The 72,089-nt window shown below is 44.5% G+C and overlaps 1 long non-coding RNA gene and 2 pseudogenes across 2 annotated transcripts; 2 read left to right on the top strand and 1 right to left on the bottom strand.

Moving 5' to 3' along the window:
* The window catches only part of LOC126943064 (putative zinc finger protein 137), a 1,429-nt pseudogene extending 223 nt beyond the window's left edge, over nt 1-1,206 (top strand).
* Nucleotides 1,207-12,962: 11,756 nt separating this feature from the next.
* On the top strand, nt 12,963-68,992 carry LOC126943020 (zinc finger protein 888-like; annotated as a pseudogene). Its single transcript, XR_007721681.1, has 4 exons — nt 12,963-13,146; nt 20,701-20,778; nt 58,388-58,514; nt 65,197-68,992. The product of XR_007721681.1 is annotated as a zinc finger protein 888-like (transcript).
* On the bottom strand, nt 31,665-39,233 carry LOC126943079 (uncharacterized). Its single transcript, XR_007721691.1, has 2 exons — nt 38,897-39,233; nt 31,665-33,666 (listed from the first exon to the last, which is right to left on the bottom strand). It is a non-coding gene; the product is annotated as an uncharacterized LOC126943079 (long non-coding RNA).
* Nucleotides 68,993-72,089: the final 3,097 nt, after the last annotated feature.

The following is a 72,089-nucleotide window of genomic DNA, read 5'->3' as shown; positions in this document are numbered from 1 at the left end:
AGATGTGAAGAATGTGACAAAGTTTTCAGTCACAAATCAAGCCTTGAAAAGCATAGGAGAATTCATACTGGAGAGAAACCATACAAATGTAAGGTTTGTGACAAAGCTTTCAGGCGTGATTCACACCTGGCATGACATACTAGAATTCACACTGGAGAGAAACCTTACAAGTGTAATGAATGTGGTAAAGTTTTTAGTCAAAAAGCAAAGCTTGCATGGCATCATTGAATTCATACTGGAGAGAAACCTTACAAATGTGAAGAATGTGACAAAGTTTACAGTCACAATCAAGCCTCGAAAGACAGAATTCATACTGGAGAGAAATCATACAAATGTAAGAGTTTGTGACAAGGCTTTCAGGAGTGATTCACACCTGGCAGAACATACTAGGATTCACACTGGAGAGAAAACTTAAAAGTGTAATGAGTGTGACAGAGCCTTTAATGGGCAGTCAACACTTATTCACCATTAAGCAATCCATGGTATAAGGAAACTTTACTAATGTAATGATTGTCACAAAGTCTTCAGTAACGCTACAACCATTGCAAATCATTGGAGAATCCATAATGAAGTGAGATGTTACAAGTGTGACAAATGTGGGAAAATTTTCAGACATCGTTCATACCTTGAGAGAAACCTTACAAATGTCCTACTAGAGAGAAACCTTACAAATGTCATGATTGTGGCAAGGTCTTCAGTCAAGCTTCATCGTATGCAAAACATAGGAGAATTCATACAGGAAAGAAACCTCACAAGTGTGATGATTGTGGCAAAGCCTTTCCTTCACGTTCACAGCTCATTACACATCAGAGAATCTATACTGGAAAGAAAGCTTACAAATACTGTAAGTGTAAAATATCTTCACTCTGAGGTCACTCCTTGAAGAACATCAGAAAATTCATTCTTGAGATAATCGTTGCAAATGCCATGAGTATAGCAAACCATCACACATTAATTGATATTAGAGTCAATTCAGCGTTGACTTCAGTTTGAGTTGACTTAACTTTGAGTTCAAGCATTAATTGACATTAAAGTGTTTATGTTAAGAAGATTGGACTGGGCAGGGTGGCTCACGCCTGTAATCCCAGCACTTTGGGAGGCCAAGGCAGATAGATCACTTGAGGTCAGGAGTTTGAGAGCAGCCTGACTAGCAGACGTGAGTCATTTTTTCCAGCCTGTTTTTTGTTTAACGAAAACTGATAGGGATTTTTATGGGTATTGTGTTGAATCTGAATCACACTGGTTTGTATAATTATTAAACAATATTAATACTTCTAATCCATCAATATGGGTCGTATCTCTAGTTTTTTTGATCAATGTTTGTAGATTTTAATGTAAAAGCTTCTCACCTCCTTAATTAAGCTTACTCGTAATTATTTCTTTAAGTTCTAGAGCAAATGGAAGTGTGTTCTTAATTTTCTGTATGCCCTATGTAAATGAAGTAGATGAAGGAAAGATACGAGGTCATTTACTCAGCATGGGCCATATGGAGAGGATATTTTCTATCTTGAATGAAGTGTGAATCGGCCTTATGTTCCCTGTCTCCAGATCCTATTCTCTTGCCTCAGGACAAGGGGGAGATTGGGGACAGTGAAAAGATTAGTGAGAAAGAGGAACAAGAGGTGAAACAAGTTTTAAGAATGGGGTAGGAGAGAAGTGGGACACAAAATGAGCAGAAACCCATGGGGAAATGCAGAGAAGAAATAGAGAAGGTGAGAAAGAGCTATGTACAGAATGAGGGAGGGAAACAGTAATGAAGACGAGGAGGGACCCAGGGTGCAGATGGACGGTGAGTTGGTTGGATGTGATGAGGAAGTGATGACATGTTGCTTTCTCTGTTTAGAAGGTAAGAAATTTAAAATTTGTTTAAATTATACAGATGAGAAGGAAAGTTGCAAAACGGCTGTCTCTAAATGTCGTTCATTTTTTTTTTTTTTGAGACGGAGTCTCGCTCTACCGCCCAGGCTGGAGTGCAGTGGCCGGATCTCAGCTCACTGCAAGCTCCGCCTCCCGGGTTCACGCCATTCTCCTGCCTCAGCCTCCCGTGTAGCTGGGACTACAGGCGCCCGCCACCTCGGCCGGCTAGTTTTTTGTATTTTTTAGTAGAGACAGGGTTTCACCGTGTTAGCCAGGATGGTCTCGATCTCCTGACCTCGTGATCCGCCCGTCTCGGCCTCCCAAAGTGCTGGGATTACAGGCTTGAGCCACCGCACCTGGCCCCATTTCACATTTTTTATGCTAATATGTGTCATTGTTCATTTTTAACATGAAAACCTATGTTCAGTTTGTTGTGGGATCAACACAGTAACAGATATGGTTTTCATCAATCTTATTGAGGGAGCTTGTGAGGTTGAATGAAGTCTCCGTATTTTAGTTCTACTGTAAAATTGTTTAAGACACAGTGGCTTTCAACTTGTTCTTTTCTATGTATTTTTTTTTTTTTTTTTAATTTTTGAATTGGAGTTTGCTCTGTTGCCCATGCTTGAGTGCAGTGGTGCAATCTCGGACCTCTGCAAACTCTGCCTCCCTGGTTTAAGCAATTCTCCTACCTCAGCTGCCTGAGTAGCTGGGATTACAGGCGTGTACCATTATGCCTGCCTACTTTTTGTATTGCTAGTAAAAACGGGGTTTCTCCATGTTGACCAGACTGGTCTCGAACCCCTGACCCCAGGTGATATGCCTGGCCACGCCTCCCAATGTGCTGGAATTACAGGCATGAGCCACTATGCCCAGCCCATTTCTATGTATTATAAATGCATTTTTATTTTATTTAATTTTCAGTTCCCTATTCTTGGTGATAGTCTTCATATTTTTCTTTTATAACTGCATGGTGAGTATTGTATCAGGGAGTGACTCTTGATTTACATTTTTTTTCTCTTTTTTTTTTCTTTTTTGAGGCTGAGTCTTAGTTCATTGCCCAGGGTGAAGTGTAGTGGTGTGATCTCAGTTCACTGCAACCTCTGCCTTCTGGGTTCAAGTGATCCTGTTGCCTCAGCCTCCCAAGTAGCAGGGATTACCAAGCCTGGCTAATTTTTGGTAATTCTATTACAGACGGAGGTTTTACTATGTTGGCCAGGCTGTTTTTGAACACCTGGCCTCACGTGATCCACTTGCCTCAGATTCCCAAACTGCTAGGAATATGGGCATGGCCCCTGGCCGCATTCGAGTTTGTTTTTAAGGCTGAATAATATTCCATTGTATGTGTATACCACATTTTGTTCATATATTTTTCTGTGGATGGACATCTGGGTTAGTTCCTTCTCTTTACTATTATAAATAATACTGCTAGGCCGGGCGCAGTGGCTGACACCTGTTATCCCAGCACTTTGGAAGACTGAGGCAGGCGGATCACCTGAGGTCAGGGGGTCCAGGCCAGCCTAGCCAATATGGTGAAACTCCATCTCTACTCAAAATACAAAAAAAAAAAAAAAAACTAGCCAGGCATGGTGGCAGGCACCTGTAATCCTAGCTACTCAGGAGTCTTAGGTAGGAGAATTGCTTGAACTGGGAGGGAGAGGTTGCAATGAGCAAGATCGAGCTATTGTCCTTTAGCCTGCGTGACAGAGCGAGACTCCGTCTCAACAACAACATCAACAAAATACTGCTAGAGATATTCTTGAAGATCCTATTTTCAATTCTTTTGGGGCATGCAGTTACTCAATTATGAATTATTTGAATTCAATTATGAATTATATAGGGGTATTCAATTATGAATTATTTGAGGAACTGTGATACATTTTTTCAAAGAGGCTATTTCATTATACATTCCCAGCAACAGTGCAAAAGGCTTTTCCATCTCCACATTTTTACCAACACTTTTTATTATCTATTCTTTTGGATAGTAAATATTTTAATGTACTTGAAGTGATATTTCATTGTAGTTTTGATTAGTTTTTCCCTACATGCTCTGTTTTTCACTTTTTTTGTGCTTATTGGTTCTATGCTTATTGGTCATTGGTCTATGATTTCTGCAGAAATGTGTATTCAGTTCCTGGACTCATTTTCTTTATTTTTTATTCTTATTTTTTTGAGACGGAGTCTTGCTCTATTGGTAGGCTAGAGTGCAGTTTTGCGATCTCAGCTCACTGCAACCTCTGCCTCCTGGATTCAAACAATTCTCCTGCCTCGGGCTCCTGAGTAGCTGGGACTACAGGTGCGTGCCACCACGCCTGGCTAATTTTTTTGTATTTTTTTTTTTTTTTTTTTTTTTTTTTTGAGACGGAGTCTCGCGCTGTCACCCAGGCTGGAGTGCAGTGGCCGGATCTCAGCTCACTGCAAGTTCCGCCTCCCGGGTTCACGCCATTCTCCTGCCTCCGCCTCCCGAGTAGCTGGGACTACAGGCGCCCGCCACCTCGGCCGGCTAAGTTTTTGTATTTTTAGTAGAGACGGGGTTTCACGGTGTTAACCACGATGGTCTCGATCTGCTGACCTCGTGATCCGCCCGTCTCGGCCTCCCAAAGTGCTGGGATTACAGGCTTGAGCCACCGCGCCCGGCCATTTTTTTGTATTTTTAGTCGAGACGGGGTTTCACCATGTTGGCCAGGATGGTGTCAATCTCTTGACCTCGTGATCTGCCCAACTCGGCCTCCTAAAGTGCTGGGATTACAGGTGTGAGCCACTGTGCCCAGCCCCTGGACTCATTTTCTAATTGTGTTTTTTGATTGTTGTTGTCAAATGGTAGTAATTCGTTATGTATTCTAGATATTAATCCCTGATCAAATATGTATTTTCCACAGTTTTTCCATGGAATCTTTAGTGTTTTCCACATATCAGGTGACATCTTCTGTGAACACAGAGCATTGTACTTTTCCTTTTCTGCTGCTTGGCATTTATTTCTTTTTCTTGTCTAATTTCTCTGGTCAGGATTCCAGTAGTATGCTGAATAGAAATAGCGGAAGCAGGCTTCTTAGTCTCTTTCCTGATCTTAGAGGAAAAGATCTGTCTTTCACCACCGGGTGTGATGGTAACTGCGGGTTTCTCCTAAATGGCCTTTATTATGTTGAGGTAGGTTTCTTGTATTCTTTGTGTGTTGAGTGTTTTTATTTCAAAACAATGTTGTTGTTGTTGTTTTTTGATTTTCAATAGTTTGTTCAAAATGTGTCTCTTCAATGGTGTGTTGGGGTTCATTCTAGTTGGAGTTTATTGAACTTCAAGGCATTGTAAATCCATTATTTTCTTTAAACGTGGGATGTTGTCACTGTCATATCTTCAAATGAGCATTCTGAATGTGTGTGTTCTCCTTGTGGAGCTGCTGTCATGTGTACGTTCTCCTGCCTCTCAGTGAAGCAAAAGTCTGTGAGGCCCCACTGGGCTGTCTCCTTATCTGTTCATTTTGCTCCTCAGACACAGCGATTTTCAAGAACCTGTCTTGAAGTCTGCTCATTCTTTCTTCTGCCTAATTAGCTCTGCTTTTAAATTATTCTAGTAAAACTTTCACTTTATTTCTTATATTGCTGATCCAGAATTTTCATTTTTTATTACAGTTTGTCTGTTGATATTCACGTTTTGTTCATGTATTTGTTTCTTGATTTTGTTTAGTTTACTACTTCTGTTTCTCTTCAGTTTCCTGAGTGTCTTTAAGACAGTTCTTTCAAGTTTTACTCTTGCTTCTCAGAAGCTTCAGTTTGTGCTATGCTTCAGTGTCCATAATTTCTCTCTCCCTCCACCCTCCCAACCCTGCTGGCAGGGCAGAATATGTGCTTCTCTAACCTGCTGCAGAGCCTGGTAGTATTTTTGGCAACCTCCAAGCTGATTTACAAACTGTACCAGTGTTTCTTTCAATAATCCCAGTCGAAAAAGAAAGAATCCAGTTCTTCATGCCAATGGCAGACAAGCCAGAACAGTGAATGCAAGTTTTACTTTTCTTTTTTCCCAAGAAGAGAATAATGAGGGGAGGGTACTGCCCTGTGCTGGGGAGGAGGGTGGGCAGAGATGAGCAAATTTCCACAACCTGGCCTTCCAATTCAGTTCAATTTTGTATTGGTGTTCGTTGGATACTGCAGTTTCCTTACTGGTTTCTAGACCTTTCCCAAAGATTTATATATATATATTTTGTGATGGAGTCTTGTTTTGTCATCCAGAATGGAGTGAAGTGATGCGATCTTGGCTCACTGCAACCTCCGCCTCCTGGGTTCAAGCAATTCTTCTTCCTCAGTCTCCTAAGTAGCTGGGATTACAGGCATGCACCACCACACCTAGCTAATTTTTGTATTTTTAGTAGAGACAGGGATTCACCATATTAGCCAGGCTAGTCTCGAACTCCTGACCTCAGGTGATTCACCCACCTCGGCCTCCAAAAGTACTGGAATTACAGGCATGAGCCACCATACCTGGCCTACAAAGATTTTTTTAATGAAACATTTGGTTGAGTTGGTGTTTCCATGAGAATGTGAGGGCATGGCATTTGCTAGTCTGTCATCTTCACTTTTCATGTCTCATTTATTCCAGACACTGTGTTTAAAAGCCCAGGGATATGATTTCAAATAATACAGGAACCAGGAAAAGAAACACCATTTTTGTTGTATAAGAAACAACATTTACCCTCAAATTTTCATATGGCAAATATTTTAGTTAGCACATTATTGTTTTTCTTCACTAATGTGACCAATGACATACATAGGCAACAATCTCCATCTCGCTGTGTTTCTTTTCCTTTTCTTTTTCTTTTCTTTTCTTTTCTTTTCTTTTCTTTTTTTTTTGAGACCGAGTCTCTCTCTGTCGCCCAGGCTGGAGTGCAGTGGTGCGATCTCGGCTCACTGCAAGCTCTGCCTGCTGGGTTCATGCCATTCTCCTGTCTCAGCCTCCCGAGTAACTGGGACTACACCACCCGCCACCACGCCCAGCTAATTTTTTTTGTATTTTGTTTAGTAGAGATGGGGTTTCACCGTCTTAGCCAGGCTGGTCTCGAACTCCTGACCTCGTGGTCTGCCCGCCTTGGCCTCCCAAAGTGCTAGGATCACAGGTGTGAGCCACCGCACCTGGCCTCTTTTTCTTTTTTCTTTGTTTTTTTTTTTGAGATGGAGTCTTGCTCTGTCACCCAGACTGGAGTGCCGTGGTGCGATCTTGACTCACAGTAACCTCCAGTTCCTGGGTTCAAGCAACTCTCTTGCCTTAGCCTCTCAAGTAGCTGGGATTACAGGCACGTGCCACCATGTCCGGGCAATGTATTGTATTTTTTTAGTACAGACAGTGTTTCACCATGCTGGTCTCGAACTCATCTGCCCACTTTGGCCTCCGAAGTGCTGAAATTACAGGCATGAGCCACTGCACTTGGCCTGGCTCTGTTTTCACAAACACATCTCTACCTACTCAGCAAGGGAATCATTGTTTATTCCCATGGTCTCCTACACTGCTATACTCTTCATAGGGTTTACTCACGTTTTCTTGTGTGTATGCAATTCTGGAATCTACACAGGTTATATTGTTGAGTATATTCTTGAAACTAGAAATCAGAGGCATTTAATTTAAGAGATGTAAAACTGCTTTCACCTCAGGCCACCATACTGCTGCTTTCTTGGGTCTCTTTCATTCTTGTCACTTGCACATATTGTAATTTGAATATTTAACCTTGGGTCAATATTTTACCATTTGCTAAATTAGTTCTACTTTCCTCCAAGCTCAAAATTTGGTCTATCGTAGTGGAATTATGTTGCCACAGACGTGCATGCACAAAGTTCACTCCTATATGCCCATTACTTCGTGCCCTCCACACTTGCCCTCCCTTTCCAGGCCTTGCATCACTTGATACTGTGATCTGGATACAAATACTGTTGCTTTCCAGCCTATTGATTTGTAATGCTGAGCACCCCAATTTCCCCATGAGTCCCTCCCTTCCAACACTACTCTGAGTAAGTCAAGACCTTATTCATCCACTGGACAAAATTATAGGAGGCTGCCTGAATCAATGTGTGCAGGCATGATGACTCAGCACATGGTCCATGAGGGATGACTTAGCACCACTGTCAGCAGCACAGCTCAGCCCTTGTGTCCCAGCTCAGCCCTTGTATCCCCCTTGATGTGCTTCTTTCTGTTCTCTTTGTATTTTCTGTGACTGGTCATTTTCTGTACTGCCTGGGCTGACTATTGTGCTTAAGATGATGTCATGGAATCATTCAGGCCTAGGATCAAGTCTTGTCCCTCACCTACCATACGTTCAAATTAAGGTCATATACATGAACACTGTGGGCCTGGTGTCCTTATTTGAGAAGTAATGTTAATTTGCCTCCAGATTTTTTTTTTTTTTGAGACGGAGTTTCGCTCTTGTTGCCCAGTCTGGAGTGCAATGGCGCAATCTCGGCTCACCACAACCTCTGCTCCCCAGGTTCAAGCAATTCTCTTGCCTGAGGCTCCCAAGTAGCTGGGATTACAGGCATGCACCTACATGCCTGGCTAATTTTGCATTTTTAGTAGAGACGGTGTTTCTCCATGTTGGTTAGCCTGGTCTCCAACTTCTGACCTCAGGTGATCCACCTCTCTCGGCCTCCCAAAGTGCTGAGATTACAGGAGTGAGCCACCATACCCAGCTGCCTTCAGGGTTTTAAAACACATTAATGCTATTAGATGGCTTCACATTTTGCAGTTTTTATAGTACAGACTCTAAACTTCCTTTGTGTAGTAAGAGTTGTCAACCTTCGGTGATGATGATGACATTCTCCTTTTCCTGTTTCAGTCATTTCACTGTCCTGTCAGAAATAGCTTAGGCTGGCTGGCCGTGGTTGCTCAGGCCTCAGATCCCAGCAATCTGAGATACCATGATGGGTAGATCTGTTGAGGTCAGGAGTTTGACACCAGTCAGGCCAACATGATAAAACTTCAAATTTACTAAATACAAAAAATTGGCCAGGTTTGGTGGGTCACCCTGTTACCCAGGCTAGAGTGCAATGATGTAATCTTGGCTCACTGCATCCTCCACCTCCTGGGTTCAAACGTTTTTTCTGCCTTACCCTCCTGAGTAGCTGAAATTACAGGTGCCTGCCACAATGTCCAGCTAATTTTTTGTATTTTTAGTAGAGATGGGGCTTCACCATGTTGGCCAGGCTGGTCCCGAACTCCTGACCTCGTGATCTGCCTGCCTCAGCCTCCCAAAGTGCTGGGATTACAGGTGTGAGCCACCATGCCTGGCCGTTAGTCAATTCTTATACTTTGTAATGCTGTGTATTTTCTTGACCTCATACGTCAGAAGGTAGTGGTCTTGACATGTATTTCAGTTCTTATGTCGTGTGCTCCTGGTAAGTAGAAGTTGTGACTTTTTTCTTAAGAGGGAATTGTTTAGAATTCTGCAGGCTGTATAAATGTACTTATTATTTGTTTGCAGGTTTTATCATGAGTTACAAAATTTCATTAATTGATTTTTATGATTTTACATATGGTTTTTCGGTATGTGGTATGCAATATAACTGACACACTCCACTCGTTAATGTCACAAAGTGTCACCGGGCGCTGTGGCTCTTGTCCATAATCCTCAGACTTTGGGAGGTGGAAGCGGGTGGATCACTAGAGGTCAGGAGTTCTCTGCGTAGATATAGATAATTTTATGACATTTATTCAGAAAAATATGGTATGAACATTTTCTTTTTCTCATTTTTTTTTCTTTTTTCTTGTTTTCTTTGGTTATTATTATTTATTTATTTATTTATTTATTTATTTATTTTTTTGAGACGGAGCCTCATTTTTGCCGTCCAGACTGAAGTGCAGTGGTGTGACCTCAGCTAACTGCAGCCTCTGCCTCCCAGGTGGACGTGATTCTTGTGCCTCCACCTTCTGAGTAGCTGGGACCTCTGTCGCGGGCTTCCATGCCTGGCTAATTTTTGTAATCTTTTCTTATCTTGTCAGTGCTATGATTGTTTGACAATACAGAATTTCCATTGATTTTGATTATCCTTACATGAGGTTGTTGTTGATTATTTGCCAAAATAGTATATTTTGTGGTACTTTAGCATTTATTTGTATAGAGTAAATATGCTGTAAATATGAAGAGTATATATTGTTTGCTTCATTGATGTGACAGTTATTTTTTATTTTTTTTGCAAACTGTGATGCGCTTTAGGGTCACAGTGGAAAACACTCCTGACTTTAGGCTTACACGTTTGTGCCCTGTAAGTGTTTTTTCATGATATTGAAAATAGACTTCCATAGAAATGATTTGAAGGGCATGTAATCGCCCTTTATTTATTATAGAATCTTACTCCTTTTGTGTTCCTAAACTTTGAAGATCACGTTTGGGAAGTTTAAAATAAGTATTTTTTGTGTCATATTTACATATTTCAGTATATTTATCATCTGTACTTAATTTGAAACCTATTGGTGTTTATATTTTGTAGATATCTCTTCCAAATGCATGATGAAGGAGGTCTTGTCAACATACAGAAGTGTTCCACACAGGGACATTGCAAAGACATGAAAGTCATCGCACTGGAGATTTTTTTTTTTTTTTTTTTTTTTGAGACGGAGTCTCGCTCTGTAGCCCAGGCTGGAGTGCAGTGGCCGGATCTCAGCTCACTGCAAGCTCCGCCTCCCGGGTTCACGCCATTCTCCTGCCTCAGCCTCTCGAGTAGCTGGGACTACAGGCGCTGCCACCTCGCCCGGCTATTTTTTGTATTTCTTAGTAGAGACGGGGTTTCACCGTGTTAGCCAGGATGGTCTCGATCTCCTGACCTCGTGATCCGCCCATCTCGGCCTCCCAAAGTGCTGGGATTACAGGCTTGAGCCACCGCGCCCGGCCAAACTGAGATTTTTGTTTCCATAAAATTGAGAAAGATATTTATGAGTTTGAGTTTCAGTGGCAAGAAAATGAAAGAAATAGCCATGAAGCACCCATGACAAAAATCAAAAAGTTTACTGGTAGTACATACCAATATGATCAAAGCCATTCTGGAAGCAAACCTATTAAAGACCAGCTTGGATTAAGCTTTTATTCATATCTTCCAGAACTGTATATATTTCAGACCATGCCCAGCTAATTTTGTATTTTCAGTAAAGACAGGGTTTCTCCATGTTGGTCAGGCTGGTCTCAAACTCTCAACCTCAGGCGATCCGACCGCCTCGGCCTAACAAACTGCTGGTTTATGGTAGCTGCTAATTCTAGGATGCAAAGCCGGAATAAGAGCAGTCACCACCTTGCCTAACAAACCTGTGGCTGCACATATCTGTGCTGTCCAATAAAAAAACTTAATTTTAAAAACAAAAAAGGGGGAGATGTTGGGATTCACTCAGGATGGTGGCAGAAGTATTAAAGGGAAATGTCACGCACGTCCATGTGAAGAGGCCACCAAACAGGCTATGTGTGAGCAACAAGGCTGTTTGTTTCACCTGGGTGTGGCCAGGCTGAGTCTGAGAAAGGAGTCAGCAAAGGGTGGTGGGATTATCGTTAATTCTTATAGGTTTAGGATGGGTGGTGGAGTTAAGAGCAATTTTTTGCGGGCCAGGGGTGGATCTCACAAAGTACATTCTCAAGGGCAGGGAGAATATTACAAAGAACCTTCTCAAGGGTGGGGAGGGTGTATCGTACAAAGTATATTCACAAGGGCGGGGGAATATCACGAATTACAATATCGCAAGGGAAGGGAGGGTGTATTGTCACAAAGTCAACTGATCAGTTAGGGTGGAGAAGGAACAAATCACAATGGTGGAATGTCATCAGTTAACGCAGGAAGTGGTTATTTTCACTTCTTTCGTGGATCTTCAGTTGCTTCAGGCCATCTGGATGTATATGTGCAGGTCACAGGGGATATGATGGCTTAGCTTGGACTCAGAAGACTGACAGGAAATATTAGGGAAAGTTATAGGGAATAGTCACAAACCTTTTGGAAGGCCGAAAGATTACATAGCTTGTAATAATTGAACAGGCTGCAGGCAGCCCGTTCTTACCTTAGAGTATTAGGGGAGGTTGACCAGGGATATTGCACCCTAATGGCATTTACTTCAGACCCCAGTACTTGAGATTTGATCATTCCTAGAACTACTCTCTTAACCATGTTAATTATCCACAAGTGTGTTGACTCAAAGCCTCTGTTGTTAACTGCATACCAAATAAATGCCTGCAGTGTGAGCTGCTCCCAGCTGGCAGCTATGACAAACCTCTCTTGCTGTGCAGGCGGTCGGACACCCAGCAGAACTGGCAAAGCAGACTGTGTGTCAGTGTAGATTTTATTCATTCGTCGTTTGGCTCAGGGTCTGCGGGCAGCTCCCACCGCCCCCCCCCCCGTTTCCCGCCACCCCACCCCCGCTCCCGCCGCCACCACCCCCCTCCCCGGCCCCCGGAGCTAATACCTTCCTGTGAGGAGCAATACCTGAGACCCCCAAGCTCAGCCATCTTTCCGCTGCTGCTTCCTGAGTAGTTGGGACCTCAAGCTCCCATTCCCGCACTCACATCTCTGCTGTGTTTAAGCAGCAGGTAGTGACCTCCCTCTTCCCTGGCCTGAGCCCTCCAGTCGGCACCCCAGGCGGTGGCCCTAGGGAAGTCTCTGGAGCTGAGCACAGGGTGGACTCTCCCACTCCAGTGAATGGAGAATAGAAAGGGAGAGGATTTCTATTCCGTTCTGTGGGCCGTCAGCATCAAATTGTACGTTTGGCTCAGGCAAGGCTTTGCATTTCGCATTCTAGTTTGCATTCCTGCCCTAGACAGCTTCGAGGCTTTGGAATTAAATTGCTAAAATTAATTTCAATAACAAGGAACTTTCCTGGATCCAATTACCGCCACACCGCCACTTCTCAGGGACGTACTATTTCCCTGACTGCTGAGCTGCTCCAGCCTTACTGGTGGGTTTCACCTGCAAAACCCGGAAAACAGAGGCACGGAGAGCGAGATGGAGGGAAGCTCAGGCCCCGCCCCTTTACCGCCCCCGCTGACCCCTCACAGCCCAAGACTCTATTCTCCGGCGCCAGGCCCCTTGTCTTTCGCGCCCCGCCCCGGCCTCGCCCAGGCCCCGCCCATCTCTTCGGGGGTCTTGCCCAGGTCCGGCTCCTGTCCTGCGCTAATTGGCTCAGGCCCGGAAGCGGACAGCGAAGACTGAAAGTTGTACTGCGGTGTGTGTGTGCTTCCCAGTTCTCTGGTGCTGCTATAGGAGGGACGTGGGGTCCCTACAGACCTGCAAATTCCGGCCCGTCTTTCTCAACCCAGAGCAAATTGAAACGTCCCGGTCAGAGTCCGTGAGTCTCTTTCCTTTGAGTTTAAAGTCACCCTGAGACTGGTCCCGTCCCCGGTCTTTCTGCAGTGGGGCCGTGCAGACACCTCCTGTCGCAAAAGTTTCCTTTGCAAAAATCTTTCCTGACCCTTCTCCCGCCTCGCGCTGTTTCAAGTCCTCACCCGCGAGCTGGATTCTCGCCCTGCTCCAGAGCGCCCCCCAGTCTCGCTCTCCTCGGCCCCTGGAGCGCAGCGCTGCAGCCCCAGTGCCGGGGGTCAGGAAAACACTCCACAGGGTGGGAGTGGGCCCGAGCGAGCGTCTCCAGGGCACCGTTTACAACGTTTTGGGGGATTAAAATATTCCTTTTGAGGTCCCTATGGGCTACCCCTTATCTGGATGAAGGATCTGGCCCTTGGCCGATGAAATGCTGAGGTGAATTGGCCCAGATGGAGCAGATGGGTACCCTATGCAGATGGAGGGGTGGCCGTGCTTGGCCGTGGCCACTCCTGGGCTCTCTCGCTTTCCATCTGAGACGTGGTGGAAATGGGAGGGCTACAGGAGAGTAGCCTTTGTTCCTTTGTTACTCCGGGTGGGGAGACGGGGTTTTTACCTTTGGTCTAGTTTTGCAAAGTTTACGTTAATTGGCCTTAGATTCCCAGAGCCAGGGCCCAGGTGTTTCCTTTTCTTCTTTGTTATTGGAGATGGTCTCTGTGCCTACGTATCCAGTATGGTCCAGCGGGGGTCGTCCAGTCTCAGTGAAATTCTGGATGAGCCCAGGCAGTCTGTAATTTAGAAAATGTACTTAATGGGTCCTTTTCAGTACGGTTTAGGCCTCACCAAGTGACTGTCCTTGTTGTGCTGTTGTACAACTTCTGTCCTAGACAATTGAGCTTTCTTACAGGGGTGGTGAAGTTTTTTCTTTCCTTAGCTACATAGTACTGTCTAATAATTGAGGTTTATAGGACCTAGAAGTTGCTAGTTTGGGCTTTCTGAACTGGAATTGTGTCAGGAACTGGATCAGTGGGCACCAACTCTCGGGCTTCCTAAGGCCATCGGTCTCTGACAGTGGTTCCTCCACATACATAACAAGAAGTAACAGTGAGGGAATGAGCTACATTTTCTGCTAAGTATAGAAACAAGTTCCTTCCCTTTTTTTTTTTGGAAGCTTTGGTGCTGGCAGATTTAGCTCATTATAAAAGGCTTGAAACACTGGGTTGGGAGAGCGCATGTGGACCTCCCCTCGGACTAAAATGGCAGCTTGGGGGTTTAGCCTTGTCCTGTTGATCCTCAGGGTTACACGTTCTCTTTTTTTCTAATGGGAGTGTAGGAGATTAGTGCTTATTAGTTCTAGTGAGTTACAGTGACCGGTAGCACAGGAGGGGTTGGCTTCTTTTTTTTTGAAGGTGAACTGGGTCTTTTTTGTCCTTTTTCTAAGTAGCCTAAATAACACATGGCCAATAGGCACAATTTTCACACACCTCTGCCTCATGACAAACATATTTATTTTCTACTGTGTAGCTCCTTTCTTAGTTAAGAGATCCACATCTTAATCTTAGCTTGTTACTATTAATGGCTGCACAAGCATCAGATTTAAAGTTTCTTGTTTGGGGATTCTTTTTCTTCTGTTCTAGTTATTAGTTTACTTGAATCACCTAGGAAAAGACCAGTTCTTAATGTTATTTGAAAAACGGTGGTAGCCAGGCACGGTGGCTCACGCCTGTAATCCCAGCACTTTGGGAGGCTGAGGCGGGCGGATCACGAGTCAGGAGATCAAGACTATCCTGGCTAACACGATGAAACCCTGTCTCTACTAAAAATACAAAAAAATTAGCCAGGCGTGGTGGCGGGTGCCTGTAGTCCCAGCTACTCGGGAGGCTGAGGCAGGAGAATGGGTGAACCCGGGAGGCGGAGGTTGTAGTGAGCTGAGATCGCACCACTGCACTCCAGCCTGGGCGACAGCGAGACTCCATTTCAAAAAGTAATAATAATAAAAAATAAAAATAAAATAAAACGGTGGTTGCAGGGAGCTTAGATGGGTGATAACATATATTAGGTTGGTCATTTCCTGGGGTACATACCTTGTACTGAGTGGCATTGTACAAATAAGTTCCTTTTAACATTCCTGTACATTCATAATAACTATAGAACAGAAAGATTGTTTTAATTTGCTGTCCTATCTGAGTGACTTGATGAATACACTGGGAACAGTCCTTAGTTTGAGGAAGGTCAGTTGAAGCCTTTACTATACAAGTCTAAAATTTAAGAAAAATGAGTCCCGTGATGAGCCTCCTCATGCTCCGGCCGTGTGTAGACCGGTCAGCTTCCGGGTGTGACTGGAGCAGGGCTTGTCGTCGTCTTCAGGGTCACTTTCAGGGGTTATCTGGGCTTGGTCTTGCCTCCCAGGTTTCAGATGCAGGTTTTACACAGCAGTGGTGGATCCAGGCTGGGATTCCTTCTACCTTCACGGCGGTGGGTGTGGTCAGGATGACGGTCTGAGGTCCTTTCCACTGTGGGCGCAAAGGGGCTACATTCCAGTCCTTGATCCACAGTCGATCACCTGGGGAAAAAGAGTGAACTGGGGAGAATAAGCTAACGGGGCATCTGTCATTTACCTAGGCTGAAATCGTTTGTGTAATTTTTCCTAAGGCCTGTAACTGTCTCTGTAACTCAATTTCACCTAACTCTGGGGGAGTGCCCGGGAGTCCCCGTAGTATGGGAGGGGGTCTATGATATAATACTTCATAAGGGGAATATCCTCTTCTCTCAGAGGGAGGGAGTACATCTAGTCTTTAACAATACCATAGGGAGAACCTGTATCTATTTTAATCCTGTTTCCTGACACACTTTCCTTAAGCTATTTTGATAGTCCCATTCATCCGCTTCACCTTTCTGGAACTCTGAGGTTGGTAGGCAGCACGTAGTTTCCATGTGATCTTTAATACCTTTGCCGTATTCTGTACTGAGTCAGCCACAAACGCCGGCCTGTTATCTGAGCTGATCCGTAAGGGCAGTCCAAATCCAGGAATAAGATCTCGAAGAAGCACATGGGTTACTTCATGAGCTTTCTCAGTTCATATGGGAAAAGCCTCCACCTACCTAGAGTAGGTACACACAGGAACGAGTAAATACTTGTTACTTCTACACTGGCATTTCAGGGAATTCCACCTGGAGATCTTGAAAGGGGGCTGCTTTCCATTCCATGCCGGCGGAACGGCTGAACCCTGCCTCGCATTGTGCTGTCGGCAGGTAACACACTGCTGCGCCATGGTTTTGGCAAGGGCTGACAAATGCCACATGTAGAAGTATCAGCCTAACAACTTTTCAAGTGACTCCTGACCTAGATGGGTGGTTTCATGCACCCCCAGTACAACTGCGGCTCCTAGCAGCTGTGGCACACCTACTCTCCTATTTGGTAACCGGATCCTTCCTTCTTCCATCACCTGTCCTCCCTCTGCCTGGAGAAAGCCTTTTTCTTATTTAGAATAAGTAGATACAAGGTCAGGTGCTTGAGGGAGCAGGGGGGCTGTGACATGCCCAGCTTTTCGAGCTTCTGAGTCAGTTCTGGGGTTCTCTAAGGTAACCGAGGTGGAGACTGCCACCTTGTGGGGTTTCTGTACTGCTTCTAATAATTGCAAGATTTTATGTCTTTTTCTCCAGATTTCAACAGGCCCTTTTCTTTGTATAATGCTCCATGCACTTGGAGGGTTAAAAAGGCATACTGAGAGTCAGTGTAAATGTTTCCAGTCTTACCTCCACTGAATTCTAAGGCCTGAATTAAAGCAAAGAGCTCAGCTTTCTGAGGTGCCCTGGGGCAACGCTCTGGCGTCAACCGCAGTGTCCAGGGTCACCACCGCATATCCTGCACATCTGTCTCCTTGTGGGTTGGCGAAGCTGGTCCTGTCCATGTATGGCTCCCAGTCTACGGATGCCCAAGTCTGGTCCCGGAGGTCAGGCCTGCTCGAGTAAACTGAGTCCAACACCTCTACACAGTTATGCTCGACAGGGCTCTCTGATACCGGGAGCAAGGTGACGGGTTCAGGGTGTTACAAACTTCAGTGGTTATGCAGAGATTTTCACAGAGCAAGCTTTGGTACTTGGTTAGTCTAGCATTCGTTAGCCAATGATGTCCTTTGGTAGTCATTAAAGTCACCACAGCATGGGGGGTCCTTTATGTTCAGGTTTTGCCTAAGAGTTAGTTTTTGTGCTTCTTGTACTAGCAGGGCAGTTGCTGCCAAGGCCCTCAAACAGGGGGACTAACTGTAGAGGACTGCGTGCTCACAAATGAGATGTTCCCGATAAGCCCTGCTCTTGCAAACAAAGCAGGATATTCCTTCTCTGCAAAAAGGAAGGACAAAGGAGCCAGCTGTAAACAGCGGGCTCTGGGAACTGGTCAATCTTTACTGATCTTGTGAGTCAAGGAAAGGTCAGAGAAGCAACACATGCCCCGTGACTTGGCTACATTCCACAAACGGCTGTATAAAATAAAGCAGAGTGTGCCGTTCAGGGTGGCCGCCATGTATGTCTTGTCCTGTGTTGTCTTGTATGTTCATTCCTTTGTTTAGGAAACATGCGGACCCCAACACTAACCTTTAGAAACCCCATCTAGTTATTTAGAGAGTTAGGCCACTGGCCTCAGCCAGGGCCCCACAGTTTGGGTCAAAACTTTACCTGCCATCTTTTCTCTCTCAGAAACATATGGTGTAAAAGGCTTTGTCAGATCAGCTAACCCCAGGGCTGGGGCCGATGTAAGATTTTCTTTTAACTCATGAAAGGCTTGCTGTTGTTGGGATCCCCATTCAGAAGGCTCCTGGTCCTACCCATTTGTGACTCCGTACAGAGGCTTGGCAAGTACTGCAAAGTTTGTGATCCACGGTCTGCAGAAACTCAGAGCTCCTAAGAATTCTTTCACCTGTTTTCTGGTTTTAGGGTTCAGTAGGTTGCAAAAGACCCACTTTCTGATCCCATGCTCTGCTCCCGCTGTTGGATAGTAAATCCTAGGTAACATACCTGCTGTTAGCAGATCTAGACTTGCTTCTTGGACACCTTATACCTACAGTCCTCCAGGGGCTGGAGTAGGGCATCTGTCCCCTCGGTGCACCTGACTGCCATGGGGTGTCCGAGCAGAATGTCGTCAATGTACTGGAGCAGCACGCAGCTTAGGCCTCTGGTGGGAAACTTCTGGAGGTCCTGAGCCAGTGCTTCCCCAAAGATGGTGGGGGAGTTCTTGAACCCTTGCAGAAGCTGGGTCCGAGTGGTGACACCTGACCCTAGATCTTCCTACTGAAAGGCAAAGAGCTTCTGGCTCTCAGGGGCTAGTCTAATGCTAAAGAAAGCATCTTTCAGGCCTAAGCGGGAGAACCAGCTGTCCTCAGCTGGCAGCAACGTGTACGGGTTAGGTACTGTTGGATGTAAACTCACTGTAGCTTGATTGACTAAGTGCAAGTCTTGTACCGGCCTGTAGTACTTGGTCCCTGGCTTGGGAACAGGCAGGAGGGGAGGGTTCCATGGAGACTGACAAGGGACTATAATTCTAAAGGCTCTCAGGCTCTTGAGATGGACCTGGATACTTCCAAGAGCTTCTCTGGGGACCGGGTACTGTTTTTGCCTGAAAGTCTTGGCCCTACACTGAACTTTTATAAGTACAGGGGATTGGTTAACTGCCAACCCTGGAGGGTTGTCTTCTGTCTACACCCTTGGCCACTGCTTAGCCAGAGTTGGTCTTATCTCTTGGCCTGGGTCAGTTAAGAAAAGTCTCCATTCCTCCTCCCAGGGCCATAATGACTCCCATTCTGGGTAACCTCAGCTGTAAAGAGCTGTGCTCTGCAGAAGAGATGGTGGCTCTCAGCTTGCTAAGCAAGTCCTTTCCTAGCAAGGGCAAGGAGTAGTCAGGCATGAACTGGTGAATCACTTTTTGTCCTCCTACAGTATAATTATGGGGCAAGCAGAAAGCTTGCTTTGCTGAAACTCCCATGGCTCTGATTATATCAATAGTCTTTTTGGATAAGGGGGCAACTGAGGTGGTTACTACTGAATGTTCAGCACTAGTATTGATAAGAAAATCAATGTCTTTGCCCCTAACTGTCATCTTGACCATAGGCTCTTTGGGGGCACTTGAACCCGGTCCTCCTCAGTTCAGTAACTCTTCTGCTATATTGCACAGGCCTCCTTCTGGGGCCTCCTGCTCTGAGCCACCTTGTTTTCCTTTTAGCTGAGGGCACTTGTCCTTCTAATATCCTTCTTATATCCTATTTCTTTACAATAAGCACACTGGTTGCGCTGCAAGTTCGGACGGCCAGGCTAGGTATCTTTCTGGGGCACATGCCTACCCGGGAGTGCTCTCAGAGTCCATGTTGCTCAAGCTGGCTGGAGTACCCCACAGGGATGCTCCACAGGGCAGCCCTAAGCCGCCTAAGGGGCTGCCTTGACCTTCTGTTAATCACCTCACTTCCCAGTCAGGGAACCAAGAAATGTGGCATGATGAACCACAGACAATACCTCTCAGACAACGGGTTGACGAAGAAAGTGGCTTTATTTGGCCCATAGCATTGGTGGACTTGCGTCTCAAGAACCGACCTCCCCAAAAAAGAAATTCCTGGCCCTTTTAAGGGCTTACAATTCTAAGGGGTCCACATGAAAGGGTCGTGATAGATCTAGCAAGTGTGGGGAACGTGACTGGAGGCTACATGCATCAGCTAACAGAACAGAAAGTTTTGCAATGCTTCTTCATACAATGTCTAGAGATTACAAGTAACATAAGTAGTTTAGGTCAGGGGTTGATATTATTATTATTATTATTATTGTTTTTAACCACTGGGGCTGGGTGGTGGCGCCAAGGTCGTCTGGCTATTTATCTTCTGTTTCTTTCTGACTTTTTGCTTTCTTCATTTCCTCCTGTCTTGTAAACCAGGCAAGGGAGAGGGAGGAGGGCAGCAGGAGAAGTGGTGGTCTTCCTACCTCAGCCTCCAGAATAGCTGGGACCACAGCCGTGCGCCACCACACCACGCTGATTTTTGTGTTCTTGGTAGAGATGGGCTTTCGCCATGTTGCTCAGGCTGGTCTCCAACCCCAGGGCTCAAGGGAACCAGCCACATTGGCCTCTCAAAGTGCTGGGATTACTGGCATTTTGTTCTATCAAAGATTGCTATTACCATAGGATGGGACCCACACTCAATAATACTTACAATGGCGCTGGTGGTCCTCGTCTGTGTCCAGCATTAAATATCACGGCAGTTTCCTCCATGTTGACAGCTGAGATCAGCCTGTGATCCACAGGGAGGTGAGGGGGCTGTGCTCTGCATGGGATTTGGTTAGGGCTAGATCTGTGGCCTGAAGATCTGTATCCTGCTGCAGTGTGTGCGTGTGTGTGAACTTTTCCAGGAGGGGAGCAATATCTGAAAGGTCAAAATTAGCCTTGTAGGTCTTCCTGTGGAACTTTCTTATCTCTGCATGATCTCTGGTGCAGTGGGTAGCAGGGGGCCATCTTTCTCTCGGGTGAGGTCTCCCCCATGTGTGTGTTTTGTCACAGGAAAGGAGTGAATGGTTTCTAAATATTAAATCTCTTATTTTTTTTCACATACAGGATTTCCAAAGCCTCATGTTACACGAGGAAGCCACCAAGAAGAGCAAAGAAAAGTATCCAGGGATGGCTCTTCCTCAGGTGAGTGATATTCCTTGGTGGATTCTTCTATCTGCTTTCTGAAGTGCCAGGTATTGTAGTAGCCAATCTTCTCTGAGTGTGAAGCGTTCTAACTCACAGGTTTGCTCGCACTCACCCATGCCTTTTCTCTATTCCTCTTATCTTCACTTAAATTCTATCTCCTATAAACTAGTGACATGAGCTTGGGAAGAGGCTCCACTAGGCGTGGACCTGGGAAGGGCTCACACCAGACATGGATGGAGATGGGCTGTTGACCCCGTGCTGTCGGTGATGTTGGGCAGCAAGGATTGTTCAGAGCCCACATCTGGATGCACATTTAGCTCTTTCTGGACCATATTAGAGAAACTGTATATGAAAGTCATACATCGACAGGTGCAGTGGCTCACGCCTGTAATCCCAGCACTTTGGGAGGCCTAGGAGGGCAGATCACGAGGTCAGCAGATTGAGGCCATCCTGGCTAACACGGTGAAACCCCCTCTCTACTAAAAATACAAAAAAATTAGCCAGACGTGGTGGCGGGTGCCTGTCATCCTAGCTACTCAGGAGGCTGAGGCAGGAGAATGGCATGACCTTGTGAGGCAGATCTTGCAGTGAGCTGAGATCATGCCACTGCACTCCAGCCTGGGCGACAGAGTGAAACTTCCTCTCAAAAAAAAAAAAAAAAAAAAAAGTCATACGTTAATGTTCATTGGTATCTGGTAAATTCTGGAAGAGGAGGCAAACTAGGGGAGATATTTTGTGTCTGATTTTGTAATGCATTTGAAGCTACACTAGTGAGTCAATATGTCTCTGACACCAAACTTTTGTTTTAAGAGAGAGGGTGTCACTCTGGGGCCCAGTCTGGAGTGCAATGGCACAATTCTAGTTTACAGCAGCCTCGAACTCCTGGGCTCAAGTGGTCCTCCCACCTGAGCCTCCCAAATTGCTGGGATTGCAGGTGTGAGACAGCCCAGCAAGACTCTGCACTTTCAATGTCTTGGAATAGAATGGAAAGCTGATATAGATATCAGGGATAGAGTTAGCTTTATTCCATCATTGACTTCAAATTATTTAATCAATATAAATATCTAACTGCAGGGAATTCTTTAAATTATTGTCAGCACTTTGACCCCACAGAGCCTTTTTTTTTTTTTTTTTTTTTTTTTTTTTTTTTTTTTTAACAGGGACTCTGATGAAGCAAGCATTTTGGGTCCAAATGATTATAAGTTTGCTGTGACATAACAGCACAACTTATTTCGTTAGAGAGGATGGAGTCATTCTTTTTCTACCCATTATTATTAAATGATTCTTTTATTTTATTTTATTTTATTTTTTTATTTATTTTTTGAGACGGAGTCTGGCTCTGTCGCCCAGGCTGGAGTGCAGTGGCCGAATCTCAGCTCACCGCAAGCTCCACCTCCCAGATTTACGCCAGTCTCCTGTCTCAGCCTCCCAAGTAGCTGGGATTACAGGCGCCCGCCACCTTGCCTGGCTAGTTTTTTTGTATTTTTTTAGTAGAGACGGGGTTTCACTGTGTTAGCCAGGATGGTCTCGATCTCCTGACCTCGTGATCCACCCGTCTCGGCCTCCCAAAGTTCTGGGATTACAGGCTTGAGCCACCGCGCCTGGCTGATTCTTTTATTTTAAACACCACATGATGTATATATGTATTGTGTAGTAAAAGTCCAAAGAAAAATACACTTATGCATCCCCTTTCCAGTCCAGCCTTCCACCCATTCCCATGTCTCAGTGGAGAATCACTGTTGAGGGTTCTGTGGCAAGTCAGCACAAACCTTTAGAAATGTATTCATACACCGTTATGAGATTTTAGAAAAAATTATTTGATGAATGGGGTGTTTTTTTTTTTTTTTTGCATGTTTTTTGAGACAGGGCCTCACTCTGTCACCCGCATATAGTGTAGAGACACATTGCAACCTCTGACTCTCAGGTTCACATGAGTCTTATGCTTCAACCAACTGAGTAGCTGCAGTTACAGATGCGTGCTACACTCCTGGCTAATTGTTGTGTTACTAGTACGGATGAGGTTTCACCATGTTGACCAGGCTGGTCTCGAACTCTTGGCCTCAAGTGATCCTTCTGCCTCAGCCTCCCAAAGTTCTGGGATTTCAGGTATGAGCCCTGCTCCCGGCCTGATGAGTGTTTTGTCATGGTATTTTATCCTGCAAGTTCTGAAAATGTTCATGTTTCCAAGGTAGAAAACAAGATAGCTTGCTCTTTTAAATCATCCTTGGAGCTTTCTCTGAATGAAGACATGTGAGTCCTTGACAGTTTTGTTTCATTTCTTTTTTGTTATTGTTGTTTGTGTTTTTTTGAGATGGAGTTTCATTCTTGTGGCCCAGGCTGGTATGCAGTGGCACAGTATCGGCTCACTGCAACTTCCGCCTCCCAGGTTCAAGTGATTTTCCTGCCACAGACTCCCAAGTAGCTGGGATTATAGGCATGCGCCACCATTCCCAGCTAACTTTGTATTTTTACTAGAGACAGAATTTGTCCATATTCTTCAGGCTGGTATCAAACTCCCGACCTTAGGTTATCCACCCGCCTCAGCCTCCCAAAGTGCTGGGATTACAGGTGTGACCTACCGTGTGCAGCCAATCCCACAGTTTATGTAGATAATACATAATTTTTATATATATATATATATATACACACACACACACACACACACACACACTCACACTCTTTTTTTTTTTTGGGAAAGAGTCTCAGTCTGTTGCCCAGGCAGAATTGCAGTGGTGTGATCTTGGCTTACTGCAATCTCTGTCTCCAGAGTTCAAGCGATTCTCCTGCTTCAGCTTCCTAGATAGCTGGGATTACTGGCACCTCCCTACGATGCCCAGCCAATTTTTTTATTTTTAGTAGATACGGAGTTTCGCCATGTTGGAGAGGTTAGTCTCAAACTCCTGACCTTAAGTGGTCCAGTCACCTCGGTCTCCCAAAGTGATGGGATTGCAGGTGTGAGCCACCATGCCTAGACTTATTTTATATATGTGTATATATATAATATGTATAATATATATTTATTTAATAATATATTTAATATATATTTGTATAGAAATACATATATATATAATATCTATAATTATAATATCTATATATATATAAAATATCTATATATATAAAATATCTATATTATATATAGATATATATATTGTTTGAGATGGAGTCTTACTCTGCAGCCCAAGCTGGGAGTGCGATGGCACAATCTTGGCTCACTGCAAACTTCGCCTCTTGTTCTCAAGTTATTCTCCTGCATCAGCCTCCCAAGTAGCTGGGACTAGAGGCCTGCACCACCACACCTGTTTTTTTTTTTTTTTTTTTTTTTTTGTATTTTTAGTAGAGACAGTGTTTCGCCATGTTGTCCTGGGTGGTCTTGAACTTCTCAGCTCAGGCAATCCACCTGCCTCAGTCTCCCAAAGTGCTGGAATTTTAGGCATGGGCCACCGTGTCAGGCCATATATTTTTTTATATTGTCCGTAAAACTGAGACTTCCATAGTGACTTAAGGGATTTTAAAAGCTATCCTGAAAAAGTACAATAAAATGCAACTATACAGAAAAATTGCTCAAAAATACCTTAATGTGAATTTGTCAGAACACAGTCTTGGATCAAATCAATACTTATTTTCTCTTTTCTCATTTCACTTGAGGGCGATAACATACTCCTTCACAATGTTTTGTTGAAATGTGTTTTTTATTTTAGGGACGCTTGACTTTCAGGGATGTGGCTATAGAGTTCTCTTTCATGGAGTGGAAATGCCTAAACCCTGCACAGAGGGCTTTATACAGGGAAGTGATGTTGGAGAACTACAGGAACCTGGAGTTTGTGGGTGAGGAAAATGTCCCTTCAGACATGAGGAGTCTGCTCTTGTCTATCTTGGCTCTTCCTGGTTTTATATGCTCTTTTGTGATTTTGCCCCATACATGCTTTTGATGTACATGTCATTGTTTTCTGCAGTGATGACCCTCCTATCTGTCATGGGTAGCTTCTTAGAGACTGTCCTGTGGAGTGGTTTTACATAAAAACAGAAAATTCGTGAGCACTTTGACTAATATAGTTGAACATCATCCTGCTCTAGGAAGAGATGTTCCTGGAAGCCCTGAGCAGAATTGTCAGCATGACCCAGGATATGAGATAGAAAGCATGACACTGACACTGATTGACAAGTGTTTCCAGCTGTAGTTCTGGTTTTGTTTTCTTTTTCTTTGTTTGTTTTCAGACAGTCTTCCTCTGTTGGACAGGCTGGAGTGCAGAGTCTGATCTCAGCTTATTGCAACGTCTGCCTCCTGAGTTCAAGCAATTCTCGTACCTCAGCCTCTCAACCTAACTGGAATTACAGGCATATGCCTTCATACCTGGATGATTTTTGTATTTTTATTAGACATAGGGTATCACCATGTTGATCAGGCTGGTCTTGAATTGCTGGCCTCAAGCAATTCGCTCACCTCAGCTTCGAAGTGTTGGGATTACAGGCGTGAGCCACCACACTTGGCCTTTCGTTCTGGTTTTTGAGAACCATCACAGAAGCGTCTCTCGCTGGCACTGTGACAGTGTTCATCACATAAACTAATGGTCATCTTCTGTAAGTAGCAGTCACTGCTGTAGAAATTCCTCCTAGCGAGGAAATAATTCAGGCTTACTGCCTCATATATATGAGGCTCTTGACTGAACTCTTTTTTTTTTTTTTATTCTATACAGAATCTTGCTCTTGTTGCCCAGGCTGGAGTGCAATGTCGTGGTCTCCACACGCTGCAACCTCTGCCTCCTGGGTTCAAGCAATTCTGCTGCCTCAGCCTCCTGAGTAGCTGGGATTACAGGCACCCACCACCACACCTGGCTAATTTTTTTATGTTCAGTTGAGACAAGGTGTTCTTAAACTTTGAAGATCACATTTGGGAAGTTTAAAATAAGTATTGCTTTTTGTGTAATTTTTACACATTTCAATATTAACTATTATTTACCATCTGTACTTATTTGGAAAACTATTGGTCTTTATATTTTTTAGATAGCTCTTTAAAATCCATGATGGAGTTCTCATCACATGAGCACAGTAATACAGGAGAAGGGTTCCACACAGGGACATTGGAAAGACATAAAAGTTATCACATTGGAGATTTTTGCCTCCCAGAAATCAAGAAAGATATTCATCACTTTGAGTTTCAGTGGCAAGAAGTTGAAAGAAATGGCCATGAAGCACCTGTGACAGAAAATAAAGAGTTGACAGGTAGTACAGACCGACATACTCAAAGGCATGCTGGAAACAAGCCTATTAAAGATCAGCTTGGATCAAGCTTTCATTCGCATCTGCCTGAACTGCGCATATTTCTGACCGAAGGGAAAATTAGTAACCAAGTGGACAAGTCTGTCAGTGGTGCTTCCTCAGCTTCGACATCCCAGAGAATTTCTGGTAGGCTCAAAACTCATATTTCTAATAAGTATGGGAAGAATTTCCTCCATTCCTCATTATCCACACAAATACAGGAAACATGCGTGAGAGAAAAACCTTGCCAAAATGATGGGTGTGGCAAAGCTTTTAATTATAGCTCACTCTTAAGGAGACATCACATAACCCATTCAAGAGAGAAACAATATAAATGTGATGTCTGTGGCAAGGTTTTTAATCAGAAGCAATACATTGCCTGTCATCGTAAATGTCACACTGGTGAGAAAATTTACAAGTGTAATGAGTGTGAGAAGACCTTCACTCAGATGTTATCCTTTGTATGCCATCATAGACTTCATACTGGAGAGAAACCTTACAAGTGTAATGAGTGTGGCCAGACGTTCAGTCAGAAGTCATTCTTTAGATGCCATTGTAGACTTCATACTGGAGAGAAACCTTACAAGTGTAATGAGTGTGGCAAGACCTTTGGTCGACATTCAGCCCTTGTAATTCATAAGGCAAATCATACCGGAGAGAAACCTTACAAGTGTAATGAGTGTGGCAAGACCTTCTGTCAGAAGTCATCCCTTCAGTGCCATCATAGACTTCACACTGGAGAGAAAGCTTACAAATGTGAAGAATGTGGCAAGGTTTACATTCGCAGATCACACCTTGAAAGACATAGGAGAATTCATACTGGAGAGAAACCATACAAATGTAAGATTTGTGACAAGGTTTTCCGGAGTGATTCATACCTTGCAGTACATCAGAGAGTTCATACTGGAGAGAAACCGTACAAGTGTAATAAATGTGGCAGGAGTTTCAGTCGGAAGTCATCCCTTCAATACCATCATACACTTCATACTGGAGAGAAACCTTACTCATGTAATGAATGTGGCAAGGTTTTTAGTAGAAGAGAAAACCTTGCACGTCATCATAGAGTTCATACTGGAGAGAAACCTTACAAATGTAAAGAATGTGACAGAGTTTTCAGTCGCAAATCACACCTTGAAAGACATAGGAGAATTCACACTGGAGAAAAACCATACAAATGTAAGGTTTGTGACAAGGCTTTCCGGAGTGATTCATACCTTGCAAACCATATGAGAGTTCATACTGGAGAGAAACCTTACAAGTGTAATAAATGTGGGAAGGTTTTTAATCAAAAAGCACACCTTGCACAACATCAGAGAGTTCATACTGGAGAGAAACCTTACAAGTGTAATGAGTGTGGCAAGGTTTTTAATCAAAAAACAAGCCTTGCACAACATCAGAGAGTTCATACTGGAGAGAAACCTTACAAGTGTAATGAATGTGGCAAGGTTTTTAATCAAAAAACAAACCTTGCAAAACATCAGATAGTTCATACTGGCGAGAAACCTTACAAGTGTAATGAATGTGGCAAAGCCTTTACTAGGCAGTCAATACTTATTCACCACCAAGCAATCCATGGTGTAGGGAAACTTTACAAATATAATGATTCTCACAAAGTCCTCAATAATGCTACAGTCATTGAAAATCATTAGAGAATCCATAGTGAAGTGAGATCTACAAATGTAATAAATGTGGCAAATTTTTCAGACATCGTTCATAACTTGTAGTTCATCAGCGAATCCATGATGTAGACATCAGAGAATCCATACTGGACAGAAATCTTACCAACGTCATAAGGGTGGCAAGGTCTTCAGTCTGTGGTCATTCCATGCAGAACATCAGAAAATTCATTTTTGAGACAATTACTCCAAATAAAATGAATATAAACAATCATAAAGCTTTAATTGACATTAGAGTCAATTCAACTTTGACTTGAGTTTGAGTTGACTTAACATTGAGTTCAAGCATTAATTGACATAAAAAGTGTTAATGTTAAGAAGAATGGGCCAGGCGTAGTGGCTCATGCCTGTTATCCCAGCACTTTGGGAGACCAAGGCAGGTAGATCACTTGAGGTCAGCAGTTTGAGACCAGCCTGGCCAATAGACTTGAGCCACTTTACCCAGCCTGTTTTTTATTTTTATCTTTATTTTTTGAGATGGAGTCTTGCTCTTATCCCCCAGGCTGTAATGCAATGACATGATCTCGGCTCACTGGAACCTCCTCCTCCTGCATTCAAGCAATTCTCCTGCCTCAGCCTCCTGGGTATCTGTGAATAGTGATGCATGCCACCACACCACGCTAATTTTTGTATTTTTATGTATTTATTTTTTATTTTATTTTATTTTTTTGTTTGGAGATGGAGTCTTGCTCTCGTTACCCAGGCTGGAGTGCAGTGGTGTGATCTCAGCTCATTGCAATTTTTGCCTCTTGGGTTCAAGCAATTCTCCTACCTCAGCCTCCTGAGTAGCTAGAATTACAGGTGACTGCCACCATGCCTGGCTAATTTTTGTATTTTTAGTAGAGAGGGGGTTTCTCCATGTTGGTCAGGCTGGTCTTGAACTCCTAACCTCAGCTGATCCACCTGCCTCATCCTCCCACAGTGGTGGAATTACAGGCATGAGCCACTGCAACTGGCCCTTTTAAAATTTTATTTATTTATTTATTTTTGAGCCTATTTTGCAGCCTTTACAAAAATCAGGGTTTTCCCACAAGATCATGAAGATTTTCACATAAGGGACCTCTGACCATTTGTGTTGGCGTTGGCAGTAAAGGTCAAGCAGGAATATGGTAATAACACTCATGTTCCCCACCTTTGGCCACGTTCCTGCCTTTCTAGTTTATATTTTGACCAAACCCAGCTACTCGCGAGGCTGAGGCAAGAGAATCACTTGAACCCAGGAGGCGGAAGTTGCAGTGAGCCAAGATCGCACCATTGCATTCCCGCCTGGGAGCAAAGAAAGAAACTTAGTCTGAAAAAAAGAAAAAGTCAAGCCCCTTCTCCTGTCTCCGTCATCATAGCGTGTGCTTGATTTCGCTTCTTGCCATGTCTTCTCACAAGACTTTCAGAATTAGGTGAGTCTTGGCCAAGAAACAAAAGCAAAATTGTTCTATTCCCCAGTGGATTCGCATAAAAACTGCTAATAAGGTCACAGTCACGTTACCATATCAAGCTGAAAATGTCATCCCTATCTGAAGAGTTGGACATGTTTTATCGAGAATATATTTTTTAATCTCTGAATCTGTTATGAGTGCATTGGTTGGCTGGGTTTGGTAATATGTGAAACATTTTATTAAAAAAAAAAGTCAGGCGCGGTGACTCACGCCTGTAATCCTAGCACTTTGAGAGGCTGGGGCAGGTGGATCCCAAGGTCAGGAGATTGAGACCATCCTGGCGAACACGGTGAAACCCCCTCTCTACTAAAAATGCAAAAAATTAGCCGGTCGTGGCGGTGGTCCCCTGTAGTCCCAGCTATTCAAGAGGCTGAGGCAGGAGAATGGCGTGAGCCCAGGAGGCGGAGCATGCAGTGAGCCGAGATCGCGCCACTGCACTCCAGCCTGGGCGACAGAGCGAGACTCCATCTCAAACAAAGAAGGAAATAAACATCCCGACGCACCCAAATTCCTGGTGTGGCTGGACTGGGGGGCTAGGGCGCTACGAAAGGCAAGTTTGAAACAGAAACAAACGCTCACCTGAGTCAGTCCTGGGCTCTCCGTGCAGAACAACCATGGGCTGGTAGTGGATCCTGTCTGGGAGGGTTCTGGACACCAAGCTGGGACAGGGCAGGAGGGGAAAATGTTGCTGAGGGGGCGGGGCCTGAACAGATGCTGGGGCGGGGCGAGAGAGTGGAGGCCACTGTGGGTGCGGGGCCTGGTTAGAGGCTGGGGACGAGGCAAGAAGGAGGAGGTTGCCAGGGTGCTGGGCTGGTCCGGGCCGGACAGCAGGCTAGGCTAGAGGGTTATCGCCGTCAAGGGGGAGGGCTCTGGAAGGTGGGTGGTTATAAAGGGCCAGGTCTGGAGGAGGCGGGTTGGAGCTTTCTCCTCAGCTGGGCCATGGACTTCGCCAGCTGTCATCCTCTCCCTCTAGGACCAGATCCTCCGGGTTCTGATTGGTGGATTCATTCTCTTGTGCCGTGATGCTACCCTAATATCACATGGATGCTTCCTCCCGCTTTTAACATTTCAAACAATGGAAGGTAAAACTGCTTCTGTAGTAGACCACGTGTACTGAACGCTGAATGCTTTTTCCTCTTAAATTGAAAATGGTTTTAATGCAAAGCGCCTTTCTTGAGAAGGTAGAGTCGCGCGTCCTGCAGGTGGGGCGAGCTCCCCTCAGTCTGGGGCAGGGCGGGGGAGAGGGGCAGGGACCTCGGTAAAGGGGTGGAGTGGGGCGCTGGTTGCAGCGAGGACTGACAGAACGGCTTATTAAACTAAGCAAGGTCCTGGGTTGTTTAAATGGATAATGGAAACTGAAAGGTGACATGCAAAACTGCCTATTACACCCAGAAGGTGGAGGATAATTTCATATTTCGTGGAAATAAAATCAGGGCCCTGAGCTGTGGCTCACACCTGTAATCCCAGCAATTTGAGAGGCCGAGGCGGGAGGATCACTTGAACCCAGGAGTTCGAGATCAGCCTGGGCAACGTAGTGAGACGTCGTCTCTATTAAAAATCAAAAAATGCGTCAGGTGTGGTGGTGCACGCCTGTTGTCCAAGCTGCTTGGGGTGCTGAGGTGGGAGGATCACGTGAGCCAGGGATTTCACAGCTGCAGTGAGCTCTAATCTCTCCACCACACTCCAGCCTGGGTGACAGAGCTAGACCCTGTCTCAAACAAAGAAGGAAATAAATGAGAGGTATAATTTGCTTTGAAAATTAAAAAAACTTTTTTTTTGTCTCTTTCCTTAGGACTTTTATTTAGAAAATTTGTAAATACATTTTCTCTGTCTTCTGTGTAGGGAAAAGAGAGATCAGACTGTTACTATGTCTATGTAGAAAAACGAAGACATGGCCAGGCACAGTGGCTCACACCTGTAATCCCAGCACTTTGGGAGGCCAAGGCGGGTGGATCACGAGGTCAGGAGATCGAGACCATCCTGGCAAACACGATGAAACCCTGTCTCTACTAAAAATACAAAAAAAAAAAAAAATTAGCCGGGTGTGGTGGTGGGCGCCTGTAGTCCCAGCTTCTTGGGAAGCTGAGGCAGGAGAATGGCATGAACCTGGGAGGCGGTGGAGCTTGCAGTGAGCAGATCGCACCACTGCACTCCAGCCTGGGCGACAGAGCGAGACTCCATCTCAAAAAAAAAAAAAAAAAAAAAAAAAAAGAAAAGAAAAAGGAAGACATAAGAAACTGCACTTTGATCTGTACTAAGAAAAATTCTTCTGCTTTGAGATACTATTAACCTGCAACCTTAGCCCCAACCTTGTGCTCACAGAAACATGTGCTATATTGACTCAAGGTTTAATGGATTTAAGGCTGTGCAGGATGTGTTTTGTTAAATATGTGTTTGCAGGCAGTATGCTTGGTAAAAGTCATTGCCATTCTCCATTCTCGGTTAACCAGGGACACAATGTGTTGGGGTCCGTACCGGGGGTGGTGGAGAATGAAAGAACACACAAAAGACAAAGACACACAGAAAACATGGCGGCCACGCTCAGAGCCTCCGCCTCACTTTATTTATACTCCATAAACCCCACGTCAGCAGAAAGAATGCAATGCAAAACAAACTTTCTTTTCCCAGATGTAACCTTCTACTCAGTTCTTTGTTTCTATGCTCTTCTTTATCTGCCCGCCTTCTTGGCGCCTACGGGAGTTCATTAAAAGTTCAATTGGAGATACTGTCCTTGAGCCCTATCTATTCTCAGCATAGTGTTTTCAAAGGCCCCTGCATTTCCCCCCCTTTTTTTTTTGTTTTGCCTCAATCCTAAAAAGGTAGCCCATATTTGTTCTTGTGTTTTCTTTTGTTTTTGGAGGCGACTGAGGGAGCATCGAATCACCAAAAGAAGTAGACCCAATCCAAGTGCCCAAAGCAATATACTTCCAGAGATGTAGAAATCCACGTCTTCATCTGGGTCCATGGGTTAAAGGCAGCAAGGCGCTGACCCAGCTCCTGAAGGGTTACAGTTCCGGACAACACATGTAATTGTTGTCGAAATGCATCAGAAATGTTCTGAGTGAGCTCTTGGATGTCCAAACTAATATTTTTATGGCCTATTAATAATTTTCGGATTATGGTCCAATTTTGAGAGATGTTAAAAAGCACAGGCGTTACACAAAATTGAGTGGAGTTCCAATCACATGGTAATGTTATCCGAGTACTGAGGACAGTGAGCTGATCTCCAAGCCATGTCAAGGCTTGTTCCATGTTGTCCAATCTTTCAGCAAGTTGAGAATCAATGTTTCGTTGTTGAAGCCATAACCGGTGAGATTATTCGTGCCATTGCTGCACAAATTCAGCATTTTGTATGCTTTGACGAAGAGCGAGCCCTGCTACGGCCGCAGTGGAGACGATGGCGACAAGGCTCATCACCGAGGCAATTATAAGTCCAAGGGCATGGAGGGTTCGCTGGAGAGAAGTTCAAATATAAGTCTCAAGAGGTGATGCCCCCATGGTCGCGTAAGGTTAACAGGCAGCCAAATTTCCTTACGAGCCCTGAGGATATAAATATCCTCAGTAAAGTTGTGCCACCAGGAATGATTGAGGCAAGACAAAAATGTACACGTATCTGTACAATTAACAATCCCCATATCATTATCCCATGTCAAATTCCCTGCTAATTATAGGTAGGGCTTACAGACACAAGCAATAATATATCAGGAGGTATTTCGATATAACTGAATATGAAAGGAGTTATTTGGGTTAGAAAGATTAAGGGGCATATTCCCCACAAAAAAGCTAATGGCATCACCTGCAGCTAACAACTTCCAAAGATGACTCTGTACTTAGGCCTCCTTCACGCCATACCAAGGTTTCATTATTGTTAGCAGCAATACTTTTATTTACCCGGTGCCATTTCAAAGGTATGTGACTAAATTTTGTTTGAAAATCACTGTGCACACTCCAATCAGTTATTTACATTCCATTGTATTCTAATAAAATCCGGGGTTTATTTCCCCGACATTGTTGCCACTCCAGCACCTCAATATTAGGAGAAACCTCTGGAATAGGACAAAAAGGTAAACAACTAGGAATAGTTTCATTACTATATACAGTATGATTATAATAACAGTATTAGCAGCCACATGACTATGATTATAGCGAACAAGCCAGGCTTCATGCGATTTTCGGAGACAATGAGAACTATTTCCCATGCATATTGGAAGTTCTTCCACTCCAAATTGGTATGTGTTGTTTATAATTCCCGTTTTCCGTTCTATATTGTCCTTGTCTATATAGGGGGACGGCATCCAAGTAGTGTCATTGGTGAAAACCTTAATTTCCGCCTCTCCCCAGGCGACTCCCTGATAAAAGGGTGGAAAGGGAATATAAGTACAATATTCATACAAAGCCTCACTAAGGGAAATAAGTCCCCCGCCGAGGCACATCCAACAAAGGAAGAAATGCATGCTGAATCCAGTTTTCTTTTCAACAGGGTTTCAATCATCTTGTAGGAAACCACTCAGGTCCGCTCCCTGTAAGGACAAGAGCATAGCCCCGTCCCTGTTTTAGAACTTGCCCTTGAACATACTTACCTTCTTCATTAGGATACCAAACCTTTAAATTGTCAGCGGGGACTATCACCGAGGGAGGTGAGGAAAGATGGGTTACGGCAGCGGAATCTTGCAATTGTCTCCATTGATTCAAAAAAATTAAGGTAAAAAGAACCTTCAAAATCTGGTTTCTGGGGGGCCCATTTCCCCCTTTTTGTTTTGTTTTAATAGTTGAGTTTTTAAAGTTAAATTTGCGCGCTCAGTGATGGCTTGACCTTGACTGTTGCCCGGGATACCGATGATATGTTGAATAGTGTATTGCTGTAAGAAAACTTGTAATTTATGAGAGACATTAAGTATAAGAGGAATGCCCATGATGGCGAAACAAGCTAAGAGATGAGTAATAACAGAAATGAGAAAAGGTATCAATGGTATGATGAACATACTTTAATCATCCAAAAGAAGGGACACCTCGTGGATTAACCCCAGGATGGAAGAATGGAATGCTCAAAGGAGCACAGGAAGGACAAACTCGAATAAGAGAACGAGCTTGTTTATGAGTTAAATGAAACCGTCGTTGAAGGCCAGAACTATTAGTGTGATGTAGAGTATATTTTTGTTCTGCAGCATGTAGGTGGCCGATTAAAAGCAAATCAATCTGAGTATTACCATGAACTAATGGTCCAGAAAGTTGAGAATGAGAACGAAGATGAGTGATGAATAAAGGAGCTCAACATTGGCTCAAAGTAAAGGAAAACAAAAGAATTTCTGAAGAGAAGAAGTAGCACAAAGAGGTAAAGTGGCCTGAGAAATATAAGAAGTAACATAAACGGCGTATTGAGAATCACTAACAATGTTACAACCAGTAGTAGGGAAATCAAGTAAGACCATGAGAATAGCAAACAATTCTCCCTGTTGCACCGAGGGATAAGGATAAACTGTAACTCAAGATTGATGAAGCTTCTTGCCAAGAATCAGAAGTTGCAAGAAGATAAGTGATCTGACTATGAGTGAATTGAGAGACAATTAAGGAAGGATCTCCTCCCCAAAGTTGTCAACAGTGATGCCGTCCTTTGATGATCAGTTCAGCTAAACGATTGATATAAGTAGCCAAGCGTTTAGATGTTTTATTGGACAAAAAGATCCATTCTAGCGGCCGATTGGTTTGATGAATCATTCCTGTAGGAGAATGTAAAGTATGAAATAAACAAAAAGAAAAGGGAACATTAGGAAGGGGCCTGTTAAAGTTGCTCTTCTACAAGCTGGAGTTCCTGTAAAGCCAAAGGAGTTAAATGGCGTGAGTTGTCCAAGTGACTGTCTCCTTCTAGAATAGAAAAAAGATGTTATAACTGATATGTTGGTATTCCTAAAACAGGACACATCCAATTAATGTCTCCTAGAAGCTTTTGAAAATCATTTAATGTTTTTAAATGATCACGTCGACTTTGAATTTTTTGGGGTCGAATATTTTGTGCCCCCAAGGTATAACCTAAATATTGAATAGGAAAATCCAGTTAAATTTTTTCTGTGGCAATATTAAGTGAGTAGAAAGAAAGCTGAGTTTGTAATGATACAAAAGCATCTTGCTGCTTTTCTCTGGTGGGTGCAGCAAGAAGAATGTCATCCATATAATGATATAAAAGAACAGAAGGATGACGCTTTCGAACAGGATCCAAGGCCCTATGGACAAATTCTTGACACAAGGTAGGGCTGTTTAACATACCTTGAGGTAAAACTTTCCATTGATATCGAGAAAGTGACTGAGAATTATTGAAAACAGGGACAGAGAAGATCCATATAATGATAAATTAACATAGTTGGAAACTAATTTTTTACAGGATTTAAAGTCCTATGTAAGAATTTTTGACATACAGTAGGGCTATTAAGTATACCCTGAGGAAGAAGCTTCTACTGATATTTTTGAATAGGTTGTCCATTATTATTTTTAGGAATAATAAAGGCAAACTTTTTACAATCTTGAGGTTGTAATGGAATAGAGAAAAAACAATTTTTGAGATCTATGACCATTAATTTTTAACTTTGTGGGATAAGGGCAGGATTAGGAAGACCAGGCTGTAAACTTTCCCTAGGTTTAATGTAAACATTTATAGTTTTAAGACAAGACAAAGACGGGAATTCCATGCAGAAATACGTGGCTTTATATTCCTCTCGGCCATTTGTTTTTTGACTTACTCTTAGAGTCCTAACTATTTCTTTAAATAATGGTCACTGTTTCACCTAAATAGGAGTGGTAGCTATGAGTTTAAAGGATTGTAGTCCATTTTGAACATCATATTTTTGGCAGCTGAGGAAATATGAGGAATGTTTTAAAAAGCAGCAAATTGTTGTGAAAGATCTTGTTCCCAAAAATTAATATTGATAGGAACAATATAAAAAAAAAAAAAAAACTTGACCTTGTTGACCTTTAGGACCGACACAGGTTAAAGGTTCTACGTCTTGATAAACCACAGAAGCAGCACCCAAGCTAGTGAGTATAACTGAAACTTGTCTTTTTTCCCATTGTATAGGCCACTAATTTAAACAAATAATAGACATATTCACCCTCGTATCAATTAACCCTTTAAAAACTATTTCATTAATGTGCAATGAACATAAGGGCTTTTGATTAGAAACTAAAGTTTCCCAAAAAACAGTTTTTTCTGTGCTACCAAACCCTCCCTATTGAGAATACGTTCCCCTGCCTCTAGGCATATAAATTGTGAGACTTGAACCATAATAAGAATTTTATTAGTAACATCATGTCCTTTTGGCAAAGGGCCACACACTCTAATAGCTAATTTATATACTCCTCTATTAGGAGACAAAGTATAAGGCTGAGTAATAGCTAAGTCAGCAGCAGCGCTCTGCTTAGTTGCCGCATAAGGCTGAGAAACTGGGGTAAGGTGTGGGATCCTTAAGGAGGACTTGAATTTATTCCTTGATGTTGTAGGTCGTTGCTCACTGGGTATTGTAGTAGACTTGTATTGTAATTGTTGGGGCCCCAAGCCTGTGGGCCCCGGCTCCCGTTTCCCAGGAGAGGAGACAGTAAATTTCCACTTTTATCAGTTTTGGAATGATATTTATTTGTCCAATGTCGACCTTTACCACAACATTTGTACACCTCTGAAGGCAGCTTTCTGCCTTGAGGGATAAAAGTGTTCAATTTTTATGACATTCTTTTTTGAAATGTCTAGGTTTACCACACTGAAAGCAAACACCTTGTTTGTTATTTCCTTTTAAGGCTTTAAACAAAGCTCCAGCAAATAATTGAGCATTATAAATAGCCCCTCCAACACTAACACAAGTTTTAATATATTTATCTAAATTGGCCCCATTGGCCTTTAACGATTTTAACAATTTTTAACAGTCAGCATAAGCATTTTTAAAAGACAATGTTTGTAACAAAATTTTTGAAGCAAGGCCAGCACCCACAATTTTGAAGACAGCATCCTGAAGACGGGCTACGAAATATAGATATGGTTCATTTGTGCCCTGTAAAATCTTCACAGAGGAAAGGGAAGATTTTCCTGTTATCTCTACCTTATTTCAGGCCCTTAAAAACAAAGTCTTGATTTGAGTAAAGGCAACATCATCTAAACCAGCCTGAGCATTAAGAGTAGCATATTGGCCCGTGCCTGTGAGTTGTTCCTCAGTGGCTCCTGGGGGATCACACATAACATTTTTTCTAGCCTGTACATGTGCCTTGTTCATTTACCAGCTGTGCAATTGTAACCACTGAGAACGATCAAGAAAAGCCTTCCCCAAAGTCTTCCAGTCTATAGGAATTATCAAATTTTCTGATGAAAAAATATCAAGAAGACCAAGGATAGGGGTTCATAGTTAGAAATGGCAGCTTTCATTTCTTTTAAAAATTTAATTTGTAAGGCATTAAATTGGACATTACTGCCACCATTTGAAAACTGAGCATTAGGAGCAAAAGAAGCACAAATAATTGGAAACAGATCCAGCTCCTTAAATAATTTTTTTAATTAAAAGTATATATAATATATAATAATACTCATATCCCCAAATGTAAAGAATCCCAACATATTAATAGGAAAAGGCAAATAACCCAACCAAAAGTAGCAGAACAAAGAAATGACAATAAACCTATATGTCTAACATCATTACTCACTAGGAAATATGTATATTAATACCAAATTGAGAATCATTACATACACAATACAATGGTTAAAATTTAAAAACACAGAAAATATCAAGAGGTAGTTAATGTGTTAAGCAACTCGAATACTCAACTTCTGTTTGGAGTGTAAATTGGTGGAACCTATGCACCCCTATAACATAACAATTTCCTAGAAAAATTGTGTGCACATTGTTGGGGTTATTAATACTATATTAATATTAATAGTTAATATTAATGTGCTTATTGACTATTGAAATACTCATAATATTTTAACAAACAATAAGATATACATATACACTGGTTTTGACGTATTAAACAGGTGTTTAGTATAAATTTAAAGTATGTCTGATGTGAACAGGGCTTCAACTTTGCCGAACAAAGGTAAAGATAAGGAAGCCGGGGGTTGGAGGCTCTGGAAAATCCTCTTTTAACAGGTCAGAAGGAAAAGAAACAGGGAAAGCTCGCAAAGGTGAATTAGAAGAATATATCTGTAATATTTGTTGAAGCATTTCCATAATACACTGCATGTCAGAATTTCCCTTAGAAGAAGGAAGAGCTGGCTTTTTCTCTTCTCCCCCTTTTGCTACCCGCCCCATCCTCTGTTATCCTGGCACAAATGGGTTCCATTTCAGATTTATTTTTTTCCCAAATCCTCAGATACCTTTCCTCCTGTGGCTACATCACCACACTCTGAATCAGTCTCAAGTAACTCTAATGTCTGAGTGATAGAGTCACACAAGGTCCACAATTTTAGAGGCATAATATCCCCTAACTAGAGAGCTCTACGCAGAGCTTTTACTACCTGTAACCATTTTTTCCAATTCAGCTGCACTTTAGTCTGATACTGAAACCAGTAACAATGTTGTTCAACATGGGCAAACAATCGCTTCAAAGTCTTTTCCTTTCACTTCTACTCCCATAGACAGCAACAGTCCTTGAAACAGCCGTAAATATTCTGAGGCCAGAGAGATGGAATTCCCATAATGAAAGCTTAAGAAGGTTCCCCTTAACAATATCTGGGCCTTATCCGCCCCTAGGGGGTTCCCCTTCTTGTTCTCCCCTACTCACCCGTGCTGACCCTGCTCGCTGCGCCACTTGTTGGGGTCCGTGCCGGGGGTGGTGGAGAATGAAAGAACATACAAAAGACAAAGACACACAGAGAACATGGCGGCCGCGCTCAGAGCCTCCGCCTCGCTTTATTTTACTCCATAAACCCCACGTCAGCAGAAAGAATGCAATGCAAAACAAACTTTCTTTTCCCAGATGTAACCTTCTACTCAGTTCTTTGTTTCTATACTCTTCTTTATCTGCCCGCCTTCTTGGCGCCTACGGGAGTTCATTAAAAGTTCAATTGGAGATACTGTCCTTGAGCCCTATCTATTCTCAGCATACTGTTTTCAAAGGCCCCTGCACAATGCACTGCGGAAGGCCACAGGGACCTCTGCCCAAGAAAGCCTGGGTATTGTCCAGGTTTCCCCCCGACTGAGACAGCCTGAGATATGGCCTTGTGGGAAGGGAAAGACCTTACAGTCCCCCAGCCCGACACCCGTAAACAGTCTGTACTGAGGAGAATTAGTGTAAGATAAAGGCCTCTTTGCAGTTGACATAGGAGGAAAGCATCTGTCTCCTGCTTGTACCTGGGAATGGAATGTCTCCATGTAAAACCCGATCGTACGTTCTATTTACTGAGATAGGAGAAAACCTCCTTATGGCTGGAGGTGAGACATGCTGGCGGCAATACTGCTCTTCACTGAGATGATTGTGTAAAGTCAAACATAAATCTGGCCTATGTGCACATCAAGGCACAGCACCTTTCCTTAAACTTATTTATGACACAGAGTCTTTGCTCACACGTTTTCTTGCTGACCCTCTCCCCACCATTACCCTATAGTCCTGCCACATCCCCCTCTCCGAGATAGTAGAGATAGTGATCAATAAATACTGAGGGAACTCAGAGAACAGTGCCGGGGCGGGGTCCTCTGTATGCTGAGCGCGGTACCCTGGGCCCACTTTTCTTCCTCTATACTTTGTCTCCATGTCTTATTTCTTTTCTCAGTCTCTCATCTCCACCTTGTGAGAAACACCCACAGGTGTGGTGGGGCAGGCCTCCTTCACTTCTGAGGTTTTTTTTTTTTTTTTTTTTTTTTTTTGAGACAGAGTTTTGCTCTTGTTGTCGGTGCTGGAGTGCAATGGCGTGATTTCAGCTCACCACAACCTCTGTCTCCCAGGTTCAAATGATTCTCCTGCCTCAGCCACCAGAGTAGCTAGGATTACAGGTATGCACTAGCATGCCCGGCTAATCTTGTACTTTTACAAGAGATGGGGTTTCTCCATGTTGGTCAGGCTGGTCTCGAACTCCTGATCTCAGGTGGTCCACCCGCCTTGGTGGTTTGACACTGGGATTACAGGCGTGAGCCACCGCACCTGGCCTGAAGTGGTATTTTTAGGAAACAACCTAAACTTGTTTCAGTTTAATAACCCAGGGATGTATTTAAGAAGGACTTGGGGTCTCTCTCTGAAAGGCAAACAACAAAAGAGACAGTACCTGTAACTCAGTAGGAAATTAAATATTTCAAACATCAAATAATTCCAATTTAAAAGTATGGACCTTTAAATAATTCTGAGCCTTGAAAAAATATGGTCATGCAACTTGAGTCCAGTGGTATGCAGACACAACTTCCTTTTTTTTTTTTTTTTTTTTTTTTTTGAGACATAGTCTCATTATGTAACCCAGGCTGGAGTGCAGTGGCCTGATCTCAGCTCACTGCAACCTCCGCCTCTTGGGTTCAAGCGATTCTCCTGCCTCAGCCTCCTGAATAGTTGGGACGACAGTCAGGCACCACCATGCCTGCCTAATATTTGTATTTTTTAGTGGAGACAGGGTTTCACCATATTGGCCAGGCTGGCATCAAACTCCTGACCTCGTGATCCGCCCGCCTCAGCCTCCCAAAGTGCTGGAATTACAGCCCTGAGCCACTGGCGCCTGGCTGCAGACGCAACTTCTAACAGTTTTCCTGGCCAGACGCGATGGTTAACGCCTGTAATCCCAACACTTTGGGAGGCCAAGGAGGCTGGATCACTTGAGGTCAGGAGTTTGAATCCAGCCTGGCCAACGTGGTAAAACCCCAGTCTCTACTAAAAATACAAAATAATTAGCCAGGCTTGGTGACGCGCGTCTGTAATCCCAGCTGGTTGGGAGGCTGAGGCAAGAGAACTACTTTATTTATTTATTTTTATTTTTTTTGAGACGGAGTCTCGCTCTGTCGCCCAGGCTGGAGTGCAGTGGCCAGATCTCAGCTCACTGCAAGCTCCGCCTCCCGGGTTTACGCCATTCTCCTGCCTCAGCCTCCCGAGTAGCTGGGACTACAGGCGCCCGCCACCTCGCCCGGCTAGTTTTTTGTATTTTTTAGTACAGACGGAGTTTCACCGTGTTAGCCAGGATGGTCTCGATCTCCTGACCTCGTGATCCGCCCGTCTCGGCCTCCCAAAGTGCTGGGATTACAGGCTTGAGCCACCGCGCCCGGCCAAGAGAACTACTTTAACCCGGGAGGTGAAGTTTGCAGTGAGCCGAGATCTCGCCACTGCACTCTAGCCTGTTCAACAGATAAACAGTCTGTCTCAAAAAAGAAAAGAGGCCGGGCGCGGTGGCTCAAGCCTGTAATCCCAGCACTTTGGGAGGCCGAGACGGGCGGATCACGAGGTCAGGAGATCGAGACCATCCTGGCTAACACGGTGAAACCCCGTCTCTACTAAAAAAATACAAAAAACTAGCCGGGCGAGGTGGCGGGCGCCTGTAGTCCCAGCTACTCGGGAGGCTGAGGCAGGAGAATGGCGCAAACCCGGGAGGCGGAGCTTGCAGTGAGCTGAGATCCGGCCACTGCACTCCAGCCTGGGCGACAGAGCGAGACTCCATCTCAAAAAAAAAAAAAAAAAAAAAAAAAAAAAAAAAAAAAAAAAGAAAAGAAAAAAGAAAAAATGTAAATACAAAAATAAAAGTAATAGATCTCTTACACAAATGTGCTGGGACAACTAACTGGATATCCACATGAAAAAGAATAATGTTGGATCCCTATCTCACACAATCAAAAATTTAACAAAAAGTTAAAAAAAAAAAAAAAAGAGAGAGACAAGGAAGGGAGCGCTGCGGGAGGAGGTGTTACTTTGTCGCCCAGGCTGGCTTGGACCCCCAGACTCAGCGATCCTCCCGCCACTGCTTCCTGAGTAACTGGGAATTCAGGCTTTCGCCCCCACGCCCACATCCCTGCTGTGTTTAAGCTGCAGGTGGTGACCTCACTCCTCCCTGGCCTGAGCACTCAGTCCCGCATCCCAGGCGGTGGCCCTAGGGAAGTCTCTGAGCACAGGGTGGACTCTCCCGAGTGAATGGAGAATAGAAAGGAGAGGATTTCTATTCTATTCTTTGGGCCCTCAGCATGAAATCGTACGTTCCTTCCAGGCAGGGCTTTGCATTTCACATTCTAGTTCGCATCCCCCTTGCAGACAATTCCAGGACTTTTGAATCATGCCTCAGTCTTCCTGGCTGCCCTTGCCTCCAAAACCCGAAAACAGAGGCGATGGGAACGAGGCTGAGAGACTCACAGGTCCCACCGCGGCCCCGCCCTCCGTCGGTTTTGAAGGGCAAAGTTTTTCGGTCTCACGCCCCGCCCCTACCTCACCCAGGCCCCGCCCACCTCCTCGAGGGTCCCGCCCAGGCCTCTCTTCCGTCCTGCGCGCGCAGATTCTCGCAAACCCGGAAGCGGATCGCGTGGAGTGGCGGTCCCACCGCGGTGGTGAGTTTCGCTCTGTGTTGTGTTAAGTCTGCGCTTCCCAGGTCCCCGGCGCTTCTGTACCTGGCACGTGGCGTCCTCGTAGACCTGGGAATTCTCGGCCGTCTTTCTTCACCCAGACGTCCCCGTGAGAGTCCGGGGGTCGCTTCCTTTTGGGTTTAAAGTCACCTTAGGCTCGCCCCGTCCCGAATCTTTCTGCTATAGGGCAATGTATACACTTCCCATCGCCTAGTTTTCCTGCTCAAAACCTTTTTCTGACTCCTCCCGACCCGCACTTTTTAAACTCCTTACCGCGAGGCGAATTCCCACCCTGGGCGCCTCCCAGTTTTGTCTTAAGGCACCGTCGCCCCCCACCTCCCTCCTCGTGCTGGGCCCTAATGCTCCCCAGGTCTTCCCTCCGTAATCACCGTTTCTCCTGAGCCCGCGTTGGGGTGGTACCCGGGGGCCTGTACTATGACACCGGGTATTCTTGCCTGCCCAGCTCCAGCCCCTGGAAAATGCGCTTCTTCGGGATGCAGGGGTCTTACTCCAAAGCCCCCTGTGATTGTGTGGGCCAAAGGGATCAGGAGACTGGGAGAGAGCAGTAGAAAACCTGAGACAGAGAAAAGAAGAATGAGAAAGACCGTAACAGATGGCAACGTAGAGGATGAGTGAGGGATTTGCTGAGAGACAGCAAAAATGAAAAAAAAAAAAAAGAAAAAAACAGGAGGGGAAAAGCAACTGGAGAAATGTAGAGAAAAGCTAGATGTACAAAGAGATGAAGGACAGCAAGGTAGGGAGAAGGGCAGCAAAGAGGGAGGCTCATCAGAGTGAGGGAGAGGAGGAGGGATTTGGAGCCAGGGCAGACAGAGCAGAGTGGTGCTGTTAGTGAGGAGAACAGAGGGGAGAACCACAGCAGGGAGGACACCTGGGGATCTGGGGTGCTAGAGAGTGGGGACAGGGGGGTTTAACAGGGAAGATAAAATTTAACAGGGAGAGCAGAAGAGGTGCAGAGATGGGAGAAGAGGCAGAAATACATGGAGATTGAGAATGATCGAAAGATTGGGGAGAAGGAGCAACAACAGGTTAAATAAGTTGCGAGGATGGAGCAGAAGAGGTAGAAGAGAAGAAATAGAGGGAAGAAGGGGATAAACAGCAGAAGAGGAGGGGGGTACAAAATGAGGAACAGAATTCCAGGGAAAAAGAAAACAAGAGCTAGAGCGAGAAGGGGAGAATGAGAGATATGTACAGAATTAGGGAGGGAAGCACAGTAATGAAGACAGAGGGGCTGAGCGCAGTGTGTCATGCCTGTAATCCCAGCAATTTAGGAGACTGAGGCAAGGAGATTGCTTGAGTCCAGGAGTTCAAGGCCAGCCTGGCCAACATGGTGAGAACCCCACCTCTGCCAAAAGAAAAAAGGAAATTATCTGGGTGTGATGGTGCACACCTGTAATCCCAGCTACTCTGGAGGCTGAGGCAGGAGGATCACTTCAGCCCAGGAGGTCCAGGCTGCAGTGACCCGAGATCATGCCACTGCACTCCAGCCTGGTCAACAGAGCAAGATGCTGTCTCAAAAGAAAAAAAGGGGCAGGGGACTTCATTGGATATGATTAGTTGTGATATGTTGACTTCTATGTATATAATCTAATAACTTAAAATTTGTTTATATAGATGAGATTGAGAATTTTAAAATTCCTATCTCTAAGGCATGTACATTCTATAAATCTTGGCATCAGAGGTCAGCTTCCACTTGGAATCCCTATTCAGCCCCAGGGTTCTGTCTTAATTCACTTGTTAGACATTCTCTTTCCTTTTCCCAGGGTGGAATAGGAAGTGGGGCAGTGAAGTGAGAGAAAAAAATCACTTTCTGTTATCATGTAATAGTTTTAATTTAATTAATTAATTGATATTTTGAGACAGAGTCTGGCTGTATCACCCAGACTGGAGTGCAGTGGCGTGGTCTCCTCCAACTGCAGCCTTGCCCTCCTAGGCTTAAGCGATCCTCCTACCTTAGCCACCGGAGTAGCTGGGACCACAGGTATCAGCCATCAAACCTGGCTAGCTTTTGTATTTTTTTTTTGTAGAAAAGGGGTTTCACTATGTTTCCCAGGCTGGTCTCAAAATTCTGGGCTCAAAGAATCCTTCTGCCTTGACCTCCCAAATTACTGGGATTACAGTTGGGATTCCATAGAGGAGCCACTGCACCTGACCTACATCGTCGTTTTTGTTTGTTTGTTGTTTTTGAGATGGGATCTCGCTCTCATCCAGGATAGAGTGCAATGGCACAGTCTCGGCTCACCGCAATTTCTGCTTCCCGAGTTCAAACGATTCTACTGTCTCAGCCTCCCGAGTAGCTGGGATTACAGGCATGAGCCACCACGTTTAGCTAAATTTGTGTATTTAGTAGAGACGGAGTTTCTCCATGTTCGTCAGGCTGGTCTCGAACTCCTGACCTCAGGTGACCCGCCCACCTCAGGTGACCCGCCTACCTTAGCCTCCCAAATGCTGGGATTATAGGTGTGAGCCACCACGCCCAGCCCATAGTACTTTTTAAAAGGGACATCAGGGTGCAGTGGCTCACGCCTGTAATTGCAGCACTTTGGGAGGCTGAGGCGGGTGGATCACAAGGATCACAAGGTCAGGAGTTTGAGACCAGTTTGCCCAACATGATGAAATCCTGTCTTTCCTAAAAATTCAAAAATTAGCTGGGTGTGTTGGCACACGCCTGTAATTCCAGCTACTCAGGAGGCTGAGACAGGAGAATCACTTGAACCCAGGAGGTGGAGGTTGCAGTGAGCCAAGATTGTGCCACTGCGCTCCATCCTGGGTGAGAGTGAGACTCCATCTCAAAAAAGAAAAATTGAAAAAAAAAAAAAAGGAACATCAAAGCCAGGGGTGATGGCTCATACATGTAATCCCAGGACTTTGGGAGCCAATCACCAAAGGTCAGGAGTTCAGGACCATTCTGGTCAGCGTGGTGAAGCCCCATCTCTAGTAAAAATACTAAAAAAGTAAGCTGGGTGTGGTGGTGTGCGCCTGTAGTTCCAGCTGCTCGGGAGACTGAGGCATGAGAATCGCATGAACTTGGGAGGAAGAGGTTCCAGTGAACCCAAATGGTACCACTGCACTGTAGCCTGGGTCTTCATCTCAAACAAACAAACAAACAAAAAAATAAAAAGCAAAAGAGACATCAAAAGTGCTTTTTTTCTCATTGTGTAATAGATTTCCTTTTTTTTCTTTCTGATTCCTCTTCATTTCTTTCTTTCTTTCCTTATTCTTTTTTTTTTTTGCAGTTGGAGATAAATCTTAATTTTAAAAATTCCTTTTTAAATACATAATCACTTCTTCTGAAAGATGCCTTTGTGGCATCCAAAAATCAGCTCACATCGTTCCTTTCTGTACATGTGTATGTTCTAGTTATTTTCCTGTTGACATCTGAATTTGTTAGATTTCTTAAAAACAATTTCAAAGTAGTTTCTGTTTGAAATTAGTTGTGTCTGTTTCAGATCGAGGTCTGCATGCTTTCTACTCTTTATTATTTATTGGAAACCTTTAACATCAAAATGTAGTTTAACCAGTTAGTCTATTTTTCAGTTTTCTTTCCTTATGTCATCTGTCAAAATCTTGAGCTGTGAGCTATTAAGTGCATGTTTCCCTCAAGGCACCTCTGGTCTATGTGGACAAATGTTGAAAGCCCAGCTCCTCACTGTGGCTCCACAGCCCTGTGTCCAGGGCCCCTGCCAGTGTCCAGCCTCCTCCTGGGAGCTTGCCTCCATCTCCTGACTCCCTCTGCCCCAGGCATATTGCTTTTCTCTTTTCCCAAACATCAAAACCCTTCCTGTCTCAGGTCGCTGTCCCTGCTCTTACCCTGTGTCCCTAAATGATCATGGCCCTGTCCCTATCTCCTCCTTCAGGTCTAGGTTCAGAGCTGTCTCCCATGCCCTCCCACCCCCACCTGAAGTTCCCTCTGCCCATCAGTCTTTTTCATGTTACTCAGATTTTATTATCTCTGCATCAGTCATATCAGAAATGCTCTTTTTATTTTTTTTAATTTTTTTTTAGACAGAGTCTCACTCTCATCCAGGCTGTGAGTGCAGTCTCGTGACCTCGCTCCCTGCAACCTCTGTCTCCTGGGTTCAAATGATTCTTGTGCCTCACCCTTGCAAGTAGCTGAGATTACAGGTGTATGCCACCACACCCGGCTCATTTTTGTATTTTAATTTTATTTTACTTTTGAGTCTCAATCTGTTGCCCAGGCTGGAGTGCAGTGGCACGATCTTGGCTCACTGCAACCTCCACCTCCCGGGTTAAACCGATTCTCCTGCCTCAGCCTCCCGAGTAGCTGGGATTACAGACACCCACCAAGCCCAGCTACTTTTTGTATTTTTAGTAGAGATGGCATTTAACCATGTTGGCCGGGCTGGTCTCGAACTCCTAACCTAAAGTAATCCACCTTTCTTGGCCTCTCAGAGTGCTAGGATTACAGGCCAGAGTCACCGTGCCTGCTTCTATTTTTGTATTTTTGTATTTTTTTTTTTTTTTTTGAGACGGAGTCTAGCTCTGTTGCCCAGGCTGGAGTGCAGTGGCCGGATCTCAGCTCACTGCAAGCCCCGCCTCCCGGGTTTACGCCATTCTCCTGCCTCAGCCTCCCGAGTAGCTGGGACTACAGGCGCCCGCCACCCTCGCCCGGCTAATTTTTTTTGTATTTTAGTAGAGACGGGGTTTCACCGTGTTAGCCAGGATGGTCTCGATCTCCTGAACTCGTGATCCGCCCGTCTTGGCCTCCCAAAGTGCTGGGATTACAGTCTTGAGCCACCGCGCCCGGCCTATTTTTGTATTTTTAGTAGAGACAGGGTTTCACCATGTTGGCCAGGCTGGTCTCGAACTCATGACCTCAGGGGATGCGTCTGCCTTGGCCTACCAGTGTGCTGTCATTACAAGCGGGAGCCACTGTGCCCACCCAGAGATGCGTTTCTGCATGGATTATTTTGAGTATTTTGTGTCTCCGTTCATTGGAGGATACCTGTTTCCCATCTTGGCCACAGGACAACTGCAGCATCTACTCTGGGGTTGTGGTTCAGATGCTGAGGTGTCCTCAGGGAACACTGAGGCAAGTGTGGGGATGGTGCCACATTTCTTCTGGAAATTTCAACTCTAATTGGTCTGAACTTCCTGTGGCTATTTATTTCAGTCAAAATAAGAGGAGAAGGCCTCACTAAGGTCAGAAAAGCCCAACAGACCAGACCTTGTGTCCTCCGGCAGTGCCAAGGCATCCCCATTTTTGTCATCTGTCACTGCCTCACTCCAGCTCCCGGGTCTTCCGTGCTCTGCACATCACCAGGGCCCAGTTTGGCCATTATGGGCAGGGGCTTTGCCACCAGCAGGTGATGCGCTCAGAGTCAGGGGTCCTGGATTCCCTTCAGGAAGGGTGGGGAGAAGATCAGGGTCCTGAAGGGCATGAAGGACACACCTCTACACAACTAGTTCTGTTCTGGAGGATCTGGAGTCTCCATGACTTCAGGAAAGATTCTTCCAAGGATCTTCAAACGTCAAATATTTCACGTTAAAAGCTACGGACCTTTAATTCTGAGCCTTGAGATGAAGGTGGTCATGCAACCAAAGTCCAGTGGCATGCAGGCGCAACTTTTTTTTTTTTTTGAGACGGAGTCTTGCCCTGTCACCCAGGCTGGAGTGCCGTGGCGCCATCTCGGCTCCCTACAAGCTCCGCCTCCCGGGTTCACGCCATTCTCCTGCCTCAGCCTCCCCAGTAGCTGGGACTACAGGCGCCCGCCACCACGCCTGGCTACTTTTTTGTGTGTTTTTAGTAGAGACAGGGTTTCCCCGTGTTAGCCAGGATGGTTTCGATCTCCTGACCTCGTGATCCACCCGCCTCAGCCTCCCAGAGTGCTGGGATTACAGGCATGAGCCACCGCGCCCGGCCACAGGCGCAATTTTTTAGAGTTTTCCTGGCCAGGCGTGGTGGCTCAGGCCTGTAATCCCAGCATTTTCGCAGGCAGAGGCAGGCGGATCACTTGAGGTCAGGGGTTAGAAAACAGCCTGGCCAACTTGATGAAACCCCCTCTCTAGTAAACATACAAAGCCATTACAAGGTGTGGTGGGGCGTGCCTGTATTCCCAGCTACTTGGGAGCCTGAGGCAGGAGAACTGCTTGAACAGGGGAGGTGGAGGTGGCAGTGAGCCGAGATCATGCCCCTGCACCCCAGCCTGGGCGACAGAGCAAGACTCCATACCAAAAAAAAAAAGGGTATACAATTCAGTTTCCTAATATCAATTTAAAAAAAAAGTTTTGACCAGGCGAGGAGGCTCAAGCCTGTAATCCCAGCACTTTGGGAGACCGAGGCTGGTGGATCAAGAGGTCAGGAGTTTAAGACCGGCCTGGCTAATGTGGTGAAATCCCATCTCTACTAAAAATACAAAAATTAGCCGGGCATGGTGGCACGTGCCTGTAGTCCCAACCCAGGAGGCGGAGCTTGCAGCGAACCGAGATCGCACCACTGCACTCCAGCCTGGGTGACAGAGCGAGACTCTGTCTCAAAAAAAAAAAGTTTTCCTGTAAATAGGAAGACTAAGCAGCCCCAGAGACAAGACCTCCTGGCATCATTGTCCCTTCTTCTGGAGTGATAAAGTAACCTTCCTTTAAGTGTATTAATCCGTCACCAGTCAAGTTGCTACAACTACTGGTCTTGAATGGAAAATGTGGTGATTCTGCTAAAGCTTCTCTTGTCTTTCCCTGTGTGTGTGTGAAACATTAACGTCTCTACTTGGGAACACGGACCCCCTTCATTTGGAATTGAGGTTTCCAGGTGGCTGTCCTCAAGCGTTGTGTTCACATAAACTCTATACTTAACCATGTATTCTAAATTTTATTATTTATGGCTGACTTCAGTTTCTGTCGGATTGTAGGGGCCTCACTAGAGAGGGCACCTGTCGCTATGTTGTAATATCACACTTGCCAAAATGACATGGATTAGCATTTCCCCCCCTTCCTTTGCATGAAGCTAATTAGCTGACGCAGATGGTCACCTCCATTACCAAGTAGAGCCACAATGAACTATGTGTGACCAAGGGTGTTGTCAAGCCTTCTTCCCTGAGGACTGATTAGTGTTTATCTTGAAAACATACACTTAGGCCAGACACGCCTGTAATCCCAGCACTTTGGGAGGCCAAGGTGGGTGGATCACCTGAGGTCAGGAGTTTGAGACCAGCCTGACCAAGAAGGTGAAACTCCGTCTCTACTGAAAATACAAAAATTAGCCCAGCGTGGTAGCAGGTGCCTGTAATCCTAGCTACTCGGGAGGCTGAGACAGGAGAATTGCTTGAACCCAGGAGGCGGAGGTTGCAGTAAGCCGAGATCGTGCCACTGCACTGTAGCCTGAGTAACAGTGAGACTCGTGTCTCCAGAAAAAGAAAAAAGAAAACATGTACCTAAAGGGTTGTATAGAACAGTGAAGTTTCTTTCTCTGTTTTCAACCTCTCAGCTGTTTGTCTCTATTTCCCATCACATTCAGGTCTAAGGCTCTTTATTAATAAAATGGTTTTTCTTTCTTTCTTTGTTTTCATAGTGAAGATGATTTTTCATCTGGGGAAGATTTTTTTAGTTTTCATTATATTTTCTCAACATTTAAAAAGCGAAGTAAAGAGTATTTCTTGGGCCTGGCATGGTGACTCATGCGTGTAATCCCAGCACTTTGGGAGGCCGAGGTGAGGAGAGCAGCTATTTCTCTTACAGTCTCCTGTTTCTGAAGAGGAGGAGGAAGTAAAAGTTGAAAAACAGGAATGAAGTCAGTGGCAAGACCAGCCAGTGCCACTGATGACCAGACCTGGAGGTTAAAAGATTAACCCCCAACTCTAACCACATGTGCTCTCAATCTAACACGACCCTTTCACGTGGAACCACTTAGAGCTGTAAGCCCTTAAAAGGGCCAGGAACTCTTTCTTTGGGGAGCTTGGCTCTTAAGACGTAAGTCTGCTGACGCTCCCGGTCGAATAAAAACCTCTTCCTTCTTTAATCCGGTGTCTGAGGAGTTTTGTCTGCTGTTCCTCCTGCTACATTTCTTGGTTCCCTGACTGGGAAGCGAGGTGATTAAGGAGGCAGCCCCTTAGGCCGCTTAGGCCTGCCCTGTGGAACATCCGTGTGGGGGACTCCGGCCAGCTTGAGCAATGCGGATCCTGAGAGCGCTCCTGGGTAGGCAGTTGCCCCGGTGGAAAGCCTGTCGGAGCGGTGCACAGCAGGCCCCCACAGAGGATCAACCCAGTGGCTGAACACTCGGAAGGAACTGGCACTTTAAGCCTGGAAATCTGAAACTTGGTAACACTGGTCTTTGGAACTTGTCCCCTCCATTTGAGTAGAAGTGTGGCCTGATCACCCACGGTGTGCCTGTACCAGCACCTTGGTTTTTGACTTGACTTGAATTGCTTGATACTTTGGATTTGGTTTTGACCTGGCTTGGATTTCTGGATACATTGATTTTGGTTTTGATTCTCGTTTGGTGTAAACTGAAAAGGTGCGTGTGTGCCCTTTTTACCCGTTCTTTGTTCTGTGGTGTGCGTGTGCTGTTAGTGTGTTTTGTCTCGAGGAAACATGGGTCAGACACAAAGTAAGCCCACTCCACTAGGAACTGTGTTGAAAAATTTTAAGAAGGGATTTAGTGGAGACTATGGGGTTGCTATGACACCAGGAAAACTTAGAACTTTGTGTGAAATAGATTGGCCAACATTAGAAGTGGGTTGGCCATCAGAAGGAAGCCTAGACAGGTCCCTTGTTTCTAAGGTATGGCACAAGGTAACTGCTAAGTCAGGACCCTCAGACCAGTTCCCATACATAGACACTTGGTTACAGCTGGTGCTAGACCACTCACAGTGGCTAAGAGGACAGGCAGCAGCAGTGCTAGTAGCAAAGGGACAGATAGTCATGGAAGGATCCCGCTCCACCCGCCGAGGGAAATCAACTCCTGAAGTTCTGTTTGACCCAACACCAGAAGACCCATTGCAGGAGATGGCACCAGTGATCCTGGCGGTGCCTTCCCCTTACCAGGGAGAGACGCTCCCCACTCTTGAGCCCACAGTGCTTGCATCTCCGCAAGACAAACATATCCCTAGGCCACCCAGAGTAGACAAGAGAGGATGTGAAGCCTCAGGAGAAACCCCTCCCTTGGCAGCTCGACCAAAACTGGGATGCAAATGCCCCTGAGAGAGCAGCGGTATACCGGGATAGATGAGGATGGGCACATGGTGGAGAGGCGTGCTTTGTGTACCAGCCCTTCACCTCTGTCGACCTTCTCATCTGGAAAAACAATACCCCATCCTATACGGAAAAGTCACAAGCTCTAATTGATTTGCTCCAAACTATTATCCAGACCCATAACCCCACTTAGGCTGATTGCCACCAGCTGCTCATGTCCCTCTCTAACACAGATGAAAGGTGGAGAGAGCTCCAAGCAGCAACCAAGTGGCTGGAGGAACAGGCACCAGCTGATTACCAAAACCCCCAAGAGTATGTAAGGACCCAGTTCCCAGGAACCGACCCCCGGTGGGACCCAAATGAAAGAGAGGATATGCAAAGGCTGAACCGACACAGGGCAGCTCTCCTGGAAGGATTAAAGAGGGAGCCCGGAAGGCCACAAACATTAACAAGGCCTCTGAGATCATCCAGGGAAAAGAAGAAACTCCAGCACAGTTCTGTGACAGGCTATGTGAGGCCTATTGTATGTATACTCCCTTTGATCCTGATAGCCCTGAAAATCAGCACATGATTAACATGACTTTAGTCAAAGTGCAGAAAACTTTAGAAGAAAAGTGCAGAAACAGGTTGGGTTTGCAGGAATGAATACGTCACAGTTATTTAGAAATAGTTAACCAGGTGTTTGTAAACAGGGACGCAGTAAGCCATAAGGAAAACAGCAAAGAGAATGAACGTTGGGCCCGGCGAAACACCAACCTGTTAGCTGCAGCGATCAGAGGGGTCCCCCCAAAGAGGCAAGGGAAGGGGGGCCCCAGGAAAGAGACTCAGCCTGGCTGTCAGAGCTTGCAGCATAACCAGTGTGCTTATTGTAAAGAAGTAGGACATTGGAAGAACAGATGCCCTCAGCTAAAAGGAAAACAAGGTGACTCAGAGCAGGAGGCCCCAGACAAGGAGGAAGGGGCCCTGCTCAACCTGGCAGAAGGGTTATTGGACTGAGGGGGACTGGCTGGGGGGTATAACGGGGAAGAGAGAATTTAACAGGGAGAGCTCAGGAGGTGCAGAGATGGGAGAAGAGGCGGAAATAGATGGAGATTGAGGATGATCTAAAGATTGGGGAGAAGGAGCAACAAGAAGTTAAATAAGTTGTGGATGGAACCCAGCTAATTTTTGTATTTTTAGTAGAGACAGGGTTTCAGCATGTTGGCCAGGCTGATCTTAAACTCCTGACTTCAGGTGATCCACCCGCCTTGACCTCCCAAAGTGCTGGGAAAACAGGCGTGAGCCACCACACCTGACCACCCATGTATTCTTGATTGAAAAAATTTGCTTATGTCTTAGTTCAACTTTCCCTGTTTTCTTTCCTTTTCTTTTCTTTTTTTGAGATGCAGTTTTGTTCTTGTTGCCCAGGCTGAAGTGCAATGGCGGGATCTTGGCTCACCGCAACCTCAACCTCCTGGGTTCAAGCGATTCTCCTGCCTCAGCCTTGCTGAGAAGCTGGGATTACAGCCATGCGCCACCACGCCTGGATAATTTTTGTATTTTTAGTAGAGACGGGGTTCCTACATGCAGGCCAAGCTGGTCTCCAACTCCTGACCTCAGGTGATCCGCCCACCTCGGCCTCCCTGTTTTCAAGGTCAGTAGTTGTGTGTTTACACTGCTGCATTTTATAAATGTTACTGTACTTTTCTCATAAGGAAAAATTAAATGTTAGGAATTAAAGGCATCAGAACCTTGCAAAAGAAGTTTCTTTAGCCCAGGTATGTGAAAGATGCTTCTCTATTTCTAAAGGATAGGGTGATAAAGACCAACCCTCCCCATTAGCCCTTCCAGCCCCCCATGTAAGAATTCAGGCACATCTTCGTACTCATCTCAGACCTTCTCAGGGTAACTCTGTGAAAATGTTTTCACTGTGAGGATAGCACAGCTAAATCCAAAGCAGGTCATTCAGTCCCTGGCAGGGAACCCTCCACCGGCTTCCTGTGTTCCCTGGGACAAAAGTCCAGCTCTTCACTGTGGCTCCACAGCCCTGTGTCCAGGGCCCCTGCCAGTGTCCAGCCTCTGCCTGGGAGCTTGCCTTCATCTCCTGACTCCCTCTGCCCCAGTCACGTTTGCTTTTCTCTTTTCCCAAACTCCAAAACCCTTCCTGTCTCTGGTCATTGTCCTGCTCTTACCCTATGTCCCTTGGCAGCTCATTTACGATGCTGTCCTGTCCCTTTCTCCTCCTTCAGGTCTAGGCTCAGAGATGTCTCCCATGCCCTCCCACTGCCATCTGAAGTTCCCTCTGCCTGTCAGTCTCTATCACATTACTCAAGTTTATTATCTGTGTCAATCACATCAGAAACTAGGACTTTAAAAAAAAAAAAAAAAGGTCTCACTGTGTCCTCCAGGCTGTGAATGCAGTCTCGTGATCTTGGCTCACTGCAACCTCTGTCTCCTGGATTCAAGTGATTCTTGTGCCTCAACCTCCCAAGTAGCTGAGATTACAGGTGTGTGCCACCACACCCGGCTAATTTTTGTATTTGTATTTTATTTTAGAGTCTTATTCTGTTACTCAAACTGGAGTGCAGTGGTGTAATTTCAGCTCACTGCAACCTTCACATCCCAGGTTCAAGTGATCCTCCAACCTCAGCCTTCTGAGTAGCTGGGATTACAGATGCCCACCAAGCCCAGCTACTTTTGTATTTTTAGTAGAGATGAGGTTTCACCACATTGGCCAGGATGGTTTCGAACTCCTGACCTCAAGGAATCCACCCACCTCGGCCTTCCAGAGTGCTAGTATTATAGGCTTGAGCCATTGCACCCGGCCCAATTTTTGTATTTTTAGTAGACACAGGATTTCACCATGTTTACCAGGCTGTTCTCGAACTCCTGAGTTCCAGTGATGCTTCCACCTCAGCTTCCTAAGTAGCTGGGATGACAGAAACACAGACGTGCACCACCGTACCTGGCTAAGTATTTGTATTTTTGGTAGCGATGGGATTTCACCATGTTGCCCAGGCCGGTCTCAAACTTCTGAGCTCAAGCAGTGTACCCACCTATGTCTCCCAGAGTGCTGGGATGACAGGCGTGAGTCACCACATTCAGCCTCTGCATGGGGTTTGGTCAGGGCTGGATCTGTGCTCTGAAGGGGAGCTCATTCCAACCCAGCTCCCCACTGCTGCAGCGCGTGTAGGGGCTTCTCCAGAAGGGGAGTGGGAGTTTCCTATAGGGGTTTATCATCCCTGGTGTGGTGGACAGCAGGGGGGACCGTACTTCCTCAGACTGAGGTCTCCTTTGTATGTGTCATTGTGTTACAGGGAGGGGGTGTGTGGATTCTGAGCAATAAACAGCATATTTTTAACATTCAGGATTGATTTCTATAGACTCTTGGTACGTGAGGAAGAAACCCTGAGGAAGAAACCTGGAAAAGGAAGAGGAAAGCAGAGGAGTCAGGGATGGCTCCTCCTCAGGTGAGATGATATTCTCGGTGGATTGTTCTGTCTCCTTCCTTTCAGAAACGCTGGGCCTTGGAGTTGGGAATCTTCTCTGAGTCTGAAGCGTCCTGCCTGACAGGTTTGCTCGCACTCACCCATGCCTTCCCTCAGTCTCTCTCATCTCGCTTGGATTCCATCTCTCATGACCCAGTGACATGAAGTTGGGAAGAGGCGGCACTGGACATGGGCCTGGGAAGGGCTCACACCAGACATGGATGGAGATGGGGTGAGGGTCCCGTGGTGTGAGTGCTGTTGGGCAGCAGGGATTGTTCAGGGGCCACATCTGGATGCACTGTCAGCTCTCTGTGGACGAAGATTAGAGCAGCTGCCAATGGAAGTCACGTATTAATGTGCACAGAGAACATGGTAAATTCTAGAAAAGAAGACCAATAAGGGGAAATGTTTTCTGCCTGATTTTAAACTACATTTTTAGGTAATTGAGTGAGCCTGACCAACTTGGAGAAACCCTGTCTCTAGTAAAAATACAAAATTAGCCAGGCATGGTGGCATGTGCCTGCAATCACAGCTACTCAGGAGGCTGAGGCAGAAGAATCACTTGAAATCGAGAGGCGGAGGTTGCAGTGACCTGAGATTGCACCATTGCACTCCAGCCCAGGCAACAAGAGCAAAACTCTGTCTTAAATAAATAAATAAATAAAATGGAAATGAATGATACATGAATGATTCCATCATCATGTTAAGAATATAGAATCAACATAAATAATAGCAGGAGATTCATTAAACTATTCTTAGCACATTACGCTTATGGAGACAGTGGTGTTACTATGGAGAGACTTGTGAAGCAGGCTTTTGGTAAAAATGGTTATATTTTTTCTCAAATATGGGAGCAGTACTTATTTTTTTTTTACTCTAGAGGATAAAGCCATACTCTCATTCCACCTATTATTATTTTTGTTATTTGTTTCTGAAACAGAGTCTTGCTCTGTCACCCAGGCTGGAGTGCAGTGGCATGATCTTGGCTTACTGCAACCTCTGCCTCCTGGGTTCAAACGATTCTCCATCCTCCAGGCCAGGCAGTTGAAAGGGTGATTGCTTCCTCTAGGAAGCGGCGTTTCCTGTCTTCTTAGATCTGACAAGATTCCCCCCTGCCCCCAACTGCCAAAGTATCCTTTTCCAGCAAGGTGAGATTCTTCTTCAGTTAAACAAAACTTGCTACTTTTTGTATATTTAAAACCTATATATTTGTGTACATATGTACACACGTGCATACATATGTATACATATATGTATACACGTGTGTACATATGTATACCTACATGTATGCGCGCGTGTATGTGTACACATATGTATACGTGTGTGTACAAATATGTATACACGTGTGTGTATGTATACACATGTGCATGCACGTGTGTATATGTGTATACACATGTGTATGCACGTGTGTGTATGTGTGTACATATGTGTATACATGTGTATATGTGTATGCATATATGTATACGTGTGTATATGTGTATATATACATGTATATGTGTGTATATGTGTATGTATATATGTGTGTATATAGACACCCCCACACATATATACATACACATACATATATACACACATATGTATATATTTTGAAAATCTTTTATGGTTTGAAAATCTGGGACAAATGACAACCCTTTGTATTAACATTTAGTTTTTTGTGAATCTGTGTAGGTTTTGTTATGTAGCAGGACGAGCCGCAGACAAAACCCCTCAGACACTGAGTTGTAGAAGGAAGGGCTTTATTCAGCTGGGAGCCACGGCAAGCTATCGTCTTAAAATCTGAGCTCTCCGAGTGCACAATTTCTGTCCCTTTTAAGAGCTCACAACACTAAAGATTTCACATGAAAGGGTCGTGATTGAGCAATCTAGGGGATACGTGACAGGGGTTTCATGCACTGTGTGGTCAGAGTGAAACAGAACAGAGCAGGGAGTTTCATAATGTTCTTCTATACAATGTAGTTGATTTGTAACTACTAGGTTTAGGCCAGGCAGGCCCAGGCCTGGTTTTGGGCCTGGTGCCGGGCCGCCTGTCTGGTTTCACTTCCTTGTTTTTTTTTCTTAAAACAGGTACTGAGTATAAAACAATGTGAGAGGGTCTCTCTTCCCTCAGTTATTTTGTGAACATTTACAAAATGGATTTTGTACTTTGAGTAATTTTGTTTTCATGTATTTTATTTTGAGATGGGGTCTCACTTTGTTGTCTAGGCTGGAGTGCCCTGGTGTGATCGTAGCTCACTACAACCTCCACCCTCAGGGTCAAGCCATCCTCCCATCTCAGCCTTCCAAGTAATTGGAACCACAGGTGCCTGCCATCACACCTGGCTAATTTTTTATTTTTTTGAGATGGAGTTTCTGTTGCCCAGGCTGGAGTGCAGTGATCTGGGATCACTGCAACCTCTGCCTCCTGGGAGCAAGCCATTCTCCTGCCTCAGCCTCCCACGTAGCTGGGATTACAGGCATGTGTCACTGTGTCTGACTGATCTTTCACTGTGGGCATTGTCATCTGTGAAGACATCACTCGTGCTTGGTCTCATCTAGATACTGAATGTCACTTGGTGTGTCCGAAACTCTGCGTTGATTTTTTAATTTATTTCTTGTATTTTTTACAAACATAAGAAATTCATACTGACAGGGTGTCTTGACCTCTTCAAAAAGTATAATAAAGACATCATGTGAGGCCAGGTGTGGTGGCTCATGCCTGTAATCCCAGCACTTTGGGAGGCTGAAGCAGGCGGATCACAAGGTCAGGAGATCGAGACCATCCTGGCTAACCGGTGAAAACCTGTCTCTACTAAAAATACAAAAAAAATTAGCAGGGCGTGGTGGCGGGCACCAGTAGTACCAGCTACTTGGGAGGCTGAGGGAGGAGAAGGGCGTGAATCCGGGAGGTGGAGCTTGCAGTGAGCCAAGATCATGCCACTGCACTCCAGCCTGGGCGACAGAGTGAGACTCCATCTCAAAAAAAATAAAAAGAAAAAAAAAGACGTCATGTGGTGAAAAATCCCTTACTTGGATTTGTCAGAACATTCACTACAATTAAATCCACGCTTTCCCCTCTCTCCTCTTCTCATTTTCTGTAAAGATAAGAACTCCACCCATAACCATTTGGTTAAAATGTGTTTTCATTTCAGGGTCTATTGACATTCAGGGATGTGGCCATAGAATTCTCTCAGGAGGAGTGGAAATGCCTGGACCCTGCTCAGAGGACTCTATACAGAGATGTGATGTTGGAGAATTATAGGAACCTGGTTTCCCTGGGTGAGTTTAACTTCCCTCTTGGGGATGTGCCCTTGTGAATCTTTGCATTTTCTCTTGTTTCTCTTGGGTGCCACATCCTTGCTTGACTCAAATGGAAGCCGTATTGATTTTGAAATGAAAAGCTTCATGATGTAGCATCTGGACTTTCACTGTCCCCTTTGTTTAGACGTTCTGCTTTCTTCATGATAGCTCAGTGGGGGCTTCAGGACTAAAGTAGGCATAAAACTTTACAGCAGGCTGGGTATGGTGGCTCATGTCTGTCATCCTGGCATCTTGGGAGACTGAGGCGTGTGGATCACTTTAGATCAGGAGTTCGAGACCAGCCTGGCAAATATGGAGAAACTCAGTCTCTACTAAAAATACAAAAATTAGCTGGACGTGTGGGTGCACACCTGTAATCCCAGCTCCTAGAAAGGCTGAGGAAAGAGAATAACTCAAACCTAGGAGGCGAAGGTTCTAGTGAGCTGACAACACACCACTGCACTCCAGCGTGGGTGACAGAGCAAGACTCTGTCTCAAAAAGCAAAAATAAAACCTTTTGGCAGACTTTAAACATCTCCAGTTCCCTGTTTGCTTCTCCTGTGCTTTCAATTCAGTAGTTCTTGGAAGAGAGCTCCATGTCCACATATTACATATTACAACGTTCCCCAAGCATTCAGAAGGAGGCAGTCAGTGGAGCAATTAGTGAAATATTTTCCTAGATTCATCTGTAATGTCTTCCTTCCTACAGAAACGTAGGGCTGGGACTCTAGAAAAGCTCCAGCACGTCATGGTCCTTTCTTTTTATAAGCAGGAGTCTCTTTCTGACCTGCTGTCTCCATGTTGGAGCAAGAGAAAGAGCCCTGGACGGTGGAGAGTGAAGTGAAAATAGCAACAAAATCCAGCTGGGAGGGAATGTATTACAGGTGTAAAGGCAGGTAAGCCCTGCCCGCTCAGATGGGCAGAGTGGAAGTTCCACCTTCCAATAGTATGTGGAGAAACTCTGCAAGTGGGAGAATTCTATGGGAAAATAAAAGTTTAAATCCTGAGATCTTTGAAAGGACGTCTTTCTTTGCCCTTGCTTATCTCTCCGCTCTTTCTTTTCTTATGACAGAGTTTTACTCTGTCGCTCAGTCTACAGTGCAGTGGTGTAATCTTGGCTAACTGCAGCCTCCGCCTTTCAGGCTCACAGGATTCTTGTGCCCCAGCTTTCTGGGTAGTGGGACTGCAAGCACTCACCACCATGCCCAGCTAACTTTGTGTTTTTAGTAGAGATGGGGTTTCACCATGTTGGCCAGGCCGGTCTCAAACTCCTGATCTCAAGTGATCCACCTGTGTCGGCTTCCCAAAGGGCTGGGATTACAGGCGTGAGCTGCCATGCCCAACCATTGTTATTATTGTAGATAGTTTTGTCTTTTAGTTCTTAGTAAACATGTAAGTGGTTGAAGCATGATTCCAGGGTGAATATAACAACCACGTTAGTGTCCATTCCTTTCAGTATGCAGAAGTGAAGTGTGTTGTATAGATATTTGGGCCAAGGTTATTGTTGCAGGTATGTTAAACATCTTAAACTTATAGTATAATAATGAAACTTAAAATTTCTGTAACCTGGTCGGGTGCAGTGGCTCACGCCTCTAATCCCAGCACTTTGAGAGGCCGAGGGGGGTGGATCACCTGAGGTAAGTTTACAACCAGCCTGGTTAACATGGTGAAACTTCATCTGTACTATAATTACAAAATGTAGCCAGGCACAGTGGTGGGCAGCTGTAATTCCAACTACTCAGGAGGCTGATCCAGGAGAGTCACTTGAACCCGGGAGGTAGAGGTTGCAGTGAACCAGGATCGCACCATTGCACTCCAGCCTGAGCCTCCGTCTCAAAAAAAAAAAAAAAAAAAAAAAAAAATCCATAATCTGCAAAAACTACTTCTCCAAGAGAACTTTTTTATTTGTCAGAATTATTTCTGTGTATGTTCCATTTTCATTAACATATTTTTACAGTGTTTTTTCATGACTTTTAATTTTAAATAACAAAAAAAGTTTAGTTATGAAGAAAAGGTACACATATGCAAGTTTCTGTATCTGTCCATTTGTTAATTTATGTATTTATGAGACATAGTTTTGCTGTCATCACTTAGGCTGAAATTCAATGCTGCGGTCTCGGCTCACTACAACCTCCGTCTCCGGGTTCAAGCAATTCTCCTCCCTCAGCCTCCCAACTACCTGGGATTACAGGCATGAGTCGCCATGCCCAGCTAATTTTGTATTTTTAGTAGAGATACGGTTTCTCCTCGTAGGTTAGGGTGGTCTTGAACTCCCAACCTCAGGTGATCTGCCTGGCTCGTCCTTCAAAAGTGCTGGGATTACAGGCATGAACCACCATGCCTGGCCTATCTGTTTTTTTATTTACCTTTACTGGAAAACTTTGTATGTGCTTGTGGGTTGCAGTTACTGTTTAGCCTTCTTTCATTTTTGTTTTGTTTTGTTTTGTTTTCTTTGAGACAGTCTCAGTCTGTCACCCAGGCTAAAGTGCAGTGGTGTGATCTCGGCTCACTGCAACTTCCAACTCCCAGTTTCAAGTGATTCTCCTGCCTCAGCCCCCCAAGTAGCTGGGACTACAGGTGACTGCCAATACACTGGGCTAATTTTTTGTGTTTTTTAGTAGAGATGGAGTTTCAGCTTGTTAGCCAGGATTGTCTCAATCTCCTGACCACGTGATCCTCCTGCCTCAGCCTCTCAAAATGCTGGGATTACTGGCATGAGCCACCGTGCCCAGCCTGCCTCAATGTTTTTAAAACATGGTATTACTGGCTGGGCCCGGTGGCTCACGCTTGTAATCCCAGCACTTTGGGAGGCCGAGTGGGGCGGATCACTAGGTCAAGAGATCGACACCATCCTGGCTACCACGGTGAAACCCCGTCTCTACTAAAAATACCAAAAATTAGCCAGGCGTGGTGGCAGGCGCCTGTAGTCCCAGCTAATCTGGAGGCTGAGGCAGGAGAATGGCATGAACCCGGGAGGCGTCGGAGCTTGCAGTGAGCTGAGATGACGCCACTGCACTCCAGCCTGGGTGACCCGAGACGCCGTCTTTAAAAAAATAAAAAAAAATAAAATAAAATGTGTTATTGCTATTAGATGGTTTCAAGTATTGCAAGTTTTACAGTACAGACTCTAAACTTCCTTTGTTTCATTAGATTTGTCAGGCTTCGGTGATATTGATGATGAGATGCTCTTTTTCCTGTCTCTGTCATTTCACTGTCTTGTTAGAAATAGCTTAGACTGGCCAGCTGGGGTGGCTCACTCCTCTAATCCTAGCACTTTCAGAACCCAAGGTGGGCAGATTGCTTGAGGTCTGGAGCTTGAGACCAGTCTGGACAACATGGTGAAACCTCGAATCTACTAAATGTCAAAAATAGGCCAGGTGCAGTTGCTCACACCCATAATTCCAGCACTTTGGGAGGCTGAGACAGGCCAATCACTTGAGGTCAGTAGTTCGAGACAAGCGTGGCCAACATGGTGAAATTCCATCTCTACTAAAAATACAAAAGTTAGCTCTTCATGGTGGTGCGCACCTGTAATCCCAGTTACCTGGGAGGCTGAGGCAGGAGAATCACTTGAACCCAGGAGGTGGAGGTTGCAGTGAGCCAAGATCACGCCACCGCACTCCAGCCTGAGTGACAGAGTGAGACTCTGGGCTGAGGAGGGAGAATCACTTGGGGTAGGATAATGGTGCCACTACACTCCAGCCTGGGTGATAGAGCATGACTGAGTCTCAAAAACAAAGAAAAAAGGAAATAGCTGAAACTCGGAGGCTTAAGATACAGAAATTTATTTCTCATGAATTTGGAAAGCAAGAAATCCAAGAGCAAGGTGCCAGCCACATTGTTTCCTGGTGAGAGCCTTCTTCACGGTTTAACTTGGCCATCTTCCTGCCGTCTCCTGATATGGTGGAAAGAGGAACAGGAAATGAGCTCTTTAATGTTTCTTTATAAATGCACTGTTAGTATTCACCGGTAGTTAACACCCATGGCTCAATTCTCTCAAAGTCCCTGTCTGCAGGAACATCCTATTAGAGAATGCCAAATCTACCAAAGCTTCTTTAAGGAGAGTCGTTATTTATTTTATTTTATTTTTTTGAGATGGAGTCTCATTCTCTCGCCCAGGCTGGAGTGCAGTAGCATGATCTCGGCTCACTGCAACCTCAGCCTCCCAGATACAAATGATTCCTGCTTCAGCCTCCCAAGTAGCTGGGGTTAAAGGCACCCACCACCAAACACAGCTAATTTTTTTGTAATTTTAGTAGAGATGGGGTTTCACCATGTTGTCCAGGCTGGTCTCGAACTTATGACCTCATGATCTGCCTGCGTCAGCCTCCAAAAGTGCTGTGATTACGGGCATGCACCACTGCACCTGGCCATTACTCAATTCTTTTTTTTTTTTTTTTTTGAGACGAAGTCTCTCTCTAGTCCCCCAGGCTGGAATGCAGTGGCACAATCTAGGCTCACTGCTGCAACCTCTGCCTCCCAGTGCCAAGTGATTCTTCTGCCTCAGCTCTTCGGAGTAACTGGGATTACAGGCATCTGCCACCATGCCCGGCTAATTTTTGTATTTTTAGTTGAGATGGGGTTTCACCATGTTGGCCAGGCTGTTCTAGAACTCCTGACCTTGGGTGATCCACCCACCTTGGACTCCCAAAGTCCTGGGATTACAGGCATGAGCCACCATGCCCAGCCATAGTCAATTCTTATTCCTTATAATGCTGTGTATTTTCTTGACCTCATGTATTAGAAGGTAGTGATCTTAACGTATTTCAGCTCTTATGTTGTGTACTGGTCATAAGAACAAGTTGTGGCTTTTTTCTTTTTGTTTTTGTTTTTTTTTTAAGACGAAGTCTTACTCTGTCACCCAGGCTGGAGTGCAGTGGTGCGATCTCGGCTCACTGCAAGCTCTGTCCCCCGGGGTTCACACCATTCTCCTGCCTCAGCCTCCTGAGTAGCTGGGACTACAGGCGCCCGCCACCACGCCTGACTAATTTTTTGTATTTTTAGTAGAGAGAGTTTCACTGTGTTAGCCAGGCTGGTATCGATCTCCTGACCTCGTGATCTGCCCGCCTCGGCCTCCCAAAGTGCTGGGATTACAGGCGTGAGCCACCGTGCCCCGCCGGCTTTTTTTCTTAAGAGGGAATTGTTTAAAATTCTGTAGGCTGTATAAATCTACTTATTAGTTTCTTGCTTGTTTTATCGAGGGTTACAATATTTTATTATTGATTTTTATGACTTTACATGTGAGTTTTCAGTACGTGGTATGCAATATAACTGATACATTCCACTCATTAATGTGAAAAGTGCCTCCCGGTGCAGTGGCTCATGCCTGTAATCCTGGGATTTAGGAGGCCAAGACATGTGGGTCACCTGAGGTCAGGAGTTTGAGACCATCCTGGCCTACGTGGTGAAACCCCATCTCTACTAAACATATAAAAATTAGCTGGGCATGGTGGGGCATGCTTGTAATCCCAGCTACTCAGGAGACTGAGGCAGGAGAATTGCTTGAACCCTGGAGGTTGAGGTTGTAGTGAGCCCAGATTGTGCCATTGCACTCCAACTTGGGTGACAGAGCGAGACTCCATCTCAAAACAATAAAAATACGAAAACTGTTTTAAGAAGTCACAGAGTACCTGTTCCACATGGATATAGGTAATTTTGTAACAGTTATTCAGAAAAATATGGTATTAACGTTTTCTTTTTTTTTTTTGAGATGGAGTCTCACTTTGTTGCTCAGGCTGGAGTGCAGTGGAATGATTTCAGCTCACCACAGTCTTCGCCTCCCAGATTCAAGCAATTCTCCTGCCTCAGCCTCCCAAGTAGCTGGGATTACAGGTGCCCGTGACCACGCCCGGCTACTTTTTGTATTTTTAGTAGAGATGGGGTTTTACCATGGTGGCCAGGCTGGTTGTACTCCTAATCTGAGGAGATCCACCTGCCTTGGCCTCCCAAAATAGTGGGATTACTGGCGTGAGCCCCCACGCCCTGTCTGTTTTTTTTTTTTTTTTTTTTTTACTCGAAGTCTCACTTTGTCACCCAGGCTGGGGTGCAGTGGTGCGATGTTGGCTCACTGCAACCTTTGCCTCTTGGCTAAAAGTGATTCTTGTATCTCAGACTCCCGAGTAGCTGGGACTACAGGCACGGGCGACAGCACCTGGCTAATTTTCGTAATCTTTTGTTGTCTTCTCAGTGCTATGATTGTTTGATAATAAGAATTTCCATTGATTTTGATTATCCTTACAAGAGCTTGTTGTGGATTATTTACCAATATAATACATTGTCCAGTCCTTTAACATTTATTTCTATACAGTAAATATGCTGTAAATATGAAGAATATATATTTTTCTTCTTCTTGTGACAGTGATAAAATTTTTGCAAACTATGACACACTTTAGGGTCACAGTGGACAAACATTTCTTACTTTATTTGTGCCCTATCAGTGTTTTGTCATGATACTGGAAATAGAATTCCATAGAAATGATTTGAAGGACATGTAATCACCCTTCATTTATTAAAGAATATTCCTCCTTTTGTGTTCCTAAACTTTGAAGCTCATGTTTGGGAAGTTTAAAATAAGTGTTGTTTTTGGTGTCGTATTTACACATTTCAGTATTATATACCATCTGTACTTAATTGGAAACCTATTGGTGTTTATATTTTGTAGCTGTCTCTTCCAAATGCAGGATGAAGAAGTTCTCTTCAACAGGGCAAGGCAATACAGAAGTGATCCACACAGGGACATTGCAAAGACAAGCAAGTCATCACATTGGAGAAAGTTGCTTCCAGGAAATTGAGAAAGATATTCATGATTTTGTGTTTCAGTGGCAAGAAGATGAAACAAATGTCCATGAAGTATCCATGACAGAAATAAAAATGTTGACAGGTAGTACAGACAAATATGATCAAAGGCATGCTGGAAACAAGCCTATTAAAGATCAGCTTAGATCAAGCTTTCATTTGCATCTGTCTAAACTGCACATATCTCAGCCCAAAGGGAAAATTGATAATCAAGTGGAGAAGTCTATCAACAATGCCTCCTCAGTTCCAACAGCCCAAAGAATTTCTTGTAGGCCCAAAACCCATGTTTCTAATAACTATGGGAATAATTTCTCCCATTCTTCATTACTCACACAAAACCAGGATGTACACATGAAAGTAAAATCTTTTCAATGTAATGAGAATGGCAAATCCTTTAATTGTAGCTCACTCTTTAAAAAACATCAGATAATCCATTTAGAAGAGAAACAATATAAATGTGACGTATGTGGCAAGATCTTTAATCAGAGGCAATACCTTGCACGCCACTGTAGATGTCACACTGGAGAGAAACCTTACAAGTGTAATAAATGTGGCAAGTTTTTTAGTAAAAAAGCACACTTTGCATGTCATTATAGACTTCATACTGGAGAAAAACCTTACAAGTGTAATGAGTGTGGTAAGAGGTTTGGCGGCAATTCAGCCCTCTTAGTTCACAAGACAATTCATACTGGAGAGAAACCTTACAAGTGTAATGAGTGTGGCAAGGTTTTTAATCAACAATCAAACCTTGCACGTCATCATAGGCTTCATACTGGAGAGAAACCTTACAAATGTAAAGAATGTGACAAAGTTTTCAGTCGCAAATCACACCTTGAAAGACATAGGAGAATTCACACTGGAGAGAAACCATACAAATGTAAGATCTGTGACAAGGCTTTCAGACGTGATTCACACCTGGCACAACATATTGTAATTCACACTGGAGAGAAACCTTACAAGTGTAATGAGTGTGGCAAGACCTTCGTTCAAAATTCATCTCTTGTAATGCATAAGGTCATTCATACTGGAGAGAAACGTTACAAGTGTAATGAATGTGGCAAAAGCTTTAATCACAAATCAAGTCTTGCATATCATCATAGACTTCATACTGGAGAGAAACCTTACAAGTGTAATGATTGTGGCAAGGTTTTTAGGACACAGTCACAACTTGCATGTCATCATAGACTTCATACTGGAGAGAAGCCTTACAAATGTGAAGAATGTGACAAAGTTTTCAATTTCAAATCACGCCTTGAAATACATAGGAGGATTCATACTGGAGAGAAACCATACAAATGTAGGGTTTGTGACAAGGCTTTTGGGAGTGATTCATACCTTGCACAACATCAGAGAGTTCATACTGGAGAGAAACCGTACAAATGTAAGGTTTGTGACAAGGCTTTCAGGTGTTATTCACACCTGGCACAACATACTAGAATTCATACTGGAGAGAAACCTTACAAGTGTAATGAGTGTGGCAAAGCCTTTAGTGCGCAGTCAACACTTATTCACCATCAGGCAATCCATGGCATAGGGAAACTTTACTAAAGTAATGATTGTCACAAAGTCTTCAGTAATACTACAACCATTGTAAATCATTGGAGAATCCATAATGAAGAGAGATCTTAAAAGTGTAGTAAATGTGGCAAATTCTTCAGACATCATTCATACACTGCAGTTCATCGGCGAACTCATACTGGAGAGAAACCTTACAAATGTCATGATTGAGGCAAGGTCTTCAGTCAAGCTTCATCCTATGCAAAACATAGGCGAATTCATACAAGAGAGAAACCTCACAAGTGTGATGATTGTGGCAAAGCCTTTACTTCAAGTTCACACCTCATTAGACATCAGGGAATCCATAATGGACAGAAATCTTACAAATGTCATCAGTGTGGCAAGGTCTTCAGTCTGAGGTCACCTGTTGCAAAATATCAGAAAATTTATTTTTGAGATAATAGTTCCAAATGCAATGAGTATAGTAAACCATCAAGCATTAATTGAATTAGAGTCAATTCAGCATTGACTCGAGTTTGAGCTGACTTAACATTGAGTTCAAGCATTAATTGACATTAAACCGTTTATGTTAAGAGGATTAGGCTGAGTGTGGTGGCTCTCACCTGTAATGCCAGGACTTTGGGAGGCCAAAGTGGGTAGATCTCTTAAGGTCAGGAGTTTGAGACTAGTGTGGCCAACAGATGTGAGCCACTTTTCCAGCCTGTTTTTTGTTTAACAAAAACTGATAGGGATTTTGTGTGTGTGTGTGTGAGCAATAAAGCATTTTAATCACCTGGGTGCAGGTGGGCTGAGTTTGAAAAGAGAGTCAGTGAAGGGAGATGGGGTGGAGCCATTTTATAAGATTTGGGGCCGGGCGCGGTGGCTCAAGCCTGTAATCCCAGCACTTTGGGAGGCCGAGACGGGTGGATCACGAGGTCAGGAGATCGAGACCATCCTGGCTAACACAGTGAAACCCCGTCTCTACTAAAAAATACAAAAAAACTAGCCGGGCGAGGTGGCGGGTGCCTGTAGTCCCAGCTACTCGGGAGGCTGAGGCAGGAGAATGGCCTGAACCCGGGAGGCGGAGCTTGCAGTGAGCTGAGATCGGGCCACTGCACTCCAGCAAGGGGGACAGAGTGAGACTCCGTCTCAAAAAAAAAAAAAAAAAAAAAAGATTTGGGTAGGTAGTGGAAAATTATAATCAAAGGGGGTTGTTCTCTGGCTGGCAGGGGTGGGGGTCACAAGGTGCTCAGTGGAGGAGCTTTTGAGCCAGGGTGAGCCAGGAGAAGGAATTTCACAAGGTAATGTTATCAGTTAAGGCAGGAACAGGCCATTTTCACTTTTGTGGTGCAAGGTCAACTGATAGGCATTTTTATGGGTATTGTGTTAAATCTAAATCACATTGGGTTATATAATTATTTAACAATATTAATTTTTCAAAACTATCAATATGGGTTGTATCTATGTTTTTAACCATTTTGATCAACATTTGTAGATTTCAAGGTACAAACTTCTCGGCTTTGTACGTTTATTCGTATTTCTTTAAGTTCTCTATCAAATGGAAGTGTTTAAATTTTCTTTTAAAATTGCTTATTGTTAATGTATGGAAATTCAAGTAATTTTTGGTGCTGATATTGTGCAAATCCACTGAATTTATTTAGTACCAGTAATATTTTGGTTGACTCATTGTAATTTTCTACACAGAATATCATGTCATCTACAAACAAATATAAATTTCTTTCTTTCTGATTTTGATGAGTTTTCTTTCTTTTGCTATTTAATTGCTCTGGCTAAGAGAGACAGTTTTGTGCGTGTGTGGTTTTTTTTTTTTTTTTTGAGACCGAGTCTCACTGTCTCCGAGGCTGGAGTGCAGTGGGACAATCTTGGCTCACTGCAAACTCCACCTCCCAGGTTCACGCCATTCTCCTGCCTCAGCCTCCCGAGTAGCTGGGACTACAGGCGCCTGCCACCACACTGGGCTAATTTTTTGTTTTTTTAGTAGAGACGGGGTTTCACCGTGTTAGCCAGGGTGGGGCAGACAGTATTTATTGAATAGAAGGAGTGACAGCATTCTTGAATTATGTGAGATCCTATAGGAAAAGCATTCCATTTTCTGTGCTTGGTTATTTCCATTGTTGAGGTAGATTGCCTTCTCTATCTATTTTGTTTAGGATTTCTATGATGACTGGATGTTGAATTTTGTGAAATGCTTTTTCTCCATCTACTGAGGTGATGTGGTTTTCATCTTTCATTCTCTTCAAGTGGTATATCACATTGATTTGCTTGAATATGTTGAACCATCCTTGCATCCCAGAAGTAAGTGGCACTTGCATATCTACAATCCTTTTATATATCCTTTTGAATACACTTTTCTAGTACAAGGGTTCTTCAAGAAGCTCATGGAAAAATACGTATTATGAGAAAATTGTGCATGAATTTCACACTTTTTGGACCAAAATAAACTGGTACAAATCTGTTATAGCTTGTCTGAACAGGCTGTAGTTTGAGGCACTCAGAAGGATAAGACATGAGTTTGAAAAGAGACTCTATCAAAGCAATATCAATTCTGCTAAACTTGAAATAAGAAGAAACATCAAATTTACAATGAAACCAGATGCAGTGGCTGAGGCCTGTAATCCCAGAACTTTCAGTGACTGAGACAGGTGGATCACGTAAGCTCAGGTATTCAAGACCAGCCTGGGCAATGACGGAGCAAGATACTATCTCAAAAAAAAAGAATACTTGTGGGAAAGTTTGGGTAGAGAAATAATATCATTGATGCTTTATGAACAGGTTATGGGGACAATGCCCAAAAAAACAGTTTGTAAATGGATAACTCATTTTGAATTGAGACAAGACAGTGTTGAAGGTGATGCAGGGAGCAGCAGGCAGATCACATCAGTTTCACAGAAAAAAAAAAAATCTTGTTCATGCCGCAATGAAGAGGACTGACAGCTAACAGCAGAAACAATAGAGTTCGAGAACAGTCTGGTTAACATGGTGAAATCCTGTCTCTACTAAAAATATAAAAATTAGCTGGCATTGTAGCAGGACGAGCCGCAGACAAAACCTCTCAGACACCAAGTTGTAGAAGGAAGGGCTTTATTCAGCTGGGAGCATCGGCAAGCTACTGCCTTAAAATCCGAGCTCCCCGAGTGCACAATTTCTGTGCTTTTTAAGGGCTCACAACACTAAAGATTTCATATGAAAGCGTCGTGATTGATTTGGCAAGCAGGGGGTATGTGACAGGGTCTGCGTGCACCGGTGGTCAGAGGGAAACAGAACAGGGCAGGGAGTTTCACAGTGTTCTTCTATACAATGTCTGGAATCTATGAATAACATGGGTTGCTAAGTTATGAGTTGATTTGTAACTACTGGGTTTAGGCCAGGCAGACCCAGGCCTGGTTCTGGGCCTGGCACCGGGCTGCCTGTCTTTGGTTTTACTTCCTTGTTTTTTTCTTAAAACAGGTACTGAGTATAAAACAATGTAAAACAATGTGAGAGGGTCTCTCTCTTTCCTTAGCATAGTGGCGGCCACTTCTAATCCCAGCTCCACGGGAGGCTGAGGCCAGAGAATCCCTTGAACCCAGGGTCAGAGGTTGCAATGAACCACGGTGGCGCCATTGCACTCTAGCCAGGGCAAGAGCGGAACTTTGTCTCAAAAAAAAAAAAAAGTCAAGCCCCTCCTCTTTCCTTTCTCCACCATCGTGGTGTGTACTTAACTCTGCTTCTCACCAGATCTTCTCACAACACTTCCAGGATTAAGCGATTCCTGGCCAAGAAACAAAAGCAAAATTGTTCCATTTCCTAGTGGATTCCGATGAAAACTGGTAAGAAAATCAGGTACAACTCCAAAAGGAGACATTGGACAAGAACCAAGCTGTGTCTATTAGAAATTGCACATGAGATGGCACACATATTTATGCTGTCTGAGTGTCACAATCATGTTACCATATCAAGCTGAAAATGTCACCATTATCTGGAGAATTGGACACATTTTATTGGGAATACATATTTTTTCTCTGTTATGAACGTGTTGGGTGGCTGGGTTCAGTAATAAATATGTGAGACTTTTCATTTAAAAAAAGTCAAATAGGCCGGGCGCGGTGGCTCAAGCCTGTAATCCCAGCACTTTGGGAGGCCGAGACGGGCGGATCACGAGGTCAGGAGATCGAGACCATCCTGGCTAGCATGGTGAAACCCCGTCTCTACTAAAAAATACAAAAAACTAGCCGGGCGAGGTGGTGGGCGCCTGTAGTCCCAGCTACTCGGGAGGCTGAGGCCGGAGAATGGCGTAAACCTGGGAGGCGGAGGTTGCAGTGAGCTGAGATCCGGCCACTGCACTCCAGCCTGGGCGACAGAGCGAGACTCCGTCTCAAAAAAAAAAAAAGTCAAATAATGTAATTCCATGGAGTACCTTAATTTGTGTTTACTGTTATGGAAAATCTATATAAAGCAATATCAATGTGTGTTATGCCCAGACCGTTTATTCCCCGAAGAAGACCACCAGAGTCCAGAGTCAAAGCTAAGCAGCAAAGATCTTTATTACAGGTTCGAACCTGGAACTCTCCCTCGCTCCTGAAACGAGACGGGCAGGAGAGCTCCCCCACTGAGCTCCGAGCAGTGTTATATAGTCTAAGAAAAGTGGGCATAGAGTTATTATACAAATCATATATATGATTGGCTAGTGTTTGAACAAGGCGATTTGGCTAACTATGATTGGTTCCCGCCATTTCTGATATTTTGGTTCAAACTTTGAGGCGGGAGAGCAGGTTTATGGCAGCAAGAGTTTATCTTACTTAAACACGTCCTGTGACCTTGCCTCAGAACTTACAAAATCTCTGGTATGTGCAAAACAAAATCTCTGGTACGTGCAGAAAACCAGGTACTCACAGAACTTACGAAATCTCTGGTATGTGCAAAGATTAGAGAGCAGAACAAGGGTGTAGCGGGTGGGGGGCGGGTACACATCTATCTTTGTGTCCTTTCAGTGTCAAAGCATTATGTCTGTCACAAGCTTGTGAAAGAAAAATAAAAATTAAGCCAAAGAGAAAAGTCAAGCTGGGAACCGACAGACAAACCTCCCTCCCATTTTATTCCTAAACAAGATAGCTAGAATGATTTTTTTAAAAGGAACATAGAGGCTGGGTGCAGTGGCTCACACCTGTAATCCCAGCACTTTGGGAAGCCGAGGCCAGTGGATCACCTGAGGTCGGGAGTTTGAGACCAGCCTGACTAACATGGTGAGGCAGAGGTTGCAGT

Source organism: Macaca thibetana, chromosome 19, assembly GCF_024542745.1.
Source record: "Macaca thibetana thibetana isolate TM-01 chromosome 19, ASM2454274v1, whole genome shotgun sequence".
Taxonomy (NCBI): Eukaryota; Metazoa; Chordata; class Mammalia; order Primates; family Cercopithecidae; genus Macaca; species Macaca thibetana.
This window is presented reverse-complemented; position numbering and strand designations above follow the sequence as displayed.